We start from the raw sequence: 60,240 nt of genomic DNA on the forward strand, positions 1-60,240 counted from the left end.
CAACACTGTACAGGTGAGTGGGAGGACAGACCGTCCTGATATAGACTTTGTACAAATGTTTATATACTGTATGTGCACCCTGCTCATATAAACTTTCAGTTTCTGCTGTTTAAGCAAACAACACACTTTCACTATCTCACACTTCTGCAAATAAGAATGAGCGAGCAACAGAGTGTTTGCAAGGGGTGATGGTTGGTGCAACTCAGCAAACATAAAGTTACTTCGAAAGAAATTCTGTGTACTAAAAGTTCAGTTACTGAATCATAAAATAAAACAAACGTACCAGATGGAAGCCTTAAAGTGACAGTAATGACAGTACATGGAAACAGTCCCTTGTCTTGTTTCGGTTATGTTTTTGATTGTCAGCAGGATAACACAAAAATTCTTGAATTTCAACAAAACTTGGTAGAAGGATGGGACATGGAAATCTTTTAAACTTTTGTAAAAATGTGGACAAAGGGGCGGATCCAGTCAATTTGACCACTTTCTTTAACATGGCCAGATAGGAGTTTTGTTTTTACAGTTTCACAAATTATCCAGAGAATAATCCATGGATCTTGATAAAAATACATTTAGAGAACTGATATCTTTAGCGATTGAATTTTGGGAGACTGTTGGGCCTTGGGAGAGGAATGCTCCTGAAGTGGCTAAGCTAGCTGACGTAGCGAGGCGATGGTGTGTCCGTGAACGCACCTCGTAGGTAGATATCAGCTGACTTTTAGGCCTTAAACGTGGTGTAAATGACGCCGTTTCAAGTCGATTGTGAATGTAAGGGCTTGCAGAAACTTGGATGACATTACACGAGCAGTACGGGCATGTTGTGTTTTTTTGATGTTTTATTACGTCTAAAGTATAGGTCACCAGTTTCTTCAATTTTATTAGATTCAGCTGCAAGTTTACCCCTGAGACTCCAGAAGTGTTTTCTGTACTCAAACACTTCACTCTGCCCTCCATTGGAATACTGGTGAGTAGATAATGAGGTAATTTAAACTTTTCAGTGAACTATGCCTTGAAGGCCAGCTTGATTTTAAAGAAAAGTGGGTGGCACACCAAATATAAGCTTTAAAAGTGGGAGGATTGGAGGAAGATAGAATGTACTTGATCTTCTGATTCCATCAGGTTAAACTTTTCATTTGCGCAATACTTTTGGTTTATAATCAAGTGTAAAATGAATGGCACATAAGAGAGCAGAGTAAATTCTCATGTTTTGCATATTAGCATGCTGACATCAGCATTTGAGTCAAACTTCCATGTGATTCACACTCACAGAGCTGCTGTTGGAGCTGTAGACTTGTTACATACCCAGCAGTAAGAGTACAGTGCATTCAGCTTGCTGTGAGACTGGTCAGCATCAGTTTTCTTCTTTAACATCAGATCTTAGGATCAGATTGAAACCTGATACTGTGAAGCCGTCAGACTTCATGAAGCTTTTGAGAACACTGTTAATGATAAACTAGTTATGATAATTGTTTGAGTTTTGGTGAGTGAGTGGTGCATTAAGGAGGTGTGATCAAAAGTGTGTAATATCATTACGGACACTTGACTCGACTTGAATTACATCTGTTAATTAAGATGAGTAGATGATTATTCAATCTAACTGGGTGCCAGTAACATGCAACAATCAAAATGTTGAGGTTTAAGGGCAGAGGATGTCACACCTTGTTAAAGCCCTATGAAACAAATTGTGATCTGTGAATATGGGCTATACTAATAAAATGTGATTGATTGATCTGAACTCTGTGAGAAACGTTAAAATAACATAGAACTCATATAAAGAGAACATGGTATTTGTGCACATATGCTCAAATGTTCACTGTTGAACTGTTCTTCCAGTCAGTGAAGCTTCACTGTTGTGTTAGGCAGCGAGCGGTTCTCACTGTCACACACAGAGGGGGAGGAAGAGTGTGTGGGAGGGGGTATTCCATCAGTGTACACAATGCAACACTGACTACTATACAGGTAGTGGAGCCATGAGTCAGTGAGGGAGGTGTGTGTGTGTGTGTGTGTGTGTGTGTGTGTGTGTGTGTGTGTGTGTGTGTGTGTGTGTGTGTGTGTGTGTGTGTGTGTGTGTGTGTGTGTGTGTGTGTGTGTGTGTGTGTGTGTGTGTGTGTGTGTGTGTGTGTGTGTGTGTGTGTGTGTGTGTGTGTGTGTGTGTTTGTTTGTCCAGAGGATGCTCCTTTCCGGACAGGCACTGCAAATTTTCCAACCTAGATAGACTTTGTATTAAAATTCTAAATAATAGATAAAGTAAACAATTAAATAACACCTATACATTATAACAATGAATTATGTGATTCAGTGTTTTTAGTTTTTTGGGAGATTCAGAGATGGAACTGAAAGAGGTGGAATGCTGTCGCTATATCTATCTATCAATCAATCCTCTATTAGAATGCAGCCTCATCTATTATTAATTATTTGTTCCTCTGGCTCCTATTAAGATGCCTGTTCTACAAACGCTGCTCTTCTGACATCCGATCTCCCTGTCCGTGTGTGTGTGTGTGTGCATGTGTGTGTGTGTTCTGCATGTACAGCACATGTGCTTGAGATCTATACATGTTTAGTCTTGTCTCTTCTGCCTCTCATCTGAAAAAGGTATAATACTTGCTCGATCATCTGATACTAAGTGCATTGTGGTGCTCATCATAAACATACTGTGAGTACAGCAGACATTTTTTAAAGCATTAAACAGTGCTGCTTGTTGGACTAATATGCAAGGAATGGTTTTAATAATAACAACATAATCTAAATAAATGGTTAATTAGACAATATATGTATACAAATATCAATGGGGAATTTAAAATTAATAGCTTGTGAACCGTCTTTCAGTCCCCAGTGTACATATTCCCAAGGTCAAGTATAAACTACATTAAAGTACAATAAAAGAATAGGAATATTAATGACATGTTTCTACATCATGCCAAATTAGAGCATATTTGGTTAAATTATCATAATTCGTTTAACAAAATGAAATAAAAGAGACAAGCATTTGTGTACTCTTGAACATACAATACGCACACAGAAAGTACTGTAGGACACATAAAGTCTGGTGTCTGTCCCCTCAGTTTTCCCCTAATGCATCAAAGTTGATACGTGCATTTTTTAGGTTAAGTTGGAGTGAGGTGAAACACACAAACATACGCACACAAACGTACGTACATACGTCATTATGGGAGAGAGAAAGGGAGAAAGGAAGCCAGAAAAGGTGCTGCATGTGTGAATAACGAAAAGGAGGTCAGTGCCTGAAGGGGTGGAGCGATGTGAACACCACTCACAGTAAAGGCACTGAAAATACACACACACACACACACAATCATACACACAGTTAGTTGTCTTTTGTCAAAGCCTATGGATGACTTGACTGGAGTTGTGACAGCATGGTCCCAGTCACTGGTGTGTATGTCTCATGATCTCTGGCTTCCCAAACCTGAAATCTGTAACTGATCTTAAGTTTGGCTTCAATCTTGAACTTGCTAGGCCTGATTCTGTTAGTTAAAGCCCCTGACTATCATTGTATAGTGCCAGAACAGACCTTTGTGGGATTTGAAGAGGCACCATTCTGCCTACAACATCCATTGAGTCTCACCACCACGCCATCAGAGCTCAAGCTAATGTTAGTGGCTCTGTCTTACTCTGTACTGGATCTGGGGAAGTTTGCATTCAAATCACTCCTCCCAGGATAGCATTATATGTTCTGAGCATGATTAATTCTCGTTTTCTCAACATTTAAAGTGAAAAACTAGGCTTAACAAACAGGATAATGCTAAATAATAATTACTTGACATCATTTTCCTTCTTGGTTTGGACTGCTGCCTCACAGCAAGAAGGTCCCTGGTTTGAATCCCGGTTCGTTGGAGTCTTTCTGTGTGGAATTTGCATGATCTCCTTATGTCTGAGCGTTGTCCCTGTAATGGACTGTCGACCTGTTCAGGGTGGACCCCACCTTTTATCAAATGGCAGCTGTCAGTGGTATAGATAATGAATGGATGGATGGATTGATGGATGGATGGATGGATGGATGGATGGATGGATGGATGGATGGATGGATGGATGGATGGATGGATGGATGGATGGATGGATGGATGGATGGATGGATGGATGGATGGCTGGATGAATAGATGGATGGATAAGTGGATGGATGGATGGATGGATGGATAGATGGATGGATGGATGGATGGATAGATGGATGGATGGATGGATGGATGGATGGATGGATGGATGGATGGATGGATATATAGATAGATAAATAGATGAGTGGATGGCTAGATGGCTGGATGGCTGGATGGCTGGATGGCTGGATGAATAGATGGATGGATGGGTGGATGGCTGGATGGCTCGATGGGTGAATGACTGGATGAATAGATGGATGGGTGGATGGATGGATGGACGTAAATGCTAAACTGCTATACTAGCTGTCAATGCAATGCTAAGGAGAGGTTTATGAAAACTCACTCTACCGCCTGACTGTGAGTGCTCTGCGAAGGGGAAATGTTTAATGAGTGATTATTCAATAAAACTACAACATGCTTCTTTGTGAGCTGTTTAATAAATTTACAATGTAGTAACAAAAAAAAGGCTCAACCAAGTTATTCCAGATTAAGAGAAATATAAAGCTGATGATAGTTGATATTTGGTTGGTGAATTACAGCCAATGGGAGCCATCATAAGGGTCAACTTGACATTGAACAAGACAGTTCGACTGACCTGGTAGCCCCTGAACGCGACAAAATTAAAAGGATTATTCTGGACTTAGATCTGGCTGGGCCCCAGTGAAACATGCCCCTTTACCCACAGGTCCATATTAACGAGCTTAATACAGCATCCACACATGGAGACACTGAGGGTCAGAGGCTCAGGTTCACCAGATAACCCTGCTTACAGGGGAAATTAGAGGGGATACCTGTTCACTGATAGGGCTGGTGTAGTGCAGCGGAGTAATGCCGGTCCTGCTGAAGGATTATTGTGTGGTGATGCTATCATCACAACCACTCTCCCACTGTCTATTTATAGTTCACAGAGCTCTCCCTCCCTCTCCCTTCCCCCTATCTCTCTCTGTCTCTTTCAGTCTCTCTGTCACATTCTCCATGCTAGATGCCAAATGTATTCAAAGGAGAAGTTCAGAAAAAAAAAAGACCCTCCAGTAACTGGTTCGTGGTTTGAAACTCAGAAATACAGCACCGGTGCCCAAAGAGCTACTCCTAAGTTGATGAACTTCATATATCCCCATATATCGCACATAAATACAAAACGTTCCACAGAGAGGATGACTTTAAATCTTGACTATAAATCAAGAATACTGTGGATATGTAACATAAAATTAGGAACAATAAGTGTAATGTCCTATTCAAGGGCATTTTGAGCCTGACATTTTGAGGGATCTTGCCTAAAAGCACGAATCTTCCTCATTGCAGAACACAGCCACAGGTACACACCTTCATTCTCAGAGATGTGGAGACAATCCAATGCTTATTAAGGTGTTTAGTTCAGATTTTAAACCTTGCAGTCGCACCTCACTTGTTGAGCAGTGTATTTGAGAGCTGGAGTATTGGGTGTATTTAATTTGGTCAGGGGAGAACAAACGTCCTTCACTTGCACATTTTATGAACAAACTATGAACATAGGTTAAGTGGGGCTCTGCAACAGTTTACCAGCTGTATGCCAAAGTGATCCTGGTTATTACTGAGAGCAAAAGCCCACCACACATTTGTCTCTGTAAATCAAAATGAAAATATCACTGTTCACAGTATGGGTTTACAAACACTACGACAGCAGACCAGATTTCAGTTGAACCGTAGGGACCTGACTTCACTTGAGGGTGTTTCATCCCAGTGTTCAGACAGAGACAGTGAACGATGGACGCATGGCTGCTGATTCCGTCTGCCAGACAGACCGCAGAGTCTGAGCTTCTGGCGAGGAACACAGACCAACCCACGGCACCTTAATCTGGATTAGCTGCTAAATTAGAGGCCTGATTGCTTGTGTAATCCCGTTGACAAAGTTCCGGCAGCCCCCATGGCCATTTGACGGCGGCCAATTAGTTTTGGTCAGCCCGAGCCAGGCCAGCACAGGGCAGGCAGGCGGACTTGGCTGATTCAAGAGCAATAGAGAAGATTTTACATGATGTACATATCATAAAAAAAAAAATTGACAAATGTGTGTACTTTTATAGAAAGCTATAAAGCCATCATTAATCATTCAATTTAAAGAAAAGTTATTTAAGTTAAGTTAAATTTAGGTCCTTTTATCACCACACAGAAAGTGTTTTAATGTTAATGGAATGTCATAATCTTACTAGCATTAAGGTATCAAATAAATCACATCACACTTTTACCTATAGCCTGCTCAAATTAGAGGAACTATTTATGATTTGTGTGAGTGAATGACACTTTGTGTTTTGAATCAATATTGAATACGTTTCAAGACCAGGAGATAGCCCGGTGAAGGTCCAATTTTTGGGCCTCAAACACTTGAGTAGTTTAGAGAGGAAATCAGTATTTGGTTGGAACTGATAACAACAGATGGTTGTATATCTGAGACACAACAAAAGGCCTCCGCTAGACTCTATACACTCGACTTTATTATCAGATGTCCTAGGTCACAAAGGTTGGGAGCCAGTAGTTTATCTTTAGGAATGTGTCATTTTAATGTTTTTTTTGTGTGTTTCCCTTTTTATGTCAAATAATTCTAGAGTACAAAAAACTCCCTCCAAATCTAGCGGAGTTAGATTTCTAAAACAGCAATCAGTGGAAACAGTCACCTGACCGAAAGATTACTTACTTACTTTTAACCACCTCATGAGAGCACACTGTATGGAAACGTTATGACAGCGTTATAACAGATATTAATCGATACTCTTGTAGACAGACACACACGCGCACACACACACACAAACAAACATACGCGCACTCTCTCTCTCTCTCTCTCTCTCTCTCTCTCTCTCTCTCTCTCTCTCTCTCTAACACAGCAAACTACACACTGTGGATCAGGTCCAAGTGACTGCTGCAGCAGAACAGGATATGATTGTCCGTCAGTGTGTGTGTGTGTGCGTGTGTGTGTGTGTGTGTGTGTGTGTGTGTGTGTGTGTGTGTGTGTGTGTGTGTGTGTGTGTGTGTGTGTGTGTGTGTGTGTGTGTGCGCGGGTCTGTGAGTGAGTTTAAAGACAACCTGATTATGTAAAGCAGGCAGCAGCAGCCAAACAGCGAGCAGCTCTCCACAGAGAACACTGTGGTCAGTTCATCCAACTCCAAACGGTCCAGGTCTCTCTAGCAGCAGCTACACAAAAATATGTCCCACTGGATTCCGTGAGAAATCTAATAATCCCTCGACTAATTCATAAATTAAATGTGCCGAACATAACTAACATTCATACGTTTGGAACTTTGAGAATCGATTCCCTCGGCTCGGGACGGCAGTTCCAGTGTCTCCTACAGCAGCTGAAGGATGTCCAAACAGGGGGCACCGTTACCAAATTTGCATATTCCATTATATTAGACCACAGTGCGTGTACCATGTGATTGCCGATTTGAAAATCAGTTTCTATGTATGTATTAGCAACTAATATTTTCCTTTAACAGCTAACCTGAGTGGATTGACAACAGTTTTCCAGTGTGCTACTTTGACCCACGCAGGGAAATGGTGCGTAACGGGAATTCCACGCAGCGCTTCTCGTCCTGTGAGCGTGTTTGGTCTGGTGTGGGCAGGCGAGAGCACTTCGTCAGTTTCATCGGACACGTACACCACGTCCCATGTTGACCCATGCACCAGGGGGCGACTTGACGAAGATGTTCAGCGTGCTTACATGTGTGGAGGCAGCGTGCGTAAAACTGTGCGTAACCTCCACATGGAAGAGACCAGCAGCGGACATCATCACCCAGCAGAGAGTTCAAGGCGCAGATGGAGACACTCACCCTGTGTGGCAGATCCGTCCAGCACGGAGCTGAAGTGGAGGAGATGATGGAGGGAAGCGGCTCTCTGGGTGGAGCTGTCGCGGTGGAACGTCGCTCACTCACTCCCTGGCTGTTAGGATGAGAAGTTTCTGTGTCACCAAACGGAGCTGATGGACCAGGAGCAGGCCAGCGTCTCCGCTGACACAGATCAATGCGAAGTCATGTACGAGCAGCCACACAGGCGATGCGTTCAGGTGCCGCGGAGCAGATCGTAAACACACACAAACGAGGTCAAAACACAGGCTCAAATTGGATTTTAAATGATAAGCGCGATAAGAAGTTACAGCTTATTCTAGCTTCCGAGTAGTGTAGCTACCATTTAAATATTCATTTAGCAATTCAACACAAAATCTGTTAGATTAACTATACTTACACGAAACAGGCGCGTCCAGAATATCCCACTACATTCTCCCGTGGATATTTACACGCAAAGAAGAGGACTGTGTGACTGTGTGCCGTGGTTCCCCTCCTCGTGGGGATATTTATGTGATACGAATTAAAAAGCCTCGTATGTCCGCACGGTCCCTGAACGCAGCAGAGGGCTGTGTGTGTGACAGGCGTGTCGTGCGGTGACTCAGAGCTGAGTCACAGCGTCGTGTCCCGCCCACACGGCGGCGGCAGCCAATGGCGCTGGGGCGGACCCGCAGAGTGTGTCACGCAGCCTCCACGGCCCGTGTGCGGGTTTAAAGGGACGGAAATCACCTTTAAAGGCAGGTGGGCGGGAACACACACTACATATTCACATTCGGAAATTAATATGAACATTTGGGTATAAATATGAAGTGGATTACACAAGCACTGGAGAGAAACTGTGAATGAATACTGGATGTATATACCTCTCCAATAAGATAGTTCAAATACATTATTTTAGAGCCTAACACAGTGGTTCTTAACCTTATTGGAGGTACTGAACCCTGCAAGCTTCATCAGTTCCATTCACCGAACCTTTCGTAAATGGAAAATTAAATATGATTTCTTCAAAACATAGGTATATATTTTGTTAGTGCACAAAATGAACCATGCATCAGTTGCACACAAAATCAATGTGTTCAAAGAACAAAACCAACCATAAAAAACAACAAAAACATAACTCAATGAATATTTACTGCAAATCAATGTGACTTTTGCTGTTGCCTTTCAGATACAAGTTCAGAAATGCGTGGCTTCACCTTGGCAAGTGCCATTCTCATATCATTTTCGCAAAAGTCTGTTTCTTTTCTGAATTTTTATGTCTACCATCCTTGAAAAGGATTTCTCGCAAAGATCCGTTGTAACAAACTGTGTGAGTATCTCAAGGGCTTTCTTAGCAATAAGGGGGAATGGTAGGATTTAGTGACACCAAAACGTTGAGAGCGTCGATCGAACCCAGGTTAAGAACCACTGGCCTAACAAGTGATCTAAATACCATCACAATACTCTTTCAGAGTTCACACTGTGGACACAAAGACACACACCTGAGAATGTGTGTCCTCTGACTTCATGACTGCTTTGGAGATGGGGATCTAATGTGATAATTGTCTTAAGGAAACTGGTGCTGGCTCACTGTTGAACGAGTCAAGCTGGATGTTTACTGTGAATTGTGTTCTGTGGAGTTTGTGACCACTAGTAGCGCTGTGGAGCCATGTTGGATTTCTGACTTGGTGAGAAGTAGAAGAGCTGTGTCTCAATTCAGGGGCCGCCTCCCATAGATATCATATATAAAGCATAGACTGTATATATAGATATAAAGGCTAGATGTCTTGTTCGACGGAGCCGGACGTCCGCACATGGCGGCCATCTTGCTACGGGCCATCTCGCTCACCCATAACATTGTGTTGGTAGTGGTAAATAACCATAACTTGCTCAATTTTCAACCGATTTTTAAACGATCTGGTTTGTTATAAACGTCAGAGATGTAGTTATGACACTGCATAAATTATTCATTTTTTTTAGAAAATAACATAATTATTCATAAGTATGCAGTGTCATATCTACATCTCTGACGTTTATAACAAACCAAAATTGAGCAAGTTATGGTTATTTACCACTACCAACACAATGTTATGGGTGAGCGAGCTGCCCCGTAGCAAGATGGCCGCCATGTGCGGAAGTTCGTCTCCGTTGGCCGGCAACGCAGACGAGACATCTAGTCTTTATATATGATATCTATGGTTGGGACAGCCAAGCTATCCTGGATTCATTGCACTTTGGTGATTTGCTGATTTTCAAGCAGATGAAGAGACGCCCAATGCTTAAAGTTGTTAGTATCACGCTTCAAGTCAACCGAACAGCTAACGGTGTACATATTAAAACTTTCCCACCAATTATGGCTGTGTTGCTAAGCAACAGATGGTGGTGGGAGGCGAGACATATTGGTGATGCTAATCACAGAAAACCTTCGTAGGCAAGACCGTGTCTTTTTGATTTGGCCTAAGCGGCCCATGAAGAAAGCTTTCTTCTTCCTCAGGCCACGTAGACCTCAGCCTCTGAAGGCCCCTGATGGGACACATCGCTATGCTCTCCTGTGTATTATCTGTCGTTATCAAACGATGTTGCTAACGATACTTACCTGGCGGGAGCAAAGTCCACTTCTTCATGTATGTTCCGCGTAGAGTGTATTTCAGGGGGAGTGACCACCATTTTTTAGGTGTTGTAGAACTGTATAGTTACTGAGTATGTGTCAACCTAGTTCCCAGAGATGTTTGGATTCAAAAACCAATAATATACTTTCAATGACTTCAACGTTCAGGATTATGGAGACACCATCCCTGGAGGGTCATGATGCTATAGTGGCCCGATGGGTGGAGATGTAATGTAAGATCATATAAACTCACAGTAGAGCACAGACGTTTTATCAGTCTGTTGCTTTTGTTCAGCTCCTCATTTTACCAGTCAGCTACAGGTTTGTCAGAATGATCTGTGCACACACACAATCATGTCAGCACACAGTTATATACAGGAAGCGCATGTGCCTGTCTGCTGATCGCTGAATTCCAACAGAGCTGGCTGAAGCTTCCATAACTGCATCCCCCCCCCTGTTTTCTTCCAACTGTGCACCTGCTTCTTCCCACATCCCACAGCTTCAACACCACCCAAAGGACTTCAGAGGATCAGGAAGATGAGGTAATTCTTGATTTACATTGCCCTCTGCTGGCAGTCCAAGGAAACTGCAGCTCAAATTCCTTAATCATCAACTACTCCTTTAAGTTCAACCTGAGGGGTATAAACAGTTATCCTGTTGGTTGACATGAGGAACCACTGAGTGCATTGATCCATCAGGATCTCATAGCAGATAGCTGCACCTCCAACCTCTACCTACCGCCTCTGACACTAACCTGTAGCTCCATCTCCACCTTCAGATTCGGCAGTCTCATTAAAGTGCATCTTCTGACGGACAGGTTTAGCCCAAACCTCCACCCATAGTTTCCCTTAACTCCTTCCTGCAGCCTTTCCCAGCAAACGGCAGCCCTGGCCTCCAACTGCTCCACCCGATTCTGGCAAACAGATGCAGGTCAAACCTCCACCCACAGTCACTTCCAGCTCCCGTCTCAAGCCTCTTTTAACCCACTGCAGCATTCTCCTCCTCCTACAGTAGACAGCTCCTTCCAATTCCTGCGTCCTCCGTTCTCAACAGCGATCTTCAGCCTCTGCCAACTTCCAGGAGCTACACCTTAAATCCACTACTGACAATTGGATGTAACTTCACCCCCACTTTTAGTTCTTTGGCAGCCACCCCTTGGCCTCTACTGGCGGACTTCTTACGGCAGTGTCATCTCCAGTCTTAAGGTACCAGTGAAAAACACGCAGTAACAGCCTAACCTAAACCCATGCAAGATGCAGCCCCACAGTAAATTCTGCATCTCATAAAAACAGAGAGAAATCCATGGGAAAATTCACCAAATTGACATTGAGGGCTTTACTTTCATGGCAGCACAAAGACCAGATATATCTTGTCTTTGACATAAGATTTGTATAAAGTTTTCTCTCATTGGATTCCTCATTGAACAGTTGAGGGTCAGAGGGAGAAGTTTATACCCACTGCCTCTACATTCCCATCAAGCAGCCTACTTTGGACACAACATTCGAGACATTGTAGATCTTCATTGTTTCTCCACACAATCAGGAGCCATCTACGAATGCTGCACTGACTGTATCTGGCTCCAGTGTCACGTTGCGTCTATTCATTTGATTAAACACGTCTTTATTTAGGAATGTGCACCATGGGGGGCCAATATAAATTGAAATGTTAGAGCTCATAAAAGCAGATGCTGACACGGGGCTTCTTTAAACAATAATAAAGACCACACCATTAGTTATTAATGCAAGAGCTCTCTGAGGCTGCATCTGCTGCCACTGGAGAAATCAACTGTTTGTCCCAGTTGTCCTGTCTACCCTCACATATCCAACACTTTAAATCTATTACTAGCAGTGCAATGCAAAGACGTCAAGTACAGTTACTTTGTGCAACTCATTGTATATTAATCAACATTACAGGTGAATAACTCACACAGGCTACATGAGACTCGTATAAGCATGAAACAGATAAAAAGGATAATTTCCTTTGTTTTCCCTCTGGAACTCTCTATCCAAACACATCCGTGACTGCACAGACCTGACCATGTTCAAAACTCTAATCAAAACTCACCTGTTTAGAAATGCTTTTAATGTGAATGTTTGACATGTGTTATATGTTTATATTGTGTTACTTTTTAAGCTCAACTTTGAATGTTGTGGAGTGTCTTTGAGTATCATGAAAAGCGCTCTTTAAATAAAATGTATTATTATTATGTTGTTGTTATAAAATGCTCATCCCGACTGAATCTACACTATAAATATATAAGTGCTATAATTTAATTATCGACTAAACTGAAACCATCAAACACTGACGTGTCCCCTTTTTAAATGATTCCCTTTCCATTTCCATGGTGTAAAATTACCTGCCCAGTCACTCGTGTAGGTTTTATCAAACTAGTGATAATACAGCATCAGTGGACCTTGTTCATCAGTCAGGGCTCCAGGGATTTCTTTCCTGTGGCAGAGAGGAGGAGCTATTGGGCCACAGTGGCACCAGAAGCTCATGGGTGATGAGCTGAGGAAAGAACCACATTCACCTAAACAATGGAGGAGACAAATACTAATGTTTTCCTTACAGTTTTTGCCAAAACCAAAGTCTGAAAGCTGAAAAAAGTACTTTGAATTTACTGGATTTTAATATGAACATTGGTCCCACATGATCCAAATGTGCTCAACTGAACCAGAGTAAGCAGGATGGAACACTTCACCCCGGTTTTAACTTCTTTACACTGGCTTACAGTTTATTTTGGATTCGAATTTAAGGTTCTTTTAACTACTTACAAGGCACTTAATGGTCAGACTCCTCAGTATATTGCAGATTTTTTAAATCCTCATATAACCCAGGTCACACTTTGAGATCCAGTGGCAGTGGAAGGAGATGCAGCGGGTGGAATCAGTAGCTTCCTTTAAATCAATGTACATTTACTTTATTACCTAATTCTAGTTTTTATTAATGTAATGGGCAGTAAGGTTTAAATTGTAATGTTTATATGTTTGTATGTATTTTATGTTTTTTTACTTGTGTGTTTTTATCTGTGAAGCAGTTTGTAACTTTGAAAAGTGCTTTATAAATGAAGTTTTATAAAGATATTATTCATTATTAGTTTTTAGAATTATTTAGATATTATCGTTACTGTAAAATCAACGTATCATGTAACTTAGAAGTTATTTCAAACACTGCAAGTCTCAGTGATCTACTCAGGCTGAGGTCTGATACCATGGAGTTCCTTCATTGGGATTTTGTGAGTCGGCCGGTGTGATTAGTGAAATACAGACTGGAGGTGTGGAGGAGGACGACTCCATCACTAGTGAACACATGGAGCACAGGTCAGGGTAAAACTTGGGGGAAGTGATATCACCCATTGTGTCTTTCTCTTCAAGAAGCAAAACCTCACTTAACATCTTCACTTCACCACAGCACACACGTTATATTGTGGTTATTCAGTGTCCCCTCCGTGCGTAAAGTGGTTCGCTCCACCTGTCACCTGCTCTATATAAGCTGCTGCAAAGCTCTTTACGCGCATCAGTCCTGTCTCCGACTCACCGCAGACATGAACTACGGGGACCGCTACACCTCCTCGTCCTACCGGAGGCTCTTCGGGGACTCCTCCCGGTTCCCCGTCTCTCCGTCCCGCACCGGCAGCCCGTCCTCTCGGTTCCCCCCGGGGCTCAGGTCCATGGCGGCGTCCCGCAGCCACGCGTCGTCGCTCAGCTTGTACCGGAGGACGGGACGGTCCTCCTCGTTCTCTCCGGGGCCCCACGACTCCATGGACCTGACCCAGACTTCAGTCGTCAACAACGAACTCAAAGTCATTCGAACCAACGAGAAGGAGCAGCTGCAGGTGGATTATATATAGAAATATACAGATTTATATAGAATAGTTTATAATGATGGTTTTTTTTACAGTAAATGGTATTTTCTTTTTTTTAAAGCCTTTATATTATATTTTTAACTTGTTCTTTAACTTACTCTATTTATATAGCACCTTTCAAAACACAATTCAAAATGAAAAATATACAACAAACCATAAAAACTATTACAAATCAAAACAGTATATAAATAAACTGATCACAGTTTATAAATAAAATGGTGTTCAACAGCTCAATCTTATGAAACGTATTATAATATTAATGTATTACCGATGACCTTCCAGTTGTGGTGTTTCAGTCTTTCAGTATCAGGCCTTGTAGTCATTTGTAGTCAATAAATCAAGATGTAAACAAGCATTTTACTCCACTCATAACCTCATTTTGAACTTAAGCTCTTTATCAATAAAGTAATTCAGACACATTTATCGTACAGAAAGAACCAACAATTGTATTTACTTATAAAAAGGTGACTTGACCTTTTGATCTCTTAATAGACTGTTTCTTTAATCACCCTGAATCTGATGCTTGTTTTTGCCCATAATTCAGCACAGCTTTATAAACATAGCCATAAAAATCACGACGCTAATCTGACGAAAAACCTCTGAACCATCTGAATAACTCAGTGTCCACTGACTTGTAGCTTCTCTAACTTTTCACCGTATCCCAATGGCTTTTAAGAGTTGACTAAAAAGTTGAGTGTGACAAGGCAGCATGGTGACACCGTCTGTGTGATACAGGCAAAAGCTCAAGAACATAGCTGCAACCATTATGTTAATGGTGGATTAATCTGGCATTATTTGATGTCAATCAAATAATGTCAGATAAATGCTACAATATAGGACAACCCAGTTTCTCAGATTCCAAGCTGACATCTTGAAATGTGTCGTTTTGCTCGTGTAACAATCCAAACCCCAAAGATGTTTGGACATCTTTGGACAATTTTACAATAATTAAGAATTAATAATTGAATGGATTATAACATGAAGAATGAAATGTTGCAGCACAATGACGGCTGTGTTTTCACGACTCAGCCATTATGTGTTGTATATAATGTGATTGTGTGATTCTCTTCCAAAAAATGTATTTGGACCAAAAGTACCAGGAACTGTTTTGTTACAGGAACGTTTTTAAAGGAACTAAAAGGTTTTTAATACCCATTTGTGGCGACGTCACCTACATTTCATGTTTCATACCAAAGAGGTGAGAGAGGTGGGATACTTTTCGGTGCACTTTATTCTTAAAGACAAGTTTGACCTTGTGGACAAATTAAACCCCTTTTGAGTTTTTATGACAACTGAAGGTTGGAAGGGGAGGGTGAGGTGAGCGTGTTCAGCTGCAACATGTAACTCCACCACTAGATGTCACTGAATTGTACACACTGAACCTTTAATACACTGTCAGTTTTGATGAGACATGAGATATTACAAAATGTGCATTTAGAAGGTTGGATGTTTATGTTATTAGATGCAGGATATTTTAAATGAATCAGCACCTGTGGTTAGAAACCTGCCTGGTATCATAATCCAAAAGTAAAATATTGTGTCATTATAAACAAGCCTTTATGCTGTTGCACAGGGTCTGAACGATCGCTTCGCCATGTTCATCGATAAAGTGCGTCACCTGGAGCAGCAGAATAAAGTGCTGGAGACGGAGCTGTTGACCCTGCGGCAGAAGCAAAACGAGCCGTCCCGCGTCGCTCACGTCTACCAGCAGGAGATGAGGGACATGAGGTCACAGCTGGACGACTTGAGCAGGGAAAGGAACCATATCCTGATCGAGAGGAACAACATAGAGGACGAGCTGCAGGTAAAACCACTGGGCAGTTGTAATGATAATACAGTATGTGTGATGCATGTCATGATTCTAATTATTTCGTCTTCATCATCTCATTTCTTTAATGAGCTGTGGAGTTATGTGGATATGCCTTTTATTTCAAATCTTACCTGTCCATTAATTCCCCTCTCTCTCTCATTTCACTATCAGAAACTCAACGTGAAGTTTGATGAGGAGGTGATCGCACGGGAGGAAGCAGAGCAGACCTTGAAGTCTTTCAGGAAGGACGTGGATGACGCTGCAGTCATTCGCCTGGACCTGGAACGCCGGGTGGAGTCGCTGACGGACGAAATCACCTTCCTGAGGAAGGTGCACGACGAGGAGATCCAGGAGCTGAGCAACCTGATGGAGTCACAGCAGGTCTCCGTGGAGCTGGAGGTCGCCAAACCCGACCTCACCTCAGCTCTGAAGGAGATCCGCAACCAGTACGAGTCCATCGCCTCCAGGAACCTGCACTCGGCCGAGGAGTGGTACAAGAGCAAGTTTGCCAGCCTCAACGAGCAGGCGACCAGGAGCAACGAGGCCATGAGGGCCAGCAGGGAGGAGATCAACGAGTTCAGGAGGCAGCTGCAGTCCAAGACCATCGAGATCGAGACCATGAGGGGCACCAACGAGTCCCTGGAGAGGCAGATCGCAGAGATGGAGGATGGACACAATGCTGAAGTCACATCCATGCAGGCAAGTAATCACAGTCATTAAAAACTATAGTGAACCTACAGCATGTTAGCATTTATGTTGATATTAGCATTACTGTGCCCTTGTCTCATACATCTCTCAGGGAAATGGAGGATTTTAGTCCCCAAGCACTCTCATTTCTGCACGTTTCATTTAAAAGGAGCAGTTCCACTCAGAACATTATTTCCCTTTCATGACAGTTATCATGAGATTACATCACTCTTTCCGGGAATCTTTTATAAACGTCAATTTAGGTGCAGACTTGTGAATTAAAGCCTTGATGGGGAAAAGGGAAAGTCATTTGCTCTCAGTCACCTGCTTCCAGGCTGCATGGAGGTCAGTGCTGTCTGTAGAGTAATAGGATTGGAAGCCAGCAGATCTCATGGTCCTGAATTATGTCACAGCTTGAGTAAAGCTGTTAGCTAACTGCACACAGCAGGCGGTCCCAAACCTTTCAATGTCAAGTCTGAGTAGGAGCAAGGAAAACAACATACTGGCAATGTTATCATTAAAACAATCAATCACAAGCCCTATGATTGCAGCTCTTTTGCCAACCACTTAGATATCAGCAGTTTGAGCCACTAATTAAACTGCAAAAAAGGCTTTTTGATGAAGAGTTAATGGATCAAAAAGCTGAAAGTGAAATTGTGAAATCAGTGATATTTGAGGGTAATCCAGCCATAATCACCACTCAGTCACATAGGCAAGCAGTTTAATAATTGCTTATTGATAGATGGTTTGATGAATTTCCTCTTAATCTCAGCATATGTAGCTGAAGATGAGACGGTTGATAGCACTCTCTTGTCTGTATGATAAATAAGTATGAAGTTACAGACTTCTACAGAGGAGCTTTGCTTAACATAAAGTCTGGAAACATCTTATAGTAGGCATAGTATTACTTACTAACTTACTAATCATTTGTAAGTATACATTATTTATGACTAAACTTTATCACTGCCTATTCACTATTATTACTTACTTTTGTTATTGATTATTACTGACATATATATGCAAGTATATTATAACTTTTTATTAAGCTATATTATTGACTTTTACTTACTTATTACTGTGCTTTAGAGTTGACAGCAGACTCCTTGTCCATCTCTATGCTTAACTAAGCTTACTGGCTGCAGCTAGATAGGAAAGTGAAAAGAAAAAGCTGGATGAAAAAGTGCAGAGTTTAATTAATGGGAAAATCGCTAATCAGAATAGATTAAATAATGTGTCAGCATTAGCGCTGGTAGTTCCATAAAAAAGAGATAAATCACTTTTTTTTTTAAATCCCTCAAATATGAACTATTTATTTAACAGCAAACAGCAGAAACAGCAAATTCTCAGATCAAATGTCAGCAGTGAGGCTTCCTACTAAAAGGTAATAAAATTTATTTATGAAATAATAATGGGGAATTTGAATTTAAAATATCCTGTCTGTAATACTGTTTAAAATAAAGTTATGACTCTCACCTCAATGTTTGACAACTCAGAGTCAGAGATCAACTGGTTCAAGTTCAAGGTCTGAAGAAGACACGAAACAGTTCTTAGTCAATCAATGGTGCGTGTCTATCAGATTAACCTTTGACCTGCTAATTCGGATAAAGGCAGGCCATCTGCTTTCACTGGCTCTTTAGAGAGGCTAAAGCTTGTAAAGGATTCTTTATTCCCTTTGAGGAAATTATGCTGCAGGAAAATCCGTACAGTGGTTTAGATCTATGCACATGCAAAGTAAATTCATTGAGAAAACTGCTGATAATGTCCTTGCTTTTCTCTCGTCTGAATCCATTGTCATTTCCATTGTTACAGGACACGATTGGCCACCTGGACTCTGAGCTGAGGAACCTGAAGGGTGAGATGGCCCAGCACCTGAGGGAGTACCAGGACCTGCTCAATGTCAAGATGGCCCTGGACATAGAGATCGCTGCCTACAGGTGCTGAGAGGATAAAAAGGACAAACCCAACAAAAGATGACTTTCTCTTGACTAGTGGACACCATTCAAAAATTAATCTTGAGGCATTTGTGGGACGTGTAATGACTGCATGTCCACTCTGACATTTTGTTTCTCTCGGCCCCACAAGGAAACTGCTGGAGGGGGAGGAGACTCACTTTAACTCAGGGGTGTCTTTCGGTGCTGCCAGCTTCAACTATCAGCCTCGAGCCTCCGCCAGCTCCTCCAGGAGCAGCCAGAGGGAGAAAGAAGGAGGCACCAAGGAAAGCTTCAAGGAGATCAGCGAGGACAAAGATGAAGCAGACATCAACTCCAACAACTGAGCACAAACACAGACAGATAGATAGATAGATAGATAGATAGATAGATAGATAGATAGATAGATAGATAGATAGATAGATAGATAGATAGATAGAAAGGGAATTCTGGAAAGTGGGAATACGTATTCATTTTATGTATAGTGAGTTGATGATGGCTAAAAGAACCATTTATACAAATGTTGTGGACTTAGAGGTGAAAATCTGTATTTTGGGTGATAATCAATATCCTTTACTTGACATCTTTCCTGAGTCATAGGTCTCAGTGCTTGGATCTTTGGACTCTAAAATTATCAAACTTTTTAAAAATAAACTTTGTTCCACTCCACATTAAACAAACAAAGCCAACCTGGACACATTTTAAACAAATCTGCTCTAAATGTCTCCAGAGATTAACACTTTTCAAATATTGTACAATAGTAAATGTGTGAGCAAGTATTGAATATGGATGAATTTGCATTTGCTGCTGTATTATATTGCACTGACACCTGTGTTTATCAAGGGAAGACATTTAATGTTAGTGTAGTTCTCTGTTGTAGTTGTGTACTGTCAGTTTAAAGCCCCTTGGACACAGAGTTTAAAGAAAGGACACCATCTGCTCTTTGTCTTTGTTTTGTTTCAGTACAAAGTGTAGAAGTTTCCCTGCTCTGAACTTAAGCTACAGAGTTGTATGGTGGAAAAATCTATGGTGACAGAGAAAAATAGGTCAGTACAATGAATACAATGTTTCAGTAGGAAAACTGGGATGTTACTTACTGTTGTTTTTAGTGGAACTGAACAATGCAATGAATAAAATAATCTGGCTAACAAGCTGATTTCCTTTTTTTTCTATATCCACATCAACATATTCACACATAGAGGAAGACATAAAGCCGCCTCCAGTTAGATGTTTATGTCCATTAGCGGAAGAACCTCGGCTCATTAACAAACTGCAGAACTCATTCAAGACAGCAAGATATTTAGCAACTGCATAAAAAAATGAAGGGAAGCTGTTATCCCACTTTTTAAGTTCTCAAGGAATCCCTGTCCAGCGTGTCCTGATAGGAAGTCTAATGATAGGAAGCTATTTAGCATTCATGAAATAAACACTATCAATTAATAATCTAAATGTTTTTATTGCCAAGAGCCGGGGATTCTTCCCATTAAAGTTTCTAACCCACCGCTGTGAAAGAGCAACATGGATGAATGAGGAAATGCTTTCTTAGTTGTGCAGTCATTTATTCATTCAAACTGACAAAACTATTTTTCAACGAATCTTACAAAAAATCTCTGCATACGAACACCCTTTAAATAAATGCTTTCGTGTCTGTTGTATTCTTTTACATAAGTTGACACTTAAATAAGTAAAAAAGTTAACAGCTCTTAAATTAAATGTGTAAATCAACCATAAACAAGCTGGAAAAGACGACGCGTAGATCGGAGCTCTGAATATCAAAATGTTACACACAAACACAAACCTTTGGTAGTGGTAGTTTGAATTTTCAAGCCCTTTGAATCAGTAGTATCTGAAATCACAGTCAATCAGTCATTAAATACAAAAGTGAGAAATGGGTCCCTGGTTTCATAGAAAAAGAGGCAGCTTGAATCTGCTTCACAGGCACTGTCTGAGTTTCACTTTCTATTAAGAGGAGTCATGCGCAGTGTGGCTACAGCAGAAGTCACGTTCTGTAGAGTGGAAGCCAACTGAACTCCACCTGAAGACACCTTGGCAGTAGGAAGAGGAACTTCCACTTGTCGGATTGGAGTTACTCCTTTTTCCATGCTGGCACTCACGTAAGTCAAATGTATGTACCCGTCTTCCTGAGAGATGAACATTTGTTGCTACAGTGATAAATTTCAAAGAACAGTTGATCTATTTTCATTCCAGTCCATTCAGGAAAACCATGTTTGGAGATATTAGGCTCTCACATCCAAGATGGTCGTGAGGCAGGTATAATGCAAAGGTAGACACTTCACTCCAAATGATAACTAGGAGTCGGAGGAAAGGAATCACAATCTCATGGTCAGGAGTGGGCGGGCAGGATCAGGCCAAACTGCAGCACCAGCAGACCGTCCTGGAGCAGAATAGAAACAAGAACAGTCAGATTACTCATTGGGATCAGTATTCATCACATTCTAATGAAATCTCCATCATAAAAAGTGATTTGATGCTTTGTGTGATTCTGGTTCTTACTTGCAGCGCCGCATCGCCCACGGTGCTCTGCACGTCTTTGAGGGACTGGGAGGGATCCAGGAGGTGGTCGCCACAAACCACATCCACCTGCAGGAGAATCAGAGCCAGTTCTTTGAGCCCAGAGAGAACTGTGTGTGTGTGTGTGTGTTTAGATTGTTTTACCACGGAACACACATGGACGGACAAACTATGAGTATCGATAATTTGGATGGATTTGACCAGAATCATTTAACTGACCAAAACACTGAACAGACAGGAAAAGCCTTGGAGACTTTAATAAACTGGATGAAGATGTCTGAAAACAACTTAAGTTTGGGGAACAGACATACTACTACCCAACTACCCCCCGATGAGAAGTCCGTTGTGTGTTGTTAACTCAACAACTGCAAGACTTTTGATCACAAGACAGAAAGTCATGTAGTGTGAACTGCATAGCGATCGGAAAACTTTGAAAGTCACGGTTTAAACTGCTGGTTAAAGTGTTCAAATCTAAAGGTAGGCGTTGTATTACTCGTAGGACCTCTGCTGCAATGAAGAGTGACCCTGGGCTGATCTTTGTCCTTCCTCTCCAGGTTTGTCCAGACAGGTGAGCCCTGAAGGAAAGCTGCTAATCCTCATCCACGTGTTTCTAAATACAAAATACACCAACTCCTGAACTCTGCCTCTGGTAAACTGATCTCACACAGACATCCCTGGTTGTCTGAAGAAAGGAAGACACTTCTGGACCGGACACCGATATGTTTGACCCTGAGCCTCCTCTGACAGCCAGCCCCCTGCTCTGAGACAGACATGCGGTATCACTGCACTAACAATTTGATTGTAATCAGATTACGGTTGTCCTGAACGAGTGTCTGTTGTCCTTTAGATGTAGGCAGCCTGCTGAGTTTTGACCTGAGCAGGTGACTCCTCTATGTCGGAACTGTTAAATAATGTTGGAAAGTTTGTATCACAGAGTTCATTTTCTTTACCGTTTCCTCTATTTCACTGCCAGCTTCAGACCACATGTTACCCTGGTCAGGAGGATCATGCATGTCAGCTGACACATGACCGATGTGGATTTGTGGAACACGAATAACGCAGAGACCCAGACACATGTTTCAGTAAGGTTAAGACAAGGCTGAGTGTTGCTATAATTTAGTGACAAACGAGTCTCAGACATTTTCAGTTATCCTGCCTTCATCAGGATGGTGTATTATTCCAACAATTAGTCATGTGATTTAGGTAACCCTTTCGATGTTTCTATTGCAATAATCAGTTCATATATATTTCTAAATTAAAATAATAAATTTTAAAATCTGTGATTTTTTTTAAATTAATTTGCGTGCAGCACATTTAACATCATGCAGCCCCTCCTCATTTAACAAGTCAGATGACACACAACCAACCCTGACTGCATTAAACACACACACAAACAGATGTAGACATCAGGGTACGGTAGCTTAGACGTGTTTAACGATGGAACATGTGATTCAAATTCTACTATTCTGGGAGCTGATGTTAACCAAAGATAAACTGAGACGTGTCAATGTTTGCCTGTGTGGGTTGTAGATTTGGTTTTGAATGTATAAAATTGCCACAAAAATCCATGACGAGTTAAAACATTTTTTTTAAATCTGCTATTCTACTAAAAATCGACTAAAAACATAAATGGTTCTACATCTACAGTGTGATTGGTAGGCTTCTATCTCTCCAGTCCACATCCTGTGAGTCAGACGGTCACTTACAACACAAGCTACATGAAAGGAACACCATTGGACATGTCTGAAGCCGCTGTGCTATTTTGAGTCTGCTCAATGTGCACACCTTCATTAAAGTGCGGTGCCAACTTCCTTCTGCTGTCCTACTTCCAAGTTGGTCCAAAGGCGAATCAGGATCAACACTGTGGTCATGTCACTGTGTTGACCGATTAGCTGTAAGCCTGGCAGACTCACCAGGCAGGTTGGGCTAAGCTCCATCTTCCTCCTGATGAACAACTCCACGTGCCGGATGGTGGCCTCACCCGACACACGAACATACCGCCTCTCCAACGGCTACACAGGAACAGGGTAGAATACACTGTATCAAAGTCTTTCATTAAAAGATATAGAATATTCAGGAAAAAATCTGAGTCATTGCAGAAGGAACTGTTTAACCTTGGAAAAAATTGCCATCACCACTTGAAAAGCTGGGTCTGTCTCTTTGGAACATATTTACTCTCATACAGTCTTATTCAAAAGCAGACTTATTGTGTTAAAATACACAGTAAACACAGATTGTATGGCTACTGGTCACAGTGATAAAACTGAGAGGCGAGTGTTAAAAGGCCAGAAAATATTGCATAATTAATTTGTAGAAAATGTGAACGACACAGTCCATGATGATTAACGATCTGCTTGGTAACAAAACTACTTGTGATAGTTAGTATATCCAGCAGCTCCTGGCATGACAGTATAACTTGACCCAGCCAGGTTGTAGCTTACACTACAACCTTTTCTGAGTTATCATCCACTTTATATTATCTGTTACAGTGCATCATAATAATAGTAACCCCAAAGATAGTAATACAGAAAATAATAACCCTTATATGACTTGATAAATATTAAAGTTTGAGGTTGTTACCTTAAAGTCAATAATGCCCTCTTCAGCCCTGAGAATAAAACAAGAGTAGATGTAAGTACATTTATTTCGTACTGAGCAAAAACACACGGTGTAAGACAACAGCATCATCTGGTGACATGTCTGAGTAACTGCATGGTAAATTCATTCATGTCTGCAAACTGGTCTTCTTCTTCTAAGTAGAAGAAATGCTCGCTTGGAGTAAAACTCAGGTCAGTTGGTTTTATTTACGTCTACAGGCCAAAAGCAAAGCAACGAACCTTAAAAATACAGTGATCGTCAAACTGTAAAATGATTTATAGCTGCAACACGAGGCGAATATACACCTATTAACCTGCAGTTCTTTGTTTCACTCTGATTATAATGGTACTGAGGTTCACTGAGAACCTGTGAGTGATTTTTTAATTGGACATAATGGACACAATACGAGTAGGGGTTCATGGGTATGAGGGCCTTTTAATGACAAACCATTAGACCAGGTCATAGCAGTAAATACATCGGTTTAAATAAAAACTGCTGCTAATTACCAATGGCTGCTTTTTTATTAGAAGTTCCACATTCCTGATATTCTGTATGTTCACTCATTTGCTTGGTGGTTCAGGTAAGAGCGCATACAAAAGTTGTGCACATCCAAATCAGGGGGAGAGTCTAGGAATTGCTTTTCACTTTCTTTTTCAACTTTTTCGTTGATTTCTCAAATTGGTGTAGATCCAAATAAAAATCTGAACCTAATGAATTTAAATGTTTAATGGTCTGCTGGGGTTTGGTGGAGGTCTGTGCTCTACTGAGTGCCATCTTAGTTAATGCAATAATGCATCTTCTGTTGAGATATCTATGTTTTGTTCTCTATCTTATGAATGTATTTTACCTACATTTATATCCTGTGAATCAATATTAGCTGTGTAGTATATAGAATTAACAATATTACAACTGTTTCTTTTCATTGGAGTGATATATAACTCAGATACAGGGTCAGACACAGAGCGCAACCATCTGAGTGTCAATCTGACTGCAAAGTACGACTTGGGGAGAAGTGTGAGAAGGAAATTCATCTTGAGATTTGAGATAATGAAAGCACGGATTCTCAGGAAGGAGAGAGGACGTGCCAGGACTAACACAATGAACCATTTCATAAATTATTATGAGAAAAAGATATGGAATCCTCCTCTAAGTCTAATCTGCTGTGTCTTTCCACTGTGAGAGACTCACTGCTTGATAAGGGCACAGTGGTGGGAGACACCTGGTGGAGTGGACCTTCTGTCACAATGATGTGCTTGCAAAAAACTGCACTTTGAGAGACAGTATACATCTGGCCAATTGCTGAGTGCCCTCAAGAAAAGAACCGCCTCTGTGTTGCACGCTGTGTCTTTTACAAATACTGTGGACTTGGGATAGGGGGGGCTTCTTCTCGACATGATCCAGTGACCAGGTGACGTGTCCGGCAGAACCCCAGAGATTCTCTGTAAGTATTGTTCTTATACCAGTGGTGGAAAGTAACGAAGTAGAAATACTTCGTTAATGAAGTAGAAATACTTCGTTAACGAAGTAGAAAGTAGAAGTAGAAATACTTTGTTACTGTACTTAAGTAGATTTTTCACATATCTGTACTTTACTTGAGTATTTATTTTCCTGACGACTTTTTACTTTTACTCGTTGTACGCAGCACTCCTCTGCGCACGGCGCCTCCCTCCCTCTCTCTCTCTCTTGCTCTCTCTCTCTCTCATTTCAAAATTTGTAAAATTATACATTACATACATTATATTCATATTGTTGTTATAATTTTTCAGTCAATTGAGATAAATCTTGAGGAGAAACATTTTGGATTGTTTTGTGTCTGTATAGGCCTACTATAAAAAGCACTTTGCATTTTTAATTTTGGTACTTGTACTTTTACTTTTGATACTTAAGTACATTTCAACACCAGATACTTTTGATACTTAAGTACTTTTAATATGAGCTACTTTAAGACTTTTACTCAAGTCATTTTCTGACGGGAGACTTTTACTTTTACCAAAGTCACTTTCAGGTAAGATATCTGTACTTTTACTCAAGTATGGCTTTCAAGCACTTTATACACCACTGTCTTATACAATAAACGTATAACTGTGAAACTTTTGAACATTGAACTTGTCTAATTATTAACCTTTCCCTCTTGAACCTCGAATCAACGAACACGCTGTCTGGTCCGGATGGGACCGGGCTCATTACTTCCCGGTGTCATGATGTAAGTAGAAAGCAAGTGGTCAAGCTCAGATCTTTTTTGGCTATGTTTTGTAGGATCTTTCAATTACATTACATTACATTACATTTAGCTGACGCTATTATCCAAAGCGACTTACAATAAGTGCATTCAATCCCGAGAATACAAAACAATTTTTTTGAAATTTAATTCATTTTATTTTTTATTAAAGGTTTAGTCGGAAGAGGTATGTTTTTAGATGTGGCGGAAGATGTGTAAACTTTCTGATCCGGATGTCGATGGGGAGCTCATTCCACCATTGAATATTATTGCACCGAATGAAAAGAGACAAAGTACCTACAGCTCTGTGTCATTGCTGGATTAAGAGCTGTCCAATGAGATCCTTACCCAACAAAGTCCAGCAGCAGAGAAACATCCAGCTCAGGAGGAATAGTGAACACAGACTGAGGAGCGTTATCTCTCCTCTGCCTCTTCACCCCAACAGGAGCGGGAGAGGTGATCACCACTGCAAACAAGAGACGAGAAAACACAGAGGAGACACTTGAGTGGCAAACTCTGAAGTGGTTGTTATGGTTGTGCTGAAAATCTCCATCTTTGGATTTTCAGTTTAAGGATTCTCAGATTTAATGTCAAGGAAATAGTATTAGTATTGTGCCAAATAATAACAGAGGTTCTCTCAAGACCCATTTCACACAGAGCTGGTATAGACTGTACTCTTTACAATATTGTTCACAGAGACCTAACATCCCAACATGAGCAACATCTTTCCAACTGTGGTGAGGAAAAACACTCAAAGAGATGGTGGAGGGAGATCGAGAGATAAAGAAGATATAGATGTAGAAGAGTACTGAAAACTACTGATCACCTTTCCACAAAAGTTGGTGGAAGGATGCAGTATAAGTCAGGGGAAAACATATTCAATTGTGGTGTGCATCTGGATCATGCTGGGGCCCCAGGATGTTTTCCCACACTTTGTTTAACATAGCAATTTAGGGTGTTTTTCATCCTTTTCACCGTTTCCCCAGGGAATAAATCACGGACTACAACTATCACTACAAAATCGTTCTGACCCCAATTTGATATTTTCTCCTCTAAAATTAATAAAGAGAAAAAGTGATCAAAAGTTATTCTCTGACCTTGAGGTGATTTGTTCAACACTGACCTCAGCCTGACAAAATAAAATGTGTTTCAGTGTTCAACCTGTACTGAAACTTTTAAAGCTATTGTTTTACCTGGTTTAGGCACCTCCATCCCTCTCTCTTTGTAGAAGGTACACATCTGTTCTCGTTCATCTGTAGAGAGAAGAGAAAAGACATTAAACACATCAGTTATATTCAATGCATCACAATATATATTTACATAAAATATATACAAGAAAACAGACACACCATGTGAAATATCACTAAAATGTCAAAAGATTCAAATTGCATTTGTGCAAAAAGTGTTTAGGTTTGTATATCTAAATAAAATAAAGAGAAGACTCCCTTTCATAAGAAGCTCAAAATGAGAGGAATTTCCCAAAATTATAAAGGTCTGACACAGATTTGTCCCAGGAGGACCCAGGAGCAGACAATAAAATATTAATATTAACATAATTTAAAACAAAAACTCATTAATGCAGGAACTTGATTTTGTTGCAGTTGGTTCCAATGAATTATGTGAAAAGAGAAATGTTTGACTAATAAAACTCTTATCAAAGATCCATAAAAAGGGACAGGACTTTTCATACCTGGACATTTTAGTGATATTAACCTGTGTACTGTTTTGTAATACACTGTACGTGCACTTACACTCCTCAAGGTAGGGAATCATTTTGTAAACAATGTCCTGCAGTTGTCTGTCAGGCCTGTGGGAGAAAAATGCATTTGGGCTTAATAGACTGCTTTGTTATAGACCTTAGTGCCAGCAGATAAACAGTCTAAATATCATAAATATCACCCGGTTCAGTTGCAATAGGAGTAAAGACTATTTTGTTCCCCGTGCAATAAATTACTGAACTTGCACATGTAACTTAAATACTTGATTAAGTTCTTTTTTATATTTAGCATGCATTTCTGACTTTAAGACGCAACACATGACATTTCTGAGATAATTTATGTAGTTTTTGGTTTGTATGCTGTTCTGTGAGCCAGGTTTCCCAATCTGGGATAATAAAGTAAAATTGAACTTATATTTAAATGTCACAATTCTCTGTCTCGAACTTTAACCAAGAAAACCAATGTATTCCAGTTTCAAGAATGTGTGTTGCTACCCTTTGCTCTCTGACTAACTGTCAAAAACCCTGACAATCTGACAGCCACTTGCTGGTTCAGCAGGTTTAACAGAGGACGGTAAAAGTCATCAAACATCCAGAATGAGCACCTACCTGATGTTGTAAAGGGGTTGACTTTGATGGACCACAATGTTGCATGTGGGACACCTGCTGCTGTAGAAGAAGTGCTTCACGATGCAGCTTTTGCAAACTGAGAAAAAGTAAAACCTCACAATATAAGCCAGGAAGTCAGGTGTGTGATACAGTCAAACTAATATGAACTTTTGAGGCGGATATAAATATTAATTGTGAATATATTTAAGCTTATATTCATATTTATAACAATACAGAAACATGTCAGATAAAGATCCCTGAAAAGAATAGTGATTAAATCATACAATGAGCAGGAAGCTTTTCAGTTGAAATGACACATGTCAGCTGCTTCTACTGGACAAAGTTCAATCTTGGAGCCCATCTGCTATTGTCTGGCAGTGAAAAAGCCTCTAGGGGCAACAGCCAATATTTTGGGGCTTCTGCTGTAGACAGCAGATATCTGGGACAAGACTCAATCTTCTGTTCACCATACACTGTTTACAGTCTGATGAGTTTCTGTTATCACATGAGTCTAACATTTATCCATACAAAACACAAACAGCAATACTTCTTGTAAGGGTTTTAGGATGAAACCTTTTTGCTAATCTGAATAAAGAGCTATCAGCACATGCATTTCGGTCAATGTGTTCTCTCTCTCTTTCACTCTCCATGTGGACTGTTTACCAGCGGGAAACAAAGGGCTGCTGACACGTGATTGGTCAAACTAGAAACAGAATCCAGAAGGCTTCCTGCCCCAAAATGTTGCCCCTCACCTACAGATTCTGCATATTTACATGTAAAATATGTTCATAGAGATAAGACCAGGATGAATTTGATTATATCTTTGGCTCTAATAGTCAATTGTCTTGTTAATCGACGGCAAATATATATAGAGAGATTTATCTGGAATACAATGATATTGGTCGACAATACATTGTTCCAACCAGTTTATCGGCTAGTGCCTTGAATACAGTCTGGTTTAATTCTGGCGTTTGTTGGACACCATGTCAGGGGTTAAATGCATCCCTAGTTCAGACCAATATATTACATCCTTACCCAATGTATTCCATCTTCCTTACTAAAGGTTAGGTCTCCATCAATGCATGTATGTTTAATTCAGTCAGAATCACTTCAATCTTCTTAGTCTCTCTGAGGACTCCAGGTTCTAGATGACACGTGTGTTGTAACTTACATGTGTGCAGACACTCTATGATGGTGGTGGCGTCGATGAGGAAGCCGCAGCACAGGGCACAGCGGATGTATGGATAGAACTGGTTGAGGGGGAGCTTTGGCTGTGGAGACATGAACATCCACAGTAAAGAGACACAGCTTAGAAATATCCAGGAGCCTGCATTTAGGCTTGGTCATGTGATTTAAGGGCTGGTTCAAAAAACTCGATGAAAAGTAACAGCACTTTCTCACAAAGTCAGACTCAAGAAGACAGGACATAGTGCTGTTAATACAAACAGCAACCAGCATAGAGAGGGCAGGCAGAGAAATGACATTCATTGGGATTACCCCTCACATTGGGGTGGATGGAAATGAGCTGGCAGACAAAAATGCAACTGATGCATAAAGGAAACTGAAACGAGTATGGTTATCAAATAAAGCAAAACCTAAATTAAAGGCATAATCAAAGACATGCAAAATAAATGCCAAGAGCTGTGGGATTTATTTATTAGGAAATCAGGGATGGTGTGACTACGTAGAGGAATGAGAGGAGGCAACAGAAGAAGCAGGAGGAGGACATCATATCTAGAACTAGTTGTAGTTACACTGTCCCAGATACCGGCCGTAGATGCATTCACTGCAAGGCACAGTCCCCAGGAATCAGAGGTTCAGGAAATGAGAAAAATAATCGAATCCATCCAGTTAGATTTAACAGATGTTCTGGAATTCACTCTTTTCCAGAAGGTGGCAGAAATGCACCTGGAAGTTGTTTGCCAACCGCCGATCGATCGATCGATAGATAGATAGATAGATAGATAGATAGATAGATAGATAGATAGATAGATAGATAGATAGATAGATAGATAGATAGATAGATAGATAGATAGATAGATAGATAGATTACTTTATTCATCCCCGAAGGGAAATTAAGTCGTCATAGCAGCCGGTATATTTGAATACAATAAAATACAATACAATAGAATAAAATAAAAAATATTGAGGTAGAAAGAATAAAAACAGAAACACAAGATAAATAGGTAGATAAGGTGCAGTGGCAAGATGATGGTAATAGTACTGATGATATGATGGTAATGTTATTGTTAGACAGTATATACAAATAGTACAGTATATACAGTATATAATATAACATAATATATATTTATATATGATAGTAATTATACCAATATAATAGCAGTATATAGTAATAATGGCAGCAACAGTATACATAATAATAATAGTAATATAATAATAATAATTATAACATGTACACATGATATAATATATGATATATAGTAGAGGTATAAATATAAGTATTTGACTATACAATAGATAATATAATATACTATGAGTGTAAGAATATGTAGACAGTGTGCAAAAGAAATTATTATTGTATAAAATTATATATAATATCAATATGGTTTATATTAAAGCACAGAAGAAGGACAGCACTTTGTAGTGTGTGTGTTTCAGTGCGTGTGTCAGTTCAGTGAGCAGGACGTAACGGGGACATCAACACGGACTTATTACTATATACTGCTTTTATATTGGTATAATTACTATCATATATAAATGTATATTATGTTACATTATATACTATATATACTGTGCTATTTTTATATACTGTCTAACAATAACATTACCATCATATCATCAGTACTATTACCATCATCTTGCCACTGCACTTTATCTGCCTATTTTATTTTATTTTGTGCTTCTGTTTTTTATTCTTTCTACCTCAATATTTTTTTATTTTATTCTATTGTATTGTATTTTATTGTATTCAAATATACCGGCTGCTATGACAACTTAATTTCCCTTCGGGGATGAATAAAGTTATCTATCTATCTATCTATCTATCTATCTATCTATCTATCTATCTATCTATCTATCTATCTATCTATCTATCTATCTATCTATCTATCTATCTATCTATCTATCTATCTATCTATCTATCTATCTATCTATCTATCTATCTATCTATCTATCTATCTATCTATCTATCTATCTATCTATCTATCTATCTATCTATCTATCTATCTATCTATCTATCTATCTATCTATCTATCGACTGTGAGTGAAGCAGAACAACCGGAAGTAGTCCAGTGATAAACGTACCTCGGTCTCTGAGTCGCTGTCTGATATGTGCGTGGACCCTTCATGACTCCTGTGACCATACGGAGGTGATGACATTCCCAACGACAACAACTTCCTTCAGCTTTCACCTACAAGGACGAAAATTAAAATTAAAAACTTTATTCTGAAAGTAGAGCATGTCTCTAGACGTCAGAGATGTCATCAGTTAGCAACACTTGGCTAGCTGACTACGGTTAGCTTGCTCTGTTAAATACTACCGACAGGAAAGCGTTTCCGTTTGAAGCTAACGATTTAAGTTTAGTTTGACAAAGTGAAAAGCCTGTTTCTTCGCTATTATCGCCTCTGATCACCTTCCCGGTATAAAGTCCCTCCCTTCTTGGATCTACTTTACAGTCTTCACTCACGTTAGCCACCGTTTCCCTCTCTTGTTTCTCCAGCGGCAACAACAGTGACACTTCCTTCTTGGAGCCTTCAGAATAAAAGCGACAGCAAGGAGAAAAACGAATGAAATGGATGTCAAAATACATCATAAGTCTGACGCTGTCCTTTGATTTGTATTCAGTTAAATAATTACTGGCCAAAAATATTTATAATAGCGTATTACAGAGGGAATAATAAAAAACAAGAGTCTGGCGATTTGGTGGTTTGAATTTGACAGAACATGTGTGAATGAAAGAATGTGGAGACACTCTAGGGATAAAACCTGCAGCCTAAAATCTAGTAAATTCCATATCTCAGTAATTCCACACACGGTTGACAGGTGCCATGCGTTTATTTTGAACACACAATGACGTATTATCCGGGAAAACAAACTAATGGATAAGAAGATTTTACTTAAATTTTACCAGCAGGGGGCGCTGTAAACATATAAATGCAGCCAGGGGAATAAGTATTCTTTATTTATTGAGGAGCAAAAGTCATCCCTTTGTTTCTCTTGGTTTGTTTTCGTGAAAAAAAGATTATGAGATGGTTGAAAATGGATAACGTAAATTCCATCTTTCAGCACAGCCATAGCATAACAATCTGGAAATGCTTCAATTAAATATATTCTCATTACAGGGCTGCAGAAGGACCAATCACGTTTGGACAACAGTTCACTTATCGATATGTCAAAAATATTCTTCACACGAGGACAAAATATATTCCCACAGTGTGTTACTGTGTCAAAAAGGCTTTGTGAAGTATTTTATATTCACGGCAGAGTTTCTGAGAAAAAAGCACAAAAAATAGAGCTATATTAAACTTGCTTTTGTTACTGTGGCAACATCACAAGAGGGGCCATACTGAGTTGTGATATCTGATGTCTTGCAGTGTCACGGCCACCAGAGTCCGGACATCCCCATTCTCAGCGTCTGAGCAGGACATACCTTCCATCATCATCTCAAGGCACTTTCCATAGAAGGTCAAGACCTCAAAAATCATACAGAAACCCAACAGTTCCCACAACGAGCAGCACTTTGACGACTGTGGAGAGAAAAAACTCTCATTAACTGGAAGAAACCTCTAGAACCAGACTCAATGTGGGCGGCCATCTGCATCGACCCGGCTGTGGTGAGCAGAGTAAAATGGGGATGGGAGAGATGGAAAGAGGGGAGAGTGTAGAGAGAGGAGAGAGAGACCAGGAACTATTGTGTAACCATCATGTTTCAGCTCTGACTGGTTGTTATAATGAAAACAATAAGAGTGATAAGGTATATATGTAAAGATGCTATTAGTGATAGCAGCAACAATTCATTCAATAATAATACAATAGTTGCTGTTTTTGTCTGAATCCAGGAGCTCTGGAGAGAGAGAGAGAGAGAGAGAGAGAGAGAGAGAGAGAGAGAGAGAGAGAGAGAGAGAGAGAGAGAGAGAGAGAGAGAATTGACATGCGCTCATCATCACAGGACCCTAAGTATTGCATAGTTTATATTTTTTACCTGAAACCTCAGTTTTCTATCGTGGAGATGCTGTAACAATGTGCAGTGGTTACAGGTGCTGTGAACGGACAAAGATAATCCTTTTTTATGGATTTATCCATATAAAATCCTGCCAGGAGTATTTAGCTATACAATCATGGTCTGGCTACTTTCATTATAATATGTCAGGAGTTAAAATGAGTGCATCTTAATGTATAACTCTTAACGAGCTTTCAAAGTTTGCTCTAAAGAAACCACAAACCTAAATAGACGAAGGCTGTTGTTAGATTGAAAGAGATCCCTTGAGTACAGAATGAACAGATGGTGTAACATCATCTTTCAGTTTACTTCTACTTAGTCAAGGCAGGTAAAACCGTCGATAAGCTTGTGCTGGTCTTTCTGTGAATGAGAATAGAAAGTTAACTTGTCCCTGATATCCGGGGCTTGCGGTTAAACATTTACTGATGATAGATTTTCTTTGTGAAGAGCTGAGGACTACTTTTTATCTGCCAGAGGATGTGTCTCTGGGGATATACTGTACACTTGAATTGATCACACTGTGCTGTCGGCTTTTCAACTGATCCAAGTTTCTCTGAAAGTCATGCAGTTTGTCATCGTCAATAATGTTATCTTGTGATCTTGTGCAAAAATCCTGAAGTCATGACCCAAGATGGAATTTCCAGATATCTTCTTATCGTGTGTAATAGTTTTACCTGTACACTCCCTTTGCATTTGTTCTGGGGACATTGGTCTCAAAGATGACATGACTTGATTTAGACTGTTTGCTTCAGGTTTCTCCCAGAACCTGCATGTGAAGTATCTTCTGAGATTGTTTATGCAGATTGCATTTTACACGGCTGACCTTCTGACTGCAATTTTACAGGCCGTGAGGTGGATTGAGGTCATTAAACATAAAAAAACGAAATGAGCTCCTCATTCAAATTTGAGAATATGGAGATTGTTGTTAGACTTTGTTGAGCCAAGATACTCAGGAGTGAAATTAAGTTGCTGAAGAAATTGTTACATGCCTTCTCAAAGGAATTTACTGATTTGAAGAGCTTTGCAAAATTTGAAAGGTTTTTCTCGAGGGCTTCTTTTTTTATTTAATTTTTTTATATATTTTACTGAGCATCAATGATGCAAGGTATCCACAAAACAGGAAACAAGAGAAAGTCCAAGAAACAATGCTCAAGTCTTTGTTGTTTTTTTCCATCCCCTTCTGAAATCCCACTCCTAACCCCACTTTGTCTCTGGGGTTGGGTGGTAGACACAACGAAAAAGGGCAAAAACAAAGACACACACTAAGTAAAAAATAAGATAAAGTGAAGTAAAATACAATAATAAGGGGAAAAAACTAAAGGATTCAGAGAACGGTGCTTCTGGGCTCAGCCATCTAACTGCTTGGATACTATATCCAAGAGTCTAAGAGGGACAATAAATGGTTCCAAACTTCAAATTTCTTCAGAGAACCCCCAGGAGAAATCCTCTCCAGCTTTAGATCACGAAGAACCTCTTTGATACACAGATAGAGGAGCTGTGGACTAACTCAAGAATCTCAAGGTCTTCTTTACTTTCTACAATTCTAATCAGGTCATCCTTGAGTCCAATGAATGTTTGTGTCAGATTTAATGAAATTCCTGATATATCACATTCACAAGAACATGAGGTCACTGTGATCTTGACCTTTGACCACCCAAATCTAATCTGTTCATCTGTGGGCCCGAGAGAAACTATTTGCCAAATGCTAAAATTCCCTCAAGGGCATTTCATTTTCTCAAGAATGGGACAGATGGATGGGCGGCCTACAGACATAATGCCTCAGACCACTGGCTGTCATCGGCCTAAATAAAAACAGATGATGAGAAGAGGGGGCTGTTAAAAAGAAATGTATAAACAGCGTAATCCTGTGAAGGAAGGATGAGGATCTTCTAGCTTCGCTGCAACAATTACATCAAACACCCTGAATGACTGCCAGTGTAGCAATGTATATACAGCCCAGTATATCTTATTTGACAGTGCAGAACACAGTATGGAATGGCAATAGAAATTTGACAATTTGGGACTATTTTTATCTTTTAAACTAACCGGAGTGACTTAAATTTACCCTTCAGTCTTTCTCACGGCTGAATGAGGACGGTCTTAGGCACAGCAGCGCCATGACCTACTGCTATAATGCTTACAGTGACCATTTTAACTTGCTCAGCATGTTTATTATCTTAGTTTAGCTTGTTAACATGCTAACAATAGCTCAATGGCACTAAACGCAGTACAGCCGAGGTGTAATTGTCAGTAATTAACAGGTATTTGTATAAAAAAAGAAAAAGTATTGCACTATTTTGAATTTTGACTACTAGATGACGATGGCACAAGATAAAAAGTAACCACAGTCATTTGGTTACATCCTAATTCATGCCAAGTACGGTGGCCCTGAAGCGTAAATCACAATGACAAATAAGAAACCAAACAGCTTGTTCTGGATTTGTTGTTGTGTTTTATCATTTGTCGTTTTTGTGATTTCCTGTTGTGATTTTTTCTAAATTTGTCTTTCTTTTTAATAATTTGTCGTTGTGTTTTCCTATTTATTGTTTTGATTTGCACTTCAGGGCCACCATAATAAAGTGATGTTGAGATATTTCATCTCAATCATGGTTATTCCTGGGATATTTCAATGTGGAACAAAGACCAACATTGTCCCAAGGGTTAATAAGTAGGCTATAAAATGAAATGTCAATGACTATAGTGGGCAGTGTTATGCTTGAAAACCTGCCTGTGGAATGTCACTACAAGAAAAATAACAACAACCTATTTTTAATTTAAATACATAAGACTTTTGGGCAGATTTATATATCACAGACGACATCTTATTAGCGATAATGTTTAGTAACTTTTCCATTCACATATAAACAGCTTTAGGTATCAACATGTAGCAAACCTGGAAAGAAAAGAGACTTGGAGCCAATTGACAATATCAAAACACGGATTCTGTATTTTTTCAGAAATAGAAAATTCAAAGCATTTACAATTTGCACAGTACTCATAATGTATTCCTACCCTTAGAGAACGATGTTCAAAGGCACCTCACTCAGACAAGAAACCAGCTCAAACAGGTTCCTCATATCAGTGCAGTGTTTCTATTTATAACCGTACAGAGCGGTTCTTAGACGTCAGGAGCTTAGATTAATTTGATGAATGGTCGCTTTATCTCTCATCGTCTTTATCGATGATGGCCTACGGTTAGACAAATGACAGTCAAAGTGTTGTAGCTGACATACTATGCCCTTTATTGAGAGCCAGTTATGATACAAAATAGTTCCTAAAAATAATTGTATGTATTTATGTGTATTTTGTGGTTAAGTCACTTCGGACCTTTTGTTGTAGCTGAACAGGCGTATGACAGCATGTAGTTGTCTTTTCTCTTAGATCCCATATGGCTCCAATGTGTTGTCATTTAGGGCTTCATTACCTTCATTTAGCATGGCAACATACTGTGGGACGGAGCTGATTGACTGTGAGATAATAGGAGATTACAGCCAAAACACACACACCACAACACTCAATCTAAAGTTAAACATTACCCAGATTTGTTCAATTAAACAGGACATTATGTTATTTTGATTGTAAATGTTCTACATCTTTCACGGCAGTCTCTGCATTACCCATCAATGCTGGGCAAGAACAGTTGTCTGGTGTTGTCTGGTGGTGGAATCTTCCTCTTTCCAAGCTCCAGCCTCTGGAGCTGAGGCTAAAGACCCAGACACATCACATTGACATGGAGCTGCATATCATTATGGGCCAAACTGTCATACAAACATGGCTCAGAGGCAGAGCTGCTCTGGAGGCAGAAGTAATCTCATTAGCTGAGTTACAGAAGTGACACTACACATCAACATCCCAGAAATGGCTGAGGGCCAAACACAACTGTTTGTGTCACATAGAGGGACCCTTTCTAAAGAAGTAAGTATGTCATCTGACTCCACTTGCAACTTGAATACAGTGGAGAGAAAAAAGAAAGTAAACCATTTGGAATTACCTGCATTTAGAATATGTCTTAAAATGTGGTCAGATCCTCGGCCGGTGACAGGGGGCTGCTTTCTCCATATTCTGACAATGAAACTATAGCAACAGAATATACTGCTTGTGATAATGCTGTGAATTTGATGGTCGTGAAGAATGCCAAATCTTTGATGCTGTTGTGTTTATGTCACAGTTGCAACCACATCTCTGCCTGATGGATGATCAAAGCTCAGTGGATGAATCTTACTTCTACAGGTTACTGTATAACTAGGACTAATATTAAACTGAAGGCCACTGGAAAAGACAAGCAGATGTGCTCTTGCTACAAAAAAACAAGAATAAGACAAGAAAGATATGAACATCTAATCTGATTTGTTACCCAAAGATTGAGAAGGAGCCTATAGCTTCACAGCTCTTGTGGTAATATTGGCAGAATTTAAACCTACACACACACAAGAGTACCTACACTTGAGCCGTGTTGCAACCAAAGTAACTGGAACTTTTAGACCCCAGGAACTTTTTTCAGTGTTTCCACCACAGTCTATAGACCAGGAGGGATTTGGCAAATCAACCTGCTAATTTAGGAACAACCAATGGCTACAACAAGCTTTTCCACTCCATTCCACCAGGAGGCCACAATGCAAAAAAATTGACAACGATGACACTGTACAAATCGTAAACATGGAAGAGATTAAAGCCATGCCGCTGTCAATCTTAATTTAATGCTTGAAGAGAAAAGAGCGCGGTGAAAAGGTGCATTGAAATCACCTCAAATGCCCAATTCATGAATAATTATTTTACAAGCTATTGCAGGAATACTCGACCAATCAGGACTCTTCAAAATTGTAAACCCCAACCCAAAGGTTTATGTACTCCTTCCCGCTAACCAACTTTTGGGGGTTAAAAAATTTCCACTGATCTTAATTGTGACCCCGGTTGCAAAGTTTCCTAGTTCCTGTGGAAAGTTCCTCCAGCTCCACTGGAACACAAGCTAGGAGTTATCAGAACCAAGCTGATAATGTACCAACAACACAGTCATCTTTTACATGTCTGGAGTATTTGAGACACTGATCTCCAACAAGTACTGCATCCCTGTGTGTTTCAAAACCCAGCAACACACTAGGACATGATCTGGTACACCACACACCCTGAAAAGAAATCTAGTGTCTGTCCAACGCAGTGAGGAATGCACATACGGGTGAAACTAACCAACCAATAAACAAATGCATTGCTCAACACAGGAGCACACACGTCATGTGTTTACTTACCCCTAAAGATAAGGGACACACCTACGATGATAACAATCACACATATTTTACAAAGGAAGGACAGCCGGTTTGAAAGAGGAGTGAAGGAGGCCATCTACGTCGAAGTAGAGAAGCCAACCCCCAACCAGAGGAGGAGGTCCATGACACCTCCCATCCACCACCTACGATGCAGTCCTTCCATCCCTTTACAGCGAATTTAACAAACATTCACATTTCACGCCTCAGGTGACTGCAAAGACGAAGGTTGTTTACACTTGGTCTCATGTGACTCCAACATCTAACAGCTGTCGTTACAACAGCCAGGGGCACCAACGGACCAAGTCACATCAATTTATACTGAACCCGCAGTAGTTAAATACCTGGGGCTCCTCAACAGTCAGCAGTAACTGAAAAAGCTTGTTGGATGAGAGATCTTCATCAATAGTCTAATAGTATCTACAACCAAGCCCGGTTGCAAACCATTAAAAAGTTCTCAGATTAACACGTCCTGGGTGACTGGGAATCTTACCAGATTAAATGTTTAAATCAGTAACTCAATTAAAATGGCAAAACCTGGCAGTTGAGCAAACACAGCTCTTCTTGAGTCATTGTCCTCGCAATTAAAGAGTTTTCAAATCCACCAATACTCATGCACAGAATAACTGGGATTAGCTAGCTCACGACCAACAACCCGGTCTGAAATTGATTTTAGGTTCCTTCGCAGGATCGGCAGCTTTAAGGCACTTGTGCATTAACACAGCCTAGCTCGGGTACTTTAACGGAAGTATCTGCAGCTTTCTAGTTTGCGTTAATCCATTAATTGGTGGAAAGTCTTTAACATAACCGTATATGTCTCAGTTTGCTTGTTAGGTTCTTTGGCTCCGTATGTCCAGTTAATACAATTTCTTCTCCCACAGTAGCTCTGCCTCAAAATGCTTTACTATTAATACAGTCTGTTGGACAGTGAAACAGGACCCTCTATAGTGACAGATGTCTTTTTAGCGGAGAACGTGAGGTACTGCTGGACATGCGCTTCCCTGTCAGACCTCCAGGAGACTTTGTCGCCGCTCGGATGCTTGTGGGGGGTCCGGCTGGAGGCGGCAAATGGGCTTGTTGCACATGGGACAGACGCTGCGGATTTCTAACCATTTTAGCAGACACCTGGGGAAAGTAGATAGATGAAAGACATAATGCATTAGCACATTTTGTCATTTCTAAGGCAGACAAAGTATGCAAAGTTACATTTGTGCTGAAAGAAAACAGAAAATGAACAGAAAAACAGAAGTGAACCCTGCGGCCTGTGTGTGTACAAAGTAACTCAAACACACATTTTCTGCAAGTCTGGTGGTAATATTACTTGGGAGGATCTGAGTTCTGCCCGGTGCTCAGGTAAAGAAGTATGACTGAGTTTATGCTGAATTGCGACTGCCTGCTGTAGTTGTATAACAGGACTGATCAGACACTTACACAATATAAACACAGGTCACAGATGCTGGTGACACAGACAGAGAAATATCAGTCAGACATAAAAGCAACCAGGCAAACAAAAAAGCTGCTGTTACCATCACACCCATGCTGCAGGGCAAAAACAGGTTTCAGTTGCATGGAGCTTGTTCATTTTCAAACATGCAGGGACATATGTTGTCAAGAATTTCCTCATCGTTTTCTCAAGGGCACCCTGAAAAAGCTGCTTTTCCTGAAAGCAACTCCCTTTCAGGATGCGTTCAGCTGTTAACTTAAAGGCAAACCAAAAGGGGAATTTAAAGTTATGTGTCATTCCTCATGAATGGTTTACTCAATGTGTTTGCACACCAGTAAGTCTATGGAATTCCAGGCTAGAACAACATATTGTGGTTTTTAGCCTATTGAGCCACATAATGGATTTGCAGACACAATGGGTGCTATTCCACATGGTTTCAATTGAAGATTGTTTCCATCCACATTCTCAAACATAATAAATGAATCACAAAAATTAGCTCCATGATTAACAATTGTGAAACAGCTTATTGAATGAATCAAGTCCGGAGTTTTTTCATTTGACTGTGACTTATAAAAACTGTTGCATGTTAACAATCGTGGAGTCAGCTGTCCAATCTCATGGAGGTTTGAACTAAGCTTGGGGAACTTACTTCTTGTGAAAAGCATGTGAACAAGGGCACACCCCGAGCTCGTCCTTACTGCGAAACTCTTCTAAACACACCGCACAGGTTTGCTGAGAAGGGAAAATGACAGGTTAAGAAATCGGGTTAAAGCTGATATGACTGACGTGTTAACTATTATCAGAAAATATAACTGTGTAATCCTATGTACAAATATTACAGACGTAAATGTTCATGACTGCACTGAAATAATTTGATCAATACCTTATTTATAATAATACCGCATGTACTTCTAATATTAGTACACTCAGTTTCCTTACTTTAGTCAAATCTGGCCACAATTAGTATTTATTATGTAATTGGAAAATAGTTAATAGGTATAGTTTATACAGCCATAAGCAATGTTACATATGATTGCAATGCAGCACAGCATCAAGGGGAAGCTAACTGCTGTAGCTAGCTAATCAAAATCTCACAAATCAGTAGTTTCCCAGATTATTTTGGCTTTATTTTAACTTAAATAAATAACTTACTAAAAGTATTAGCATAGCACTATATTTTTGTAATTTGTTACAGCAGTGAGATGCGTGTAGCCACTGAGTCATTTTAAACACGAGTTGCAAACACTGCTGAGTATGTTTCCCACATTCAATTTCTTGCCCAATTAGCCCATTAGCATTGGTCTGCTATGCCTCTTTCAACTGCTGCATAAAAGTGTTTCACATTCACTGTTTGTTGGACTTACACCAAGAAGGCTCAGTTTCTTCTCCGCTCCTTTCAAAACAACCTGCGAACGAGAAGGGATTTGTCACAAAATGCACGGAGTTCAAAGGACAAAACAATATAATCTGAATAACAGTTGCTTAACAAACTCGAAAAATGCTGTACTGTTACCTCACTGTAGCCATACTGTTCTCGAGCACCTTGTCGCCTCAATCTGTAAAGCACAAAACACAAACAAACTTGTCATACTATAGTGTAGAGTCTAGATATTCTATGATGTGCCTGGAGGCTCCACGATTGTCTTCAGTGCAACATGTCTTGTCATGCTTCATGAATCAGCTGAAGTCCTGGAATTCACACAATGCCACATTCCAGTACCAGCCTGTGTGTCTACTCACACCATGAGCAGAGCTGTAACACTTTCTGAAAAATGTCCTTGTAGGAGAATTCTGACAAAAATGATTTGCTGTTTTACCTCATTGAAAGTATACACTTCCATTATTTGGGGTTCAGTGATGGGTAAAAACATAAAGATGTTAATTCCTCATCGAGATAGACACCATTTGAGAAGCTTGAGGCGTTGAAAATGATCCAATTACAGCAGTTAAAAGCACTTTCATCTTCAAGGTACAGTATCTGTTTGAACTTGTCTATTTAAACTTTTTAATCGCACAAACATAGTCTTACATTCTGTCCTTTATTATTAGAGCTAAATAAAACCAAGAACTAAAGTCCATCTAATCAATTAAAACTCCAGATTCAGATCATCACTACAGGCTTCTTAGCTGATGCTTCTTAATCCAATGCCTGGAACCCAAATTATAAACTGTATTTCCCACAGTTGTGTATGTGTTTTTCCAATATCTTGTTGTCAGAGACGATCAGAGAACACCATTGCTGTAAGAGTTAAAGAGGTTTTTCCAGTTTTTTTTACTTAACCCCAGTCCGTCTCCAGTTGCCTTAAGCAGTGCTTACTTAAACATTTGTCAAATAACAGGTAATGCACCATGTCACAGTTTCACAGTGAAAGTCCTCTGCATTACCGGATGGCCTTAATCAGCTCCGTTTCTTTAGTTCTTTGCAATACTAAAACCGAGTCTGTTCAGAAGATCTCTCAGAGCACACAAGATACCATCTGCTAACACACAGTCAGCTAATAAGATGAGCACACGTGAAAATGGCCCATGATAAAACCTAGGTGGTTTCAGCTGATACAAAGCGAACCCATGTGAAAGCCAGATGATCCGGCTGCTGATAGTTGGATCTCACTGCAAGGAAATCGAGGCGTTTAGTTGTGTCATATACTTTGAGCAGGGGAAGTAAATTTGCCTTTGCGTTGTTTTCTGATTTTCATATTGATTAATAAGTTTAAGCTTATTTCTACTTCTATTCATGTACAGTTAAAGTCAGACGTCATAAGCTAAAGTTAAAGAAGCAATAATTACAGTATATTGTATGCAAGAATTTTGGGTGTGGTCTATTAGGGTTCTTGAAAGAGAAATACTAAATTTCACTACATAGAGTGACTACAAAATAACTCCTGAAATGCAGTGCAGGTTAGCGGTTAATGGTATGTGACACTCAGAGAGATCCCAAAGAAAGCAGGTCAGTGGATGTTTGACATACTGGAGTTTAACTACAATGATATCTCTAGTCAGAAGTGGGTGAATTTATCTGCTCTTAGATAACCTGGTGATACTGATCCTGTGTAGCTGTCTGACACTACCTCAGCCTTGACTGTCTGTCTGTCTTGTACCTGAAGAGGTAGCAGCAGAAGAAGAGGCTGAGCATGATGACGAAGAGGCCAATGCCCAGGATGATGATGTAGACGTTGAGCGGCAGGTTGAAGAGATCCTCGGACGTCATCTTGCAGTGGAGTTTGGAGTTCTGCAATCCAAGGTCACACAGACACCCTGAGAGGAAGGCACACAGGGAAAATAAAATTAGATGACTTCATGAGGAAAATATAATGGTTTGGCTGCAAGAAAGATAAATTCAACCCAGTAGAATAATGCAATATTTCGTCAAGTGCTTAGTCTTATCAGGCTGGAATACTTCTTAAAAAGCATTTAGAAAAGACGATTTTGAATAGGTATTATGTCAGTAACCATATGCATACTTGTGCTGAAGGGTGTAATTTAAAAGTTTGATTCGAATTTCCTACAGAATTGTTTTAAATTTTCAATGTTTTTACAATGTATGTTTTTAGTTTTTAAACTGTGTCATATCCATTATGTTAATATTTCATGAATGGCTGGTATTGCTCAGTATGCAGGTCTAATCACACTGGGTTCTGCATCGTCTTTGTCCTCCACACAAAGAACAATGCAGTCTCGAATAAAGCCTACTCTTTGTTATAATGCTTGACGCACATTCATGTTTTTTACTGCCTGATAAAACTTTAAGACAATCTAATTTTGTATACATAAAGAGCAACAGTCAGACAATTGAGTCGTGAGGATTGTAACCTACATTATGAGTCATTTAGAGTCCTAGCACAAATCACAATGACAGAATGTATGACAGATGTCTGCATGAATAGTTTGAAAAATTCATATTGACGTGGGTTTCCATGTTTCGCCTATCTTAATGACATCATTATTGAACTGTTTTTTTTAAAAATAACAATGAATCAAAGGTGCAGTGAGACAGCTGTCACATTAAGTGACAGACAAACAAAGAACAATGAGTCTGTTCTGCAGCCCCCCTCAGTTCCACAGAGCAACAGAGCATCTGTATGTCCCTGTGTTGGTTTCACAACCTGCACCCTTACTGTTTTGCAGAAGGGACATGAAGCAAACTCAAATGTCAAACATGTCGAATAAATCTCTCAAAGACTATTTCTGTCATTTATGGTAGTTCTTATCACACTGGTGTATGTTCAAGTGCTCATTTTTGCCAGTAAGTTTGGTTTGAATTATCTGATGTTATAAAAACGAGGTGAGACATTATGATTGACTAACATTTGGACAAGCGCATTGTTCATCCACCCTGTCAGAGCATTTCCAGTGTGTTCCCATGGCCCACAGAGCGCTGCATGCCAAAGATAGACCCTCATACATGACCTTGTCTGGCAATCCAGACTTCACCTTTGTCCACCTCCTGTGGCAGGGATGTGGGGTTGGATTTTAAGAAGGTGCATGTGTGTGGACGTATCTGTGACTTGTAGAGCCTGGCACACTGACTCCACACTGCATCTGTGAAGCCTCTTGTTTCAAGCTGCAATGTAATACTGCTTTCACTGCAGACACTCTTGGCCTGCACAAAGTTTCGGACTCGGGTGAAAGTTGAGATAATGAGTGCATGTGTGCAGGTGGTATGTGTAACAGTTATGGAAGAACCTAATTTAGGAGTTTGTGTGAACCAAGAAGTGAGTGGGAAATGAAGTGGGGGAACTGTGTTGAGGAAATAAGTTATTGTTTTTGTGCCTTTTTATCAAAGTTACAAGTTTTTATAGCTGTAAAATCTCTGCGTCATAAAAATCCACATTAATCTCGATAAAACTGAATTGATCTACAGAAAAACCAGGTCGGATGAGGTTTATTTCTACAAGTGGTTGCTATCCTCATGACAAGAAGAGAATTTTTTAACACATCTATAAAACTTAACACATCTCCTCACTGTGAACACTCTTCATTCACCACCGTCCAACAAAGTGGTTACTCATTGCAGTTTGAGCTTGGAGGGACAGAAGTACATGAACCCTGAGGAGCCTTGAAAATGGCACTTTTCATTCCAGGCAACGCACATCAGCTTTTAATTGCGCTACTTAACTCTTTCTTGAGGTCAAGTGTCACAACTGACCCTGTAATGGCGAACTTCGGGTTCAAAAGTAATTCTATAATGGACAATGGCTGTGGCAGTGGGGTGTTGTATTGGTGTACACTGAGAGGGTTTTGGTGAGCGCTCGAGAGGAGATTCGGCTCAAGAAGTCGGCGTCTGTAATCTTAGCACAATGTGAGTGAATCATTGATAGTGGAGCACTGACAGGTAGGCCACTATGCAAATGCATGTGTTGTGAACAGGATTGTGGCTGAACACTGTCAAACAAGAATAGTAGCTTTGGTTTGGTGTGTTATGGATGTTAAACTAAATAGTCCTCCCTTGCATGGATACTGGCATTGGGTATGAATGTATGATTTTGCTTGCCTCACTGACGTTGTTTAGAGTGACGTTGTGTGGCTTCACCTTTTGTCATCTTATACTAAACAGCATTTTGATCAAATTACTTATTTTCGCTATAAGACTGTACCTAGTTGTAGGGCTGCTCAATTAATCGAAATATAATCGTGATTACGATTATTGGATCAAACGATCTCCAAACTACTATAATCGAGTTGAAACGATTATTTGGCATTTAATATTGAGAGGAAATTCTAAAGTTCTCAGTTACAAAGTGTTTTTATGGAGAGTGTTAGGGTTGTCATCATTAAGGGTTTGAATAACCAGGCACCGATATCCTGCATGGTTTCACCAAGAAATAAGACACGCAGCCGTAATAGGTGTTTACCGGAAACGGAAGTGACTGGTACTTCCGGTTAGTAATTTCAAAAAAAATAAGGGCACATATAATTAATAATCGGTTGAATAATCGTGATTTCGTTTTAGTCCAAAATAATCGTGATTATGATTTTTTCCATAATCGAGCTGCCCTACCTAGTTGTACATTAGCAAACATTTAGCTCAGCATTAGTTCCGTTGTGCAATGACTAATCTCTCCATTGGAACTAGTCCTATGGTGTGACCCATTTTAATTTAGTGTTTTGTAAATATTCGCAAACACTCGACAAACAATCAGTTCAGTGTGAAGGATTTAGCGACATCTAGTGTTATTGGTGCAGACTGCAACCAACTGAATTCTCCTCAGCCGTTCCTTTCCAAGTGTGTAAGCAATTCTACTGGGGCCTTCAGATAACGTAAATACATGAGAGGTCCTCTCTAGAGCCATCGGTTTGGTTTGTTCTTTCTGGGCTACAGTAGAAACATGGTGGTGCAACATGGTGGAACCCATAGACATATGTAGAAATGAAGAGTTCATTCTAAAGGCCAATTTATGCCTCTCCGTTTTTTCTATTACGGACAGATAAGACCGCCCTATCCGTCGTGAAACGTCCTCTCCGAGCGCCTCCGACAGCTTTTCGTACACGTCTGATTTTTCTAACTATCCGTCTTCATGTTGGAGACCCGACGGACCGCTCTTGGCTGTGATTGGTCCGCGAAAGACATCATTTCCGTATGACGTCATTTCCGTATTTCCGGACCTCAAACTTCCTGTTTACTTCCTGCAACAAACACGAACACAACTATGATTCTACGATTAATGTGACGTGTGTGTTAAGCCAGCGGAGTTGTCCGGCTGACGGTGGCTCGTTAGAGCACTGAGGGCATGTGTGCAGGGTCACATACGGTTAGAACGAGCTTTCAAAACGGCGCTAGCAGGCTAGGCTAGCGGGCTAGCCACCATGCTAACTGCGGTGGTAACAGTGCATAACCCCGCCGTCACGACTTTAATTCCACTTCTATCATGACACTGTTTCTATAATACCGTCAGGTTAGAAGCAAACACTGGATAGTAGTAGTTAGTGTCGGGAGTCCCTGCTGACTGTGTGTGGAAGCTGGGGGGAGCTAGCTCCGGGTAGCTTCTAGCTACATGTAGCCTCAAGCAGATTCAAGCTGTGGAATCAGCAACACAGTTCGGAAACAAGACCGGGGAACCGCTGCGCTAAGAAACGATTACATCAGCATCTTGACACGCTGGGTGTCACTTTATTTAGTTCTGTTAGTTGCCATGGTTCAGTGTGTGGGACGCAGGCTAACATGTAAACAGAGACACGTGGACTTCTTCTTCCCAAATGGGGTAGGCTTCTCTGAGCTCGTCTTCCGTTGCGCCACCTATGGGTTTGGCGGGGAATTGTTTTTAGACGGATAGTCGTCGGAGAAGTAAAAATCAAAAAGACTCTTTGTCCCCCGCTGAGACCTCTCCGAGAAACGGACACGTAGAAGTATATAAGAGCCTTAAGCCTGAGCAAATTAATCTCACTCAGTTTTTCCAATGAGCTAATGAATCACGACTGAAAACACAATTATGAATATTGTATTGCATTAACTGCACCTTAGCACTGCACGTGCCCATAACTCTCTTACTGTATATATTGTTGTTTTATATTTATATTGTTGGTTAATGTCTGAGTGCTGTTTTATGTACAGTGCACCAACCACACCAAGGCAATTTCCTGTATGTGCAAATATACATGTGCAAATAAAAATAATTCTGATTCTGATTTCTCCCATTAGATTACACTAAATTCTACACACTGGCCCTTAAGATTATAACCTGTCACAGTCATATCTTGCAAAAAACCTGTGCTGGCACTTACCGTTACACCATTTGACAGGATGCATTAAATGCAGCTGTTCAGATGGCAAATCTTCACAAATTTCCACAACTTTGGTGAAGTTTGTTTAAAAGGGGATCGGCGGTGGATATAATGTCCACTTCCTTTTGAGTTCAGACTACTTGACCCTGGGAGTCGATGGTGAGAGCTATATCCTTGTGGTCTGGAGTAAATAGACCTGAGATTCCAGTTCTTCAAGAAGACATCAGCCCAGTAAGCAGCTGCTCAACTCAACAGAGTAATCAATCAGCCAGCAAGGATTATTAACTACAAAACATCCCCCTCAGTAGAGATTTAGACTCCCAGCTGTGTCCTTCCTCAGCATGGAGACAATCCTGTGGGCGACGTGGATGAAAAGACACCAATGTCACAGACCATATGAGGGGAAAAAAGCTCAAAATCCAATCCAGCCCTCTGGAAATAAACCTGTCCGGGCACGACTCCCTGCTGTTTAGCTGTGTCTCCTCTTCAGATCTCTTCCTTCTCCTTCTTTCTCTCCTCTGTCACTCTCTCCTCTCTTCTCCACACCTCCACGTCGCTGTCCTCCTCTCAAGGCTGTGAAAACCTGCCGTGGCCAATTATGGAGAGACAAAGGGGAGGACATGGATGGGTTCCCCCCGGCAGTCAGTCAGTGAGCCTCAGTAATGCTGCTGTGGAAAGCAGCTCCTCCTCATCTCTTCCTGGAGGGTTGACACACCGAGGCGAATGCGGATTCAGCCTCTCCTCTCTTCTCTCGTCTGTTCCTCTCACGTTCACTGCGCTGCTCTCTTCTTCCTCGTCTCCGTGCTCCACTTCAGTTTGTAAACAGATCCGTGCTCATGTGATCGGCTGTCTGCATCACAGCTCCGCCTGTCACCGCCCCCTCCTTCCCTCTGTGCTCCCTCCTCCCTCCTCCCTCCCCCTGCCTGACCTGCCTTCACCCCTGGCCTCGCTGGGTCTGCCCCTCCACTCTCTGCGTATAAACCAGATCGAAGGGTTCGGATTTATCTTTTTGTCTCTAAGGGGGTCTCTATCTCATAAAAAAGTTGGCGCACCGCTTAACTTAGTTAAAGGGACTCTTACCTTTGTTGCATTTTTACACTTTTTGTGGATAAGGTTAAATTGGTATTAATAAGGTAATGACACTCTAAAATGCAAGACAGACCCACCAGGAGTAAAAACAAACAATTATTTCACTCTCATTATATTTAGTGAAAACTTCAACCAATAAAATTCTTCGGACCGAAGGACCTTATTGGCCGACAGACCTGTCTGTTTGCTGCATGGACATGCAGGTTTACCGTCTGCTTCTTGTAGCGCATTCGGGCCCGCGTCATCAAGGCGCGTCCTTATATATATATATATATATATATATATATATATATATATATATATATATATATATATGTGAATGTAAATGTATATAACTTACCGGTGCTTCTGAATCCGAATCCATTGCTTTGGTAAACAAAAACTCACGTGCGTGCGCGGAGGCAGTAGGTCGTAAGTCTGCTTGTAAATAAAGTTTCTTCAAAAAAACACCGCGGATGGGAACGAGGGGGTGGGGCATTGGAGGAAGGCGGGATGATTCGAATGTGCTGTAATTCTCAAATACAACAAAGGTAAGAGTCCCTTTAAGCCAAACTAAAATTGGCTTAACCTTCTAAATACAGCTGTTGTAGTCTTCTTAATTTCACTCTTTATCTTAAGTGTTAATTCAGTCTTCTCCTTTTTCTCTGTTCCCTCTCATTCGAAAAAGCACGTTAGGCTAAAAACACACACACGGCTTCTTCTTCTGACTTTATGACCTGTCAAATTGATCGTATCCTCTATGGGGGGGTTTGCTACAGCCTAGTGGTGTGGTGGTGAAGTGCAGTCATGCTGCGTTCATGAGCGTCAGGTAAGCTATGGTCTGGCTATGTCCCATCATTCCCGTGGTATGGTATCCTATTTTAATTTAACGTATTTAATGGTAAGAGTAAGAGACCACACAGGGATGGATAATGAGCGTTATTTAACATTCAATTACAATGTCACATGTGGCAGCCAGCCTTCGGCCCCCTCGACTCGCACGTAATTCGAACACCCCCGTGGTGCCTTCTGTTAAACCAGGGGTGCCCACACTTTATAGGCTCGTGAGCTACTCTTGAAATGACCAGCTCAACAAGATCTACCCCCCCCCCCGCACGTACCACCTCTTTTTTTAAACGATATTGATAACATATCCTATATTTGATATGATATAAATGATTAAATATGCATCCCATAGTTTGTATTCCCCTTCTGTTGTCCTGGAGATTTAATTTTACCAATCACATTATTAAATGTCCCCCTCTGCCCATCCATACAGACACACAAGCAGTCATAAAGATAAAAAGAGAGAGAGGGGGGGGGCTACGTATTGTCCACATAGGTTTGAGTGGATTTACCCTCCACACCCGACATAGCAAACAGCGGAGAAGTTCTTGAAGATGGATGATATTAAATTAATAACTTAAGTGGAGAAGTACAGTGAGCTGTACGATCCTCAGCACATATGAGACAAAGAAGACACACGTTGGGCTGTGTTGCAGTTAATGTTGGAGCCAAAAGTAAGTATATGCTTGAAAAAAATGATTAAATGCTGTTTTTACTGCAGGCTGATAACCAGTGTTGCCACAGTTACTTCGAAAAAGTAACTTAGTTACTTTACAGATTACTTGATTTTAAAAGTAACTTAGTTAGATTACAAGTTACTTGATTTTAAAAGTAACTAAGTTAGATCACAAGTTACTTTATTAGTTACATTCAGAAGCTGCCGACAACACCCCCGTCGCCTCAACATAAAAATGACAACCGGTTTTGCCAACACTCACTTTATCAGAAGTGCATTTTTAATAGTTATGTACACAACAACAATGTATCTCCTGACATTTTAAGTTGAACTTAAAAACTATTTCCTGAAAAAATACATGTTTTTATAAAAATAAAATAAATACAGTCTTTCTTAGTAAGTAAGTAAGTAAGTTTTATTTATAGAGCACATTTAAATACAGCATAAACTGACCAAAGTGCTGTACAATGACAATAAAAGGCAAATAATACAATATAACAATACAAATTGACCATAAGTCCTAATATCCAATACAAAGTGCAATAACATTCAATAACAGTTAGGGGGAAAGGAAGGCCAGGGAGTAAAAGTGGGTTTTTAGCCTAGACTTGAAGGCAGAAATGGAGGGGGCGGATCTAATGTCCTGAGGGTTGACCTGACATATTTAACTGTTAACACTGTAATGACAAAACTTACTTTTTATGATCTGCATTGTTTATAAATGTAACTATTAAATTCTTTTCAACATGTTTTATGAACATTGTACCTGTTGTTCACAGCATTAGAGAAGCAAGGAGTGGTTTTACAAAACAAAACAAGTGTATAACGCCACATGTAGGCTGATATCAGGTCTACATTTGTAACTTTGGCCTAATCTTATGTAGTAATCGCATGTTATAAGTGAAACAGTGGAGTGGGGCGAGTGGTCCGCACCAGTTCTCAGTCAGCTGCTAGGCGCCAGCCGAGGCGCACCGCCGGGGGGGGGTCCCCGCGCGAAGGGAGGGTTCCCCCAGCGGGCGCCGTAGCTGAGGTGATCCGCGAGAAGGGCCCGGCACGCGGCCAGAGTCGCCACCGCCGACCGCCGTACCCGGTCCCCTCCGACGGCCCGCCTTCCACACCGGCGACAAACACCACCGCGCGGTCCAAGAAAAAGACGTTCGCAACATCTTCCAGGGCGGGGGGCGTGGCGGCGACCGCGACTGCAAAAAAAAAAAAGTGGGTACCTGCGCCGGAGCGTCCACGTGCCTCCAGTTGTGCGATCGACCCACACTGCCTTCTGTGTTAACTGTGTTAAACTATCATAATTATAGAGAACGCTCTTATTGTTATACGGTAATAGTTTTGCCTGTTATTAGAGGTTTTACGTTTCTCTCGTACCTGTGTATATATGACGTGTATGTCGTCACATCCTGTGTTATTGTTGTTGTGAACCTGTGCTATAACGGATGCACAGAGCCGGTGCACGAGGAAGAATAAATTAGACTGAATGAAACAGACGCTCCGCTTGTACTTTTCACGCTAAAGTTACACTGCGCAAGTGAGTTACACGTGAAGGCATCACGGGGGCTTTCCCGCAGGGATTAAAGCAAAAAAAAAATCATCTGACTGAAAAAAAAAATCGGCACTCACTTTGGGTCGTGGCTGCTTACCGCCTCGATATTTGAACTTCACGTGGTCCATTATCACTTACTAGTTTAAAGCTAGGGCATAAAACCAATATTTTTTTGCAAGACTTCACCATTCGTGTTAATGGGCTATAAATGACAAAACGTCTGCACAAGTTGTCAGAGCAAGCATTTATTTCCACAATGCTTTCAAGAACAATTATATGCCAACGCATGGATTTTTAAAAAAAATGCCGCTTCAACTTATCCATTCAAACATGAGAAAGACGCAAGGCATGGTTCACAAACAAAAGGTTAAAAAAATCACAGCTGATTGGTGAAGTTATTGCAAATCATATCAGTGTTACACCCCACCCCCCCCCCCTCTATTTTTTTTTCTCTTCGGATCTGCATCGATCTTATTTTTAAGGCCGATTTATAGTCGTTTTTTACGCACGCACGCACGCACGCACGCAGCTTCTACGGACTCGTTTTGGTTTATAGTTCCCCTACAGTGGCGCGTGTTGCAACGCAATTCACCGCCAGACTACTAGCCGGAGTAATGTTTTTTGTTGAAGTCGGCTCTTCTTCGTGTGTGGCATACTAGTGTTCATAGTTTCGGATCTTTTCTGCCAAGTGCTCTTCTATTTTGGTCTATATTCGTTCTTCTAAATCTTCCGTGGTTTCCGCAGTTTCCGTAGCCTGACGTTGTCATACTCATTATTCTAGTCAGAATATGAGTCTGAGACCGCTCCATTGGGCTGTGATTATGGGGCGTGTTTCAACAGAACCAGGAAACAAAATGCCTCTTCGCTCAATTGGATAGACCTACAACCAATCAGAGCAACGTAGTATGTGACGTATGTCAAGCAACGCATAGTTGTTGTGAGTTGTCTGTTTCACGAGTTTATTTACTCTCTAAATAAATCAATGGAAATGCTGCAAATGCCGCTCGTATCTCCACCGGAGGCAAAGCCCCCAGGAAGCAGCTGGAGACCAGGGCTTCTTGTGAGAGCCCCGGCCGGCGGCGGCGTGAAGATTGTTCGATCTACAAATGCCTTGATCGTGTTCCTCTATTCCTCTTTCAAAATGAATGCTCTGTCGATGTCTGCTGGAACAGACTCGATGGCAGCATCGACACATCTCAGCTCTGCAGGCAGCGCTCTCTGGTGACGTGGTTGATTACGTCACTGTAGATCATCTGTCAATCATCGTATAAAGCCCGCCCTGACGATCTGATTGGTCCGTACAGCTTCTGTACGAGCATAGTTTCTCCCCAACGGAGCGATGCCAGACCGAACTTCCCGAACAACAAATGTTGTGGGCGGGGCTAAGTTCGTCTGGCACCCGGGCTACAGTTTCCGGGTATGAAACCGGAAATGCGACTCCGGAAGGCCGATTTATACTCGGCTTTTTACGCCTTATGCGAGCGGAGTTGACGGAAATCCTTAATCCATGGCTTTCCCGCCATAAGGTAAATTCGCAGCTGCAAGATGGCTGCGCCTCCATCACCTAACCGGCCGAATAACCGTCCACCTGCAGCCCCTCTACTCTCCAGCCTGCGCGACCCAAATAATCCGAGACATTTGGGTCGGAATGTATGTGTGGAGGTGAGGGGGCTGGGAGAGAACCCTCATCTGCACCACAGAGGATCAATCAGCGCAGGTGAGAGCTGTTAGCTGATTGGTCCTCCCACTTTAAAATGGCAGCACTTCGCTGCCTCAGGGCGCCTCAGAGATGCACCACTGCCACAGTCACATATGGCAGCCAGCCTTCGGCCCCCTCTGACTCGCACGTAAATCGAACACCCCCGTGATGCCTTCGTTACACGTGAAGGCATCAAGGGGGCTTTCCCGCCATAAGGTCAATTCAAATCTAAAAGATGGCTGAACAAGGAGATGAACACGACAACAACCGCCCCAGACATTGGAATGTATGGTAAGTGTGCCCGTCTCCGGCTCATCGTTGGGCTTCGCCTGGGAACTTGTGGCAATTACTGAAGGGGGGGGGGGGGGGGGTTGCTACTGATCTCCTATTTATAATTAGTTTAGTGCTAATTTAAAATGATAACACAGCAGATTAAAAGGTAAAATGTGAATTGATTCAATCCAAAAAAGATTTGGATTGAATCATGAAAATGTGTTTACTTATTTTATGTCTGTCGTCTTCTCAAGGATTCCTGCAGCTGTACGGAACGTCTTTCGTCGAGGTAAACACCAACTAATGCAAAATATAGGGAAGTGCTGATTGAGAGGATCTGGGAAAGGGCTGGAGTTTGCACATAAGCACACACATAGACCATCGGGTTGCTTTTGACTGTTCTTTGACATTGCTTTTCTGTATACACACACCTCTCAGATGCAAAGTGGTCAGTAGGGCGGTATAGCAGTTCCAAGCCTGCCAGTTATTTCATATTTGTATCTGAACTATGCAGGTAAAAGCAGATCTGTCAATGCACTTCATTGGCAGATCTGCTGCTTCAGCAGTTCACATGAGACACATTTCTAAACACGCCACTGTGCCACCCATTGAAAGTTATAACACCAGTCTTAGAGTTGTAGAGGAAGACATGCACATTCCTTTTTTATGTACAACTTGTCCCTCCCCCTGCAGCTCCGCCCAGGCCCAGGACGGACCTGGACACAGGAGGGACCTGGGCCCAGGTCCAGACCTGGTTCTGGGTCTGGACCTGGTCCTCAACCTTCATGAGGACCTTGGCAATGGAGGAACCAAGGACCTTCATGCGTACATGTGCCAGGACATGCCGGCGAATTTACAACTCCAGGCCCAGGATGCCTGCCTGGTTCAGGAGGAGATGAGGCGTGGAGTTAGAAGGTATTCCCCGTTGTTTTTTCTTGCATCTGACCCAAAGCCTTTTTCTTTTAAGCACTTTTTATGGAGTGCAGTGTTTGCTTCTGCAGTCAGACATTTTCAGCAAGACAAATTTTTCAAGTTCCTCAACGTTCGAAATAGCCCCAATGAAAGCAGCTGCACATTATATGTATTGCAATTTCCGTTCTTCCAAGCAGTAAATTAAACTCTTGACAGTTAAATAGCTGTCCCAGACTGAGGTTATTAATGCTTCATGTGTCTGAACACCAAACCAACAAGGAGGATTCTTTTATAAAGAATACTAATTTTCTTTGTTTATAAATAGTATTCAAAAAAATGAAGACCTCCATGTGTTTTCTTTCTGTCCTCAGGCAGAGGTGAACTCATGTTCCTGAGTCTCTCCTCCGCCTTTGGTGCAGGTGACCACTGTACCGGAGTCATGAACCGGAGCTGTGCTGGCCCTGGGTGCATGTCGTTTGGATTCACGGGGAAAAGGGCAGTTCCTCTGTATATGCCCCACCCCAGAACAGTTGTGGCAAATTACTTCTCCAAAGTTCGTTTCAACAGGCTTAGCTTTGTTGGACTGCCACTGCTGTTGATATCTTTGCGTTCTTACTGGGGGGGGTAAGCGGCCTCTGCATCACGCTCATCAGCGAACCCCACTGGCTCTTTAAAGGCTGAAACACGGGCGCTCTCAAGCGCCAGTGACCCTGGGTCTCCGTTCTGCAGCATTTCAAAGACCTGGCTGCATAAGCTGTGTGACGGCTCTTGCTGCCCGTCTGGTGGTTTCACATCTGTGGGCTATCTCATAGGCTCTTGCCAGGGTGGGGGGGCTTCTCCTCCAGCAACTTTTGAACCAACTCAGCATCAGCCAGGGCATTAATGAAGATCTCCACACTGATGCTGTCCTGCTCTGACTCTCTACGGTCAGCATATACAAAAAGTTCTCGTAGATGTCATCTCTCAGAATATGCAGGGTCTCGCTTGATCCTCTTGACTCTTTGTCTTAGTTCGATGCCGACGGCTGCAGCGTATTCGGAGCACGGCCCGTAAGCTGCCTCAATCTCATGCACAATCTTCTGATAACTCCACCGAGCAGATCTGGGGTTCTTGTGGACGATGGCACCTGCTGCACCGTTCAGGTTGAATCTAAGCTGAACAGCCATAGTCTTTTCTCACCAGTGGTTTGCCTTAGCACAACTTTCAAACTGGTAAAGGAAGTCTTTCCATGAGCCCGTCCCATCAAACTGACTTGGGTGTAATATGGGAATTCTTTCTCTCTCCCCATAGCGTTCATCATCATCCCTGGTGTCCATGTGCCCCCCTGTCAGGCTGGCCACCTTCACACCGGTCAAACTCCATGCTCCGTCGCGGTGCTGCTCCACAGTGTGCGGCTGAGCTGGGTTGAACTTGTCCTCCATAATGCTGTGTTACATGTTGGGGGATGCCTGGGGTGAAAGGTGCCACGGCTGGCTGAAGAAGCGATGCATAGGCTGAAGTGGATGGGTTTGCTGACATAGAATGAATATAGTCCGTTGAGATGAAAGGGTTAACTGGCGTAGTGGGGTTATCTACCCCGCTTTGCACAGCTTTCATTGGTTTGGATGCAATGTTCTTTAAACAGTCATAAACTCACTGCTTGTGGTTACTTGCTTGTGTGTCGGCGTGATGAAAGGGTTTGACCGCGCCCGTGATGGCGTGCAGCTGCCGTGGTCTGCTGCTCCATGCGGCTAACGTTAGCTCCATGTGCGGCTAACGTTAGCTCCATGTGCGGCTAACGTTAGCTCCATGCTCGGCTAACGTTAGCTCCATGTGCGGCTAACGTTAGCTCCATGTGCGGCTAACGTTAGCTCCACAGATATGAACACTAGATATCTCGGCCGCGTTGCCGGCCAACGGAGACAAACGTCACCACATGGCGGCCATCTTGTTGCGGGAGGCTCTCTCACCCATAACCATAACTTGCTCAATTTTCAACCGATTTTGAAACGGTCTGGTTTGTTATAAACGTCAGAGATGTAGATATGACACTGTGTACTATAATTATGTTATTTTCTAAAAAAAATTAATAATTTATGCAGTGTCATAACTACATCTCTGACGTTTATAACAAACCAGACCGTTTCAAAATCGGTTGAAAATTGAGCAAGTTATGGTTATTTACAACTACCAACACAATGTTATGGGTGAGAGAGCCTCCCGCAACAAGATGGCCGCCATGTGGTGACGTCCGGCTCCGTCGAGCGAGATATCTAGTCTTTATATATATCTATGTTTAGCTCCATGTGCGGCTAACGTTAGCTCCATGCTCGGCTAACGTTAGCTCCATGCTCGTCACGAAGGGGTTGGTGCTGTAGCCATCCCCGGCGCATCCACCGTTCTCCCGGTTAGCGATGTCCGCGCTAACCCGGGCAGCCTCTTGGATGTCCACCAGAAACGGATTCGTGCTGGAGTATGGTCTCATAGCATTAGCATTAGCTCCGGGTTCCGACATCTCCTCCGCTAATCCGCTCCAAACTTTTCTTTACGATCCCGGACGATCCCCCAGTGTTACCTTTCTTCGGCTTGGTATCTAGGCTTGTTGTCTCGCCGGTAACCAGCCGCCCGGTCGTGTTTGTTAGGGACGAGGAGACGTGCTCTTAGCTTTCAATCACCGCTCTTTTTTTATTTCTCTCCGTACACGAGGTCACACTCATCACTCTAGGTGTTCTGTTAGTTTTCGTAACCCGCACAACACGTAGCCCCCTACCCACAATGCACAGGTACCTTACCCACAATCCTTAGAGGCACTACGTCATATAACAACAACACTCCTCTAGGGGGCAGGCCATACCTGCAACACAGTAATTTATAAATACACATTATTAAAAACACAAGGTTCATGTCATTCAAAAAAATGTAATAAAAGAAACCATAAATAATTGCATTGCTTGGTTAACCCACTTTCCATTAATTTATACACAGTGCTAATCCTTCCACATAATATTGAAATAGTCAGCAATCAGTATCTTGAACCTAATAAATAATTAAAATTCATTTTAGGCTTTTACAGAAAGCCTGTCTTATATGTATTTGTAAATGTCTCTCACATGTCCCGCAACATTGCAGTATGCCTTTAAATTAATAAATAAATCATGCTACCTATCAGATTTTCTTAGAATAAATTTAAACCCCAAAAACATTAGGGGCATGGTCTAAATTCATGGTCTGGAGCCCACAGAGCAGGTGCCATTAGGGCATTTTCAACAGTGGGAAAGAAAAGGTCACAGCAGCGGACACATGGTTCAGAGGGTAGTGCTTAAATGACTCTTAATTAATCCTGTGGGTGTTTTGGGCAGAAAATTCAATTAACTTGACATCATGTTTCAAAAGACTTATTGATCAAACCATAGTGAATGTCAGGGACCAACAGAAATTCAGTCAGTATTGTGAAGATGAATACGTGTCAGTGACAGACACAAAAAGACAGTAAGGAGAGATGAGCAGAAAGTTAAACAATAGGTAATGACAGTGTGTAATTTTGATTTAAAAAAAACATAGATATTAATGCAGTGGTGTTTTGGTCTTGTTGTTTCCTTTGGCTCGTTCCCACCTCATTAATAAATATTAATAAGCCACAGTTCTGTTGGCAGAGAGTTGAGACTCACATTTTCAGCTGTCCTACTGTGTTTCTCATTTGCTGCCCCTGAACTAAGCCAAAGGAGTCAACAACCCAGACTTCAAAAAAATAAATAAACACTCCACATATGGTGTGACCGTGCCCTGAGGTTGTCGGCCATAAAAATCACGCATCTTCAGCTCTGTCTGGTGGGGAGTAAACAGTTTCAGGTTAAAGTAGACAACAAAACATTTTACTGGAGGTAAAAATGTCTGTGTAAACAAACGACAAAAAGGAATTTGATTAAAGGAAGCTATGAAAAAAATATTAAAGCATGTTACGAAGTAGATAGAGTTTCTCCGCTAAATGAGTCTGATATAACCAAGCCATAAAATGCAAACTGAAACTGAATGGACAACATGTCCCACACTCTGAAATGTCTCTGAAATGTTAACATGAATTGGTAATACGTTTAAGCTATATGGAAGAATAAGACCACATTTTTTGTTGGCGAACTATAAAGTTAAATGTTTGTTTTACTTGTAGTTAAGACCAAATATTATGTAGATGTTTTCATCCTTCAATTGGACATTAGTTATATTAAAATGAATGGATAGCTGAGACCCGAGACAAAGAATAAAACCTTTATATATGGTTGTAACCACATAAAACCTCCGTGTGTCTTTCTGTAACTGAAGCTTACTTCAGAGCTCCTGAAGGTCTGTCTATTGGTGGGTGTACAGAAGTGCGGCAAATGCATTTGCTGACCTCAACATTATTTTAATATAAATATTTTATATTGAGCCAGGCAACACAAGCTGTTATTTAGCCTACACAAAATTTAATTTGTGTTAAATTGTGAATAAATAACCAAAGTCTAAATCAGCTATCAAAATCACTGTACAAATTACGATGCTGTAGAAATGTCTGAATCAAGTTTAAATACCACTGACACTTCAATGTTTTGCTTTTACAAATTTACATTTGGTAAATATCTTTCTATTTTGTGGTATTCATTATTATATCGTTGAATGGAAAGGGACATATGTCTATTGTAAACGGGTTGAATTGAAATTGTTGAATGAAATGTAGTGTTGCGTTCTTGGAGCTTGATCAAGTGGTTTAAAGATAATGTTGTCTAACGGGAAGGAAGACATCACTTCAGTGTGAGTGCACCACTTCAGTGTGAGTGCACCACTCATCCAGGTACCTCATACACACCCAGGAGCCTAGAACACCCCAGGCCCCAACTGCGGCCTGGATGACAGTGTACTGGTTGACCGGGATGGCCTGAGATGGAGCAGTTACCCCCCTACATACTGCGCCTAGAGGGGAAGAAACATTGAGGTCATCCTATGTTTGCAGCAGCAGCGACAAGGGGAAGATCCCAGGTGTGGAGCTTAGTTCATTTCAACACTTCTCTAAAAAGTATTTTTGAGAACCTGAAAAACTCACTGTCAGTCTAATGTTAAGACTATGAACATGTTAAATTGTGAGGGTTAGTTTTTGTTGAAGAGGAGGTCTGTTGTATGGGTTCAACTTTCTGTGC

The 60,240-nt window shown here is 41.1% G+C and overlaps 4 protein-coding genes across 5 annotated transcripts in view; 1 reads left to right on the plus strand and 3 right to left on the minus strand.

The window, feature by feature from the left end:
* The window catches only part of sertad2b (SERTA domain containing 2b), a 39,876-nt gene extending 31,501 nt beyond the window's left edge, over window positions 1-8,375 (minus strand). The window contains exons 1-2 of the mRNA XM_061086688.1: window positions 8,316-8,375; window positions 7,904-8,012 (exon numbers count right to left, since the gene is read on the minus strand). The gene's annotated coding sequence lies outside the window, so the exon portion shown is untranslated. The remainder of the gene's footprint in view (window positions 1-7,903; window positions 8,013-8,315) is intronic.
* A 5,671-nt stretch (window positions 8,376-14,046) lies between these two features.
* Window positions 14,047-19,139, plus strand: LOC133020683 (alpha-internexin-like). Its single transcript, XM_061087352.1, has 5 exons — window positions 14,047-14,337; window positions 15,941-16,171; window positions 16,349-16,876; window positions 18,674-18,798; window positions 18,947-19,139. The coding sequence occupies exons 1-5, from the start codon at window positions 14,047-14,049 to the stop codon at window positions 19,137-19,139; spliced, it is 1,368 nt and encodes a 455-aa protein (XP_060943335.1).
* Window positions 19,140-20,349: 1,210 nt separating this feature from the next.
* Window positions 20,350-32,156, minus strand: pcgf6 (polycomb group ring finger 6). Of its 2 annotated transcripts, none has more exons than XM_061087385.1 (11): window positions 32,114-32,156; window positions 31,731-31,837; window positions 29,638-29,737; window positions 28,467-28,563; window positions 27,892-27,947; window positions 27,334-27,393; window positions 26,489-26,606; window positions 23,905-23,932; window positions 23,238-23,336; window positions 21,307-21,393; window positions 20,350-21,187 (listed from the first exon to the last, which is right to left on the minus strand). In XM_061087385.1, exons 2-11 carry the CDS (start codon window positions 31,803-31,805, stop codon window positions 21,137-21,139), a joined length of 771 nt encoding a protein of 256 aa, XP_060943368.1. In that variant the 5' UTR covers window positions 31,806-31,837; window positions 32,114-32,156; the 3' UTR covers window positions 20,350-21,136. The 2 variants fall into 2 exon arrangements, with proteins under 2 accessions (XP_060943368.1, XP_060943370.1); XM_061087387.1 differs by having other exon boundaries at window positions 32,060-32,134.
* Window positions 32,157-36,566: 4,410 nt separating this feature from the next.
* LOC133020434 (RING finger protein 122-like) lies at window positions 36,567-48,869 on the minus strand. Its single transcript, XM_061086992.1, has 6 exons — window positions 48,068-48,869; window positions 43,447-43,603; window positions 41,862-41,904; window positions 41,713-41,754; window positions 40,998-41,080; window positions 36,567-40,029 (listed from the first exon to the last, which is right to left on the minus strand). Exons 1-6 carry the CDS (start codon window positions 48,090-48,092, stop codon window positions 39,909-39,911), a joined length of 471 nt encoding a protein of 156 aa, XP_060942975.1. The 5' UTR covers window positions 48,093-48,869; the 3' UTR covers window positions 36,567-39,908.
* Window positions 48,870-60,240: the final 11,371 nt, after the last annotated feature.

Source organism: Limanda limanda, chromosome 15 (assembly GCF_963576545.1).
Source record: "Limanda limanda chromosome 15, fLimLim1.1, whole genome shotgun sequence".
Classification (NCBI taxonomy): Eukaryota; Metazoa; Chordata; class Actinopteri; order Pleuronectiformes; family Pleuronectidae; genus Limanda; species Limanda limanda.

Bases quoted from the DNA above. Each gene is read 5' to 3' on its own strand.
- pcgf6 (XM_061087385.1), bottom strand. From the start codon at position 31,805: ATGTCATCACCTCCGTATGGTCACAGGAGTCATGAAGGGTCCACGCAC. The intron at 28,564-29,637 runs GTAAGTTACAAC...ACTTTTTCTCAG, and splicing joins CATAGAGTGTCTGCACACAT to TTTGCAAAAGCTGCATCGTG. The intron at 23,933-26,488 runs GTAAGGATCTCA...TTTTATTCTCAG, and splicing joins CTGCTGCTGGACTTTGTTGG to GGCTGAAGAGGGCATTATTG.
- LOC133020434 (XM_061086992.1), bottom strand. From the start codon at position 48,092: ATGCATCCTGTCAAATGGTGTAACG. The intron at 43,604-48,067 runs GTAAGTGCCAGC...CCTTCCTCTCAG, and splicing joins TCCTGTCAAATGGTGTAACG to GGTGTCTGTGTGACCTTGGA. The intron at 41,755-41,861 runs GTAACAGTACAG...TCTCGTTCGCAG, and splicing joins AACAGTATGGCTACAGTGAG to GTTGTTTTGAAAGGAGCGGA.
- LOC133020683 (XM_061087352.1), top strand. From the start codon at position 14,047: ATGAACTACGGGGACCGCTACACCTCCTCGTCCTACCGGAGGCTCTTC. The intron at 16,172-16,348 runs GTAAAACCACTG...TTTCACTATCAG, and splicing joins ACATAGAGGACGAGCTGCAG to AAACTCAACGTGAAGTTTGA. The intron at 16,877-18,673 runs GCAAGTAATCAC...CCATTGTTACAG, and splicing joins CTGAAGTCACATCCATGCAG to GACACGATTGGCCACCTGGA.